The sequence below is a fragment of the Petromyzon marinus genome, unplaced genomic scaffold (assembly GCF_048934315.1).
Source record: "Petromyzon marinus isolate PM22_M1 ecotype Great Lakes invasive population unplaced genomic scaffold, UKy_Petmar_22M1.pri1.0 PM_G_Scaffold_65, whole genome shotgun sequence".
NCBI lineage: Eukaryota > Metazoa > Chordata > Hyperoartia > Petromyzontiformes > Petromyzontidae > Petromyzon > Petromyzon marinus.
This window is the reverse complement of record NW_027423019.1, coordinates 421,422-493,510: the sequence shown is the minus strand read 5'-3', so window position 1 is coordinate 493,510 and position 72,089 is coordinate 421,422. Positions and strand designations below refer to the sequence as shown.

Here is a 72,089-nt window from a genome sequence, read left to right as displayed (position 1 = left end):
CATTGACTTTTCCAAGACGGAGGTTCTTTGTAAGCCATCTGGCTTCCATGAGAGATTCGTTCATGAGGCTATCCACATATACAAACACAGAGACAATTTCAACCGAGAAGATGGATTCTATCTTAGCAATCATTGGAAAGATTTGATAAATCATTTCAGTTCTTGATTGATTGTTCACGCTTACAGTGGCTTTCAGACAGCATACATAAAAACAAATTTCGTCTCCCCCCTCCTCTTTTCAAAAAATAGATGGACTAGTCCTGGCAAACAGCCAATCGTTGCGCGTGACGCAAACGTTATTTTATATATATAAATAAATAAATATGCCGTTTTCAAAATAAATTTATGCAAACCGACACACCTGATGATGACCGTTTGAGTTATGGTCGAAACGTCGTGAGAATTTTTATTGTTTTATATATATTTTGTTATTTGTTGTTTCTCTTCAACGTGACTTTACCGAAAAAACTAAGAATATGAATAAATTATGTTAATGAGTCCAGGCCATACGTCGAGGGATGGGGCGTGGCTGCTGAACCCGTCGCAATAAACTCTCGACGGCCTCAACGAATACATTATCTTCTTTGGTTCTTTCGGTAAAGTCACGTAGAATGATAATAAAATAATAAATTGATAAAATAAAATAACACAATAATATTCTCACGACGTTTCGGCCACAACACAAGCGGCCTTCATCAGGTGAAGGGGGGCGAGACTGTCTGGTAGGACAGCGCTGGAGTGAAAGAGCCACGTTCAGATACGGCCTTTAAGCTGTGTGAGAGGAACAAAGCGCCTTGACAAAGGAATTAGCATATAATTTAGCATTGAAATGGCTGAATGATTAGCTTGTGACTGGTCACAGAAATAGCTATGTTAAAAGTTAAAGCATACACACCCGCAGAGGCACCCATTGTTAAAGGGATTAGCATATAATTTAGCATTGAAATAGCTAAGTTAAGGCATACACATCTTGACAATGGAATTAGCATAGAATTTAGCATTGAGAAAGCTGAGTGATTAGCTTGTACCTGCTGCAGAAATAGAGCTTGTACCTGCTGCAGAAATAGCTACGTTAAAGTCAGAGCATACACATTCACCGAGGCCCTTAGTACAAATCAAACAGGAGAATTTAGCATTGACATAACTAGGCGAATCCAGCATTGAAACAACTGAGTGATTAGCTAGTGACTGGTCACAGAAATGACTACACATCTGAGCTATTCACAGTACTATATAGTGAACCAATAAAAACTAAAATATAAATTACCTTCATGTTATCAATAAACTCTATATTCTCCAATCAGCTAAGCTACCAACAATAAGTCGTTATATATCACAATGCTATATGGCGAAAAAAATGGGTGGATTCTTACCCTCAAATTTCAGCACCACGGATAGCTACGGGCCCCGTTCAGACGGACGAGTTCGTCCATGGTCGGAACAGAGGAGGGGGAGAGAGACAGCTGCGAGGCCCTAGTATGCTCCATATTGTAAAACTATACCATTAACCGTGGTGTGAGAGGTATTAAGAGGCAATGCTGGCGAAAGAGCTGCGGTCTGAAGGTCATCGTAAAAATACAATTAATTAAGAACAGAAATTATTTAAAACATATTTCCAGTGGTTACTAAGCCTGAATCCATCTTCTCGGTTGAAATTGTCTCTGTGCTTGTATATGTGAATGGCCTCATGAACGAATCTCTCATGGTAGCCGGTTGGTTTGCAAAGAACCTCCGTCTTGGAGAAGTCAATGTCATGTGAGCCCACTGAATTATAACAGTGATCTGCCACGGCAGAGGAGTTCGTCCTACCGTGTTTCAAGTCTGCTTTGTGTTCGCGGATGCGGTCCGAGATATGTCTTTTGGTTTCTCCAATGTAGCTACTACCACAGAGGCACTTTAGTTTGTAAACGCCCGGGTACTGTATGTCTGGAACAGCATCTTTTACAGATGGAACTAAATCACGGATTTTATGTACTGTGTTGAATCGGACCTGGATCTTGTGTTTGTTCAGGATTTTGGAGATCTTTTTAGTGACCCCTGCAATGTAGGGTAAGGTGATGGTTTTGAGTGGCTCCACAAGAGGATCCTTCTTCATGACTGGAGTGATGGCTTTGCGGATTGTGTAGTCGGAGTAGCCATTAGCCCTGAGAGCCTGGTGTACGTGCTTGAGTTCACTGGTAATGTGTTCCTGGTCGGAAATGCATTGGGCTCTATGGTATAGACTATAGAGTCTTGATGAGGGAGTTCTTCTGGGATGGATGGTGGTGGGAATCCGGTTTCAAGTAAGCATCTGTATGAAAGCTACCCATACAGATCTTACATATGAAAAGCTAATGGTCAATGAGGTCAGCAGCACTGTAGGTTCTGGTGTCAAGGACATGGGCCTGCATTCGCTGGTCCACTGCTATATAGTCCAGCGGATGTTCTTGCTTGGACCCGGCGTGAATCCATGATGCTGTCTGGATGCACAGATGACAGAACAGCGTGTTGGCAATGACAAGCCCACAGGCTGCACAGAAGTCTAACAGCCTCCTACCGTTGTTATTGAGTTGATCTGGCCCATGCCTTCCAATCGCTCCAGACCAGGTGCCAGCATCATCACCAACTCGGGCATTGAAGTCACCCAACAGGATGACTCTATCCCGAGGGGCCACTTTTAGCTAACACCTGTGACAGGAGGTTATAGAAGGAATCTGAATCCACGGGCTTGCCTGCATCCCTCCACTGATGTTCGTCTTCGGTGGGGGCGTAAGCAGCCACCACCACCACCATTCTCTGCCTCCTGTTGATGGGGAGGCGAGCCCAAAGTAGCCTGGGGCTTACAGCTTCCCACACCTCGCCGCCACCTTCCCACACCATCTTCATTCTTTTTTTCAGAATAAGAGCCACTCCTTGTTGTTTGGCATTCTCCTGCCCCGAGTGGAGGACTCTGCACCCCTCATGATGATTGGAGTCAGAGCCGGTCCACTGGATCTCCTGAATGCCACAGAGATCCAGGCGGTACCGGTCCAGCTCTGTACAGAGTAGCAGCCTCTCCTCCACGTGGCCACTCTCGGTGACTTTTTGCCATTTCTAGAGGAACCCCAAGGGTAAGGATTCAGGCATTGCTCCTCACAATGTTATAGTCTGGCATCACAACCACCAACACCACACCTGTATTTGAATTGCAAGTAACTTTAATGAACACAACGCAACCCAAACAACCGTTCGTTTGAAAAACATATCCTTAATATTTCCGTTCTTCTCCGATTGAGTCCCACGCCACACACCCGCTGCATTTAAATTCCAAATCATGTTCATAAACACACCGCCAGTCATTTGAAACCGAGTCGGCGCTTAGAGGGTGGCCCAGGACCGGCTCAGATAATCGTCACCGTTGTTGTTGGCCAGGAGCGGGAATCGAACTGGGGTCTCTGCCGTGTTGGTAGTGCAGTGTAGCCTGAATCTCTGCGCCGCTGCTTTCTCCTCACCCCCCTCCTCGTCCCCCCTCCCTGCAAACATCATCTATCAGCGGTCATTGATGCAACGACAAGCCGGGCTCTTGTCGCTCTATCTCCCTCCCTCTCTGTCCACCCACCTTCGCCCCCTGTTAACAATACCCAGCACCCTATCTACCACTCCCACCAAGCGGTTCTCTCTCGCGATATGCCGCATCATGTGCATTAACTGTCCCCTCCCTCCTCCCTCTCCCCCTTCTCTCATCCCCCCCTCCCCCCTCTCCCTTTGCCGTCTATCTCTCTCCGCGACTCCTCTGTCTCTCGCGACCACCTCCCCCCCCCGCGCCCCGGTCTCGACCCCTCTCGGCCTCCACGACTCTCCACGCTCTGTCCAAGTATTGCCTAACCCTCTCGATCGACACTTCTACCTCGCTGCCACCTCTGATCCTTCCAGCCCCCTCCATGCCCCTGTGTGCCACCTCTCTCTCATTTCTTCTATCTACCTCTCTCCCTCCCCTCCTTCCAAGCCCCTCTCTCTCCCACCTTAGCATCTCTCCCGCTCTCTCTCTTATCTGCTGCTCTCTACCCTGGCCACCGGCCTCTCTGACAATGTCCACCTCCGCTCTTTCCCTCTCTGCTCCCCGATCTACCCCTCTGTTATCTCTCCTTCGTGCTCCCTCTCTCTCCCACCTTAGCATCTCTCCAGCTCTCTCTCTTATCTGCTGCTCTCCACCCGGACCACCGGCCCCTCTGACAATGTCCACCTCCGCTCTTCCCCTGTCCATTGGCCTATTCACCTCTCCCTCTGCCCTCAATCTGGCCGCCTCTCTCTCCAATCGAGGCCTGTTTACTAACATCCTCTCCACTCTATTATCTACCTCTCTCATTGCCCTCAATCTGGCCCCTTCCATGTCCCACACACGCCGCTCTGCCGCCTGAACCACATCTCCCACTCCCCTCTGCCTGACCGGGTCCCTCTCCCCCCGCCTCTCTCCCCCCCGTCCACCCCTCTCGCCCTCCCTCGCCCGCATCTCCCTCTCTTGTCCCCCCCGGTCCACGTTCTCCCTCGCTCCCAAAGCGCCGCCCGCATCCTCCCGTTCCCCGCGCACGTCTCTCCCTCCCCTCCGTCGAGCAAGCTCTCTCCGAGCTCACTGCTCCTCCTCTAGCCCCATGACCCCCTCTTCCAACCGTCCACCTCCTCCTGCCCCCTCCCTCGCCCGCATCTCACGCTCTCTTCCCGCCCGCCCCTGGTCCACATTCTCCCTCACTCTCCATGGCCTCTCTCCGCCCTCTCCTCCGCCCCTCTCAATTCTGGCCATCTCCCTCTGTGCCCTCTGCCTCACGAGCTCTCTCATCTCACCCCATCTATCTTCCCCTGGTCGATCCCCCCCATCCCCCGGTCCTCTCTGTCCTCCCCCATCCCCGCCTCTCCCCTCTCTCTCCATCGTGGTACTCCGATTGCGCTCTTCCTCCTGGCCCCTCCCGCAACGTCTTGCCGGGGGTAGCGATGCACCACGCGCACCTGTACCACGACAATGGCCGCCGTCGACACCGACATCAACAACCGCCGTTCGCCGATAAGTGGCAGTGACATCGCCGTGGCGCCCGTGCCAGGCCAGGTACACTTTGAGGCCACGTGAAGCATCAAAGGCTCGCTGGAAGGAGGCAGTCGCGTGACAGACTCAGCAGTTGCGATGGGTTAACCGACGGATGGCCATCGATTAGAAATCACATATCCCCGAGTCTCACCTGTGAGTGGCACCGCCTCACGCTGTTGTGGATCCCCACGTGGCTCGGAGCCTCAAAAGCTCCGTGACTCCTGGGTGGTGATACAAAGACAAAGATCCCCCGTGTAGCCTTAACAGACTGTTGGGGCAAGTGCTGTTAGCAAGTAGCAGCGCCACCTATGAATGCCGGAACGGTACACGAGGGGGTGGGTGGCCAGCACCGTGCCCGACCGCCTTTGTCTCCCCAGTAATGATGTTTGCACACCACACTGGGTACTCACTTGAGGCTGAGTCGACCTAGGGGAGGCCCAGAACCGGTTCAAATAATCGTCACTGGGTGTTGGCTGTGAGCGTGAATCAAACTCAGGTCGTTTTGTTCGTAGAGCAGCGTACTAACCGCTGGACTACCGCCACACACATTACACACACACACGCATAGTATACACACACACAGTACACACACACACAGTACACACACACAGTGCACACACACACGCACAGTACACACACACAGCACACACACACAGTACACACACATACAGTACACACACACGGTGCACACACACGCACGACACACACGCACAGTACACACGCACGGCACGCACAGTACACACACACGCACAGTACACACACGCACGCACGACACACACACACAGTACACACACACACAGTACACACACACCCACAGTACACACACACGCACAGTACACACGCACACACACACTCACAGTACACACACACGCACGGTACACACACGCACGGTACACACACAAGCACGGTACACACACACGTACGGTACACACACACACAGTACACACGCACAGTACACACACACGCACAGTACACACACACACATGCACGGTACACACGCACAGTACACACACACACACGCACACACACAGTACACACACACACAGTACACACACGCACAGTACACACACACAGTACACACGCACAGTACACACACACAGTACACACACACACGCACGGTACACACACACGCACGGTACACACACACACGCACGGTACACACACACACGCACAGTACACACACGCACAGTACACACACACGGTACCCACACACACGACACACGAACAGTACACACACACGGTACAAACACACGGTACACACACACACAGTACACACGTACGCACGGCACGCCCACACTCCTTCAGTCACGTGACTGAGGTTGACGCGCCGCCCCGTCTCCCGAGGTGACCTCTTGGCTCTCTCGTCTCCCCTCGACACGTAGATTAATTTCTTACTCTTACCTAGAAACCTCATTGTCTGTCTGTCTCTGTGGACGCAACTTGCGAGGATTTGTACTCACACACTGTGGGGTTTACGTTTCAAATAAAGTGCCCAGATACCACGCGATAAGCCCCGTGGTGAGCCAGTGCTATTCCTATTTCCAATCCGTCAACATGAAAGTAGTTAAATTAACAATTTATTACTAATCTCCATATATACCAAAGGCAAAGTTGTGAATGTGTGCGTCTGTTCAAAATGTTTAGCGTACTTCCCGACACGCACCAAACTGGAAATTTGCCATGTGGGTAATTTCCAGACTGTACACCGTGCAAACATTATAAAAATAGACTTTTGTATATTTTTTGGGGGGGGCGCACAATAATGTATAAGCATGAAAACACAACGATACATAGGACTTACTTTGATTAGAATCTTGGAATTGATTGTGTACATGTTGAAATTGTTAAATGAGCATTTTCAGCACACTACTGTTTTAATAAATGTTCATGATTCTGAGAATATAAGTGTAATTCTGAGCATCATAATGACCACATTGGAATTGTCATCATGAATGGGGGTTCAATGATTTTTTTATAACAATAGGAATGCGGTTTTGAGCATGACTTGATATTTCGGACTCATTTATGACAACAGATTGATGATTAAATTGCGATTTTGTTTTGCTCATCAATCAGAACACTGTTAATGATGCGCATGCCCATAAATTGTTGAAATTACTAGAAATGCAAGTTGTGTATACTCTCCAACCCCATTCCTCTACCTACCCATTCCCTTGACGGGCTCCGTGCCCACTTAAACCCATGACGATGGTGGTGATGATTCCACCTCTCGCTGTAACAATCAAAGCACCTCCAACTTCTGAATGCAAAGGTGCTGGTTGGTGTAACGCCAAAACACATCGTCAACGCCGCTCCCAAGCCCGCCCTACGTCAGTTACATCGTTAGAATCAACAAAATAAAAAGTTCCACAGAGGAAACTAAAATGACATTACGCAATCCCCAAAGTTGCACGCGGTCGGCTACACGACTCGGAGAACAACGTCAGACTTCAAGACTTGCATTGCCATCATCATCATCATTCTTCCTCTCCACAAGTCATCGCACGTCAATATTCAACAAGCTGCACACACGTGCAAGTCACCTCTCGACCCGCCACCTGCACAGTTAACGCGATCGGACCCGGGGGTCAAATTAAAATTGTGTCTTTGGTGACGTATTGCAATCGGTGTAATTTTAATGATGCACATACAGCAACTGCTGCACGTACATCAAATTATATCATTGACAACGGGATCCGCTTTTGCGGTATCTGCGTGCGGTCTTTTAATTATATAGATACGTAGTCCATTAGTATGGGGTTCCTCTATAAGGAATTGTAACTGTAAAATGTATTACTTAATAATACGCTTCCAGGCCGCACTTAGCTTGTAGCAGTCAGAGCAGGTAAAATGACTGTACATGTGTAGGTATGAAATAAAATACATTTAACTTAAATAAATTACATTTATTAAAACATTTAATTTAACGTAGGTATAAAATAAATTTAAATTAAATAAATTTACTAAAAATGTAATTTAACATAGGTTTAAAATGTAATTTATGAAAAATGTAATTTAACGTAGGTATAAAATAAAATAAATTTAAATAAATGTAATTGATTAAAATTTTAAAGTAAACGTAGGCATAAAATAAATTTAAATAAATTTAATTTATAAAAATTTTTACTTTAATTTAACATATGTATGAAATAAAATTTAATATATTACACATTTAAATTAAAATTTTACGTAGGTATAAAATAAAATGAATTTAAATTATAAAAAATATTCATTAATAAATAAAAATTACGTATGTATAAAATACATTTTAATTAAATTAATCAAAATTTTAAATTAAATTTAACGTAGGTATAAAATAAAATGTAATTAAATAAAATAATAAATACATTTTATTTTCTACCTCCGTGACTTTACCGAAAGACGCAAAGAGTGTGGACCCACGTGACATCAAGGCTGTCCTAGTCTAGGCAAGGCCTCAGGGTGTACCGGGCATTTCACAATAGCAGCAACAGCGGTTCTCTTGAGGAAATGCTTTAAAAAAAAAGTCAACGTAGCTTACCTTGACACTCGCGAACTTTAATGATTAAAAGAATTAAAACTAAACTAAACACTCACACGCACATGGGCGCGCGGCGTTCAGCGTGTAGGGCATTAAAAATGGTGGCGTCCTCCCGCGATCTGATTGCTCGCCGCGTGCCAAAGTGGGGAGGGGGGTGCCAGCGATCCGATTGGTCGAGAGGCAAACCTGGGAGAGTCTCCGGCGATGGTGCGCAGCGATTGGTCAACGGTTGTCTTATGCTAATTTTGGTATGCTAATTAGTTTTAATCTGAATGCTAATGCAGTTTATTTATCCATACTCATTAAGTTTAATGTTCATCCTAAATTAGTAAAAAATTTATGCTCGTTTAGTTAACATTCTATGAGAGTATCGTTATATTTTTTTATGCTATGATAACAGTAGTACATACTGACTAGTGGTACCTGCTATGATTACAGCAGGCATACCGACTAGTGGTACCTGCTAAAATTACATCATGGCATACTGTGGTGGTACCTGCTTTCACTACAGCAGTGCATACTGTGGTGGGACCTAAGGTTACAGCAGTGCATACTGCTTATATGCTTTATCACGTGTCGTGAATGTGAGATAGTTTCATCCCAGAAATGGTGTCCTTGACCGGCTCAGAGCAGACATTTCACTTTGCCTTAGAACCTGAGGTGGCACAGCATTAGCAATTCCAAGTTCTTTATGTAATTTGGCAAGGATAGTCTCAGTAACAATAAGTAAATCAATGGTAAACGAGCGCTAATTTAACGGTGGCTTTCAGACAGCATGCATTAATTTTTCGTCTCCCCCCTCCTCTTTTCCGAACATACATGGACTCGTCCATCTAAGCCAGGGGTGTCCAAACTACGGCCCGCGGGCCAACTGCCGCCCGCGGTCCAGTTTTTATTGGCCCGCAGCAAATTCTGAAAATATAATAGAATATGGCCCGCACAAGAAGCTTGAGCTCAACTTTATTGCACTTCTCAGTTTCAACGCTATATGGAGCCAGCCACGGAAAACCGTGCTTCTCCACTAAACAAAATTAAGCAAAGAAAAACTTTTACCGCGAGTCACCAGAAATGGCTGCACCAAAGAAACGCAAAACAGCAAGTGAGAGTAGAAGATTTTAAACACGGTGGGAAAATGAATATTTTTTCAAAGAAATCAACGGAAAGTGTGTCTGTTTGATTTGCAATTAAGATGTTGCTGTGATGAAAGAGTATGTCCGTCGGCACTATGAGACCAGACATCAGAGCTACACATCGTACACCGGTGCCGAACGAACGCAGAAAGTCAAGCAAATGGCGGCTAGCCTACAAGCTCAACAACAAAAAATTTTCGTGCTAACAAAATACAGGAAAACGCCACAACAGCAAGCTATGAAGTCACTAAACTTATTTCCCAGCATGGCAAACCGTTCTCAGACGGTGATTTCATAAAGCAGTGCCTCATCAAAGTCACAGAAATAATGTGCCCGGAAAAAGTGCAGGATTTCAACAGCGTGAGCTTATCCATAAATACAGTGGTGCAAAGGAATGGCATCGATGGTGTGTGCCAAGGTAAAAGAGAGCGGAGGTGAGGCTTTTCGGATGCACTGTATAATCCACCAAGAAGCACTGTGTGCCAAGACTGTCCAGCTGGGCGATGTGATGAACACTGTTGTAAAAACTGTCAAAATAATTCGAGCTAGAGGACTGTACCACAGAGAATTTCAAGCTTTCCTGTCTGATGTGGATGCTGAATACGGGGATGTACTCTACCACTCTGATGTGTGCTGGCTCAGCCGCGGCTCTGTGCTGCAGCAGTTTTATTCGCTGAGATCAGAAATCGACCAGTTTTTGAAAGAGAAGGGCCGACCTCTTCATGAACTGAGTGACCCTCTGTGGCTGGCAGACCTGGCATTTTTAGTTGATCTTACTCATCATCTGAATACACTGAACAAGAACCTACAAGGCAAAGAACAGCTGGTGCCACACCTGTATGTGCACATGAAAGCCTTCTGTGTAAAGCTCCGCTTGTTTGAGACACAACTACGAAGCTTTAATGCTGTACACTTCCCTGCGCTGTCTGAAATCAAGTCTGCTTTTCCAAAGGCCGACCTTTCTGATAAAAAGGAGAAATGTGTCTGTGATTGTATCTCTCGTGACAGAATTCAACCAGCGTTTCCAAGATTTTTCTGTCATTGAAAAACAAATCAAGCTGTTCTCGACCCCCTTCCTGGTGGATGCAGAAGGGGAAGAGAGTCTGCAGTTAGAACTGATTGAAATGCAATGTGATGATTCTCTGAAGAGTCAACATCAGCTTCTCTCCCTCCCTCACTTCTATCAGAGTTTGGATAATGCCAAGTTTCCTCTGATGAGACGCCACGCAAAAAGAATGATGAGCCTGTTCGGCTCAACATACATATGTGAACAAACATTTTCTCTGTTAAATCAGAACAAAAGCAGACTGAGAACCAGAATGACTGATAGCCATGTCTGTGAAGTCCTTCGTGTCTCAACCACCAAACTTTCTCCTGACTTGTCAGCCATCCTTCAATCCAACGGACAGCATCACTGCTCCCACTGAGTGCAATGTTCATCACATTATAGGTGAGTTAGAAATACACACAGTATCCATGTGTCAATATGTCACCTCTAGTGTGTGGCCCGGCCTTTTGTTTATTTTTCTGTATTTGGCCCTCACTAAAAAAACTTTGGACACCCCTGGTGTAGTGTATAGTAGTGTAGTGTATAGTGGAGTGTATAGTGGAGTGGATAGTGTACAGTTTAGTATACTAGTTATCACGTGACTAGTGTAGCTAGCCAGGTGGTGACCACACTCGTGCGTGCATCTCCACTCGTCCGTGTCTGCAAGTAAGCACTCGTGTGTGTATGTGCACCCGCGTGTTTGTTCGTGTCTGTATGTACGCACACTGTTGCACATGGTTCGCTCGTGTGGGTGTGTAGTGGAACGCACTGCTCATGAAAACTTTGCCTCGTTACGCGGTAAATGCTGCGGCACAACAGGAGGGAACTGCAGGGATGAGGCTCTCCGCTCTTGGTGCTGTGAATTAAAACATCGCCAGGGTGGAGAGTCCCGTCCCTACTGCTCGTAGCTGTGACGGAGTGAGAGTGATCAGCGGACAGCCACCATGGTTGCCAGGTAAGGGGAGACTTCACCCAGAACTCGCCTCCACACGTGTTCCCCGTGAACATTGTCGCAATAAACGTACGATCAGGAATCTTTAAAATATCCGACCTTTGTTGTTCCGCAAGAATATTAACGCTCAAACTCGTATCGAACTCTTCATGAATTCACTTGGTCAAACAGTTCAGGTACTCGGCAAAGCATTTCACCACCCGGTATTCAACAGTTAAACAATCTACTCCAAATCAAGACCGAAATGTCAAATCCTCATCCACCATTGACTTCCACAACGATGGAAGCCATTTGCCATGACGTCCAAGCTATTAAACACCGGAACAACGAACGTGCCATTCAAGTACATCTTGAAACCCATTATCTGAAGTAGTTTGTATTAAACAATAACTAAATAACAGAAACACGTTTACAATATTGAGCGAAGTTATAGTCACGGACTCTTTCCAACTTTAGCTCAACAGAACCACAAAAGCTCAAATATGTGGTTCATAATAAATGAATCATTCTGATTGCAATCATGAACTGGCCAAACACTTTTCGATTTCAACATCACCTTATAAAAGAATAACATTTTAAATAAAAGCGCACAACTTTATCTATCTGTGATGAGCGCTGCACTTTCCGTTGTTTTCATGCAGGGGGCGCTGCAAACCGACGCACCCCCTGCATGGACGACGGAGGCGCAGGAACAGACGTTCGATTACGTTGGAATCGATCTGCAGACGGCGGTCTTCTCGCACAGCCAGAAGCTCCGTGTCGCCTTATCTCGATCCTGCAATCCCAAACAGGTGAAAGTCCGCATCGAACCGAACCCCCGGCAAGGCCTTCTACTTAACGTTGAGAGAAAATTCTCTCGAAATGTCCTTTTCAATGAAGTCTTCCAGATGTAAATTGATACAAGCTTTTAATGAAGAAGTAAAATCATCCAATTCAAAACACAACACAATTCAAAGATGCTTCATTTTAAAACTTCAAAACGGAGCATGGGGTACTTGCATGAATGCGTCCTTCGTGTGCCGTAAATGTTGTGACTTTCCTGGCCTGAAAGCCGTCAATGTGTTGGACCCTTATTGGTGCACAGCGTCTCAACAACAGCAGTGGGGTTTGCTTCAACCGATGGTTACAAATATCCAGACGTCAATCAGCAAGGAGCATTTCTAGTCCTAGTTAGACAAAATCTACGTCAACACGTAAGACAAAACTACAATTCGTGTTGTAGAGAATGTACCTCCTCCTATACGTGTAACTTTTAAGTGGTATGCCTTGTAACTGATGAATGATCCGAGCGTGCTACCTATTTCAAAGACAATGCGTTGCTCCAGATGCTTCATGGAACACAAAAACACCATTTGACCTGTATCACAAGACCAACGTGTCCCACCTGAGTTCTCTGTACAGGTTACTTCCAAACAGACATGCACACTTTGTCCTAACATCACTTATTCAATGTTTGTCCCTTATAGATCACATGTTACAAGTATGCACAAAACCAGACAAGTATACATTCTAAATTATTGACAGGCATATTAACAAAATTGGATTACTGCAGTGAAATATACTGCATCACGTTACATCGTATTAACAAGAAGCTTTTAAAAAAAGTTGCAGTCTGCTTCACAGTGTATGTAAAACATACTATTGTCATTCAAAACGAGTAGGCCATTGCATGCTGGCGTCTGAGTGAAAATGTAAAAAATTCTAAACATTACCTACAAACTACACAACTGAGATGATGCATCAATCATCGCCCCCTACTGACAGGCTCTTGTCCACATGCAGGCCGGTGCAGGGCCACCACCTTGTGCCACACAAGGGCAGCTGCTACTTGGGGATGCTCTTCGAGTGTTTCAGACGAGGTACGACACAAAACTCCGAGTTGCTGAGGCGATTAAGCAAGCACCATGTAAAAGCAATTATTATTATTATAACATAGTGAATGCTTGGGAGCTTATTGGCTCTTGCTCCTGGTTAGAGATCTACCCAACCTACGGGCCCACAAAGTGTTCAACTTCACATTCTTGTCATTAAAGGCCTGTGACAAAGGTGCATCTATTGGAGCGACATCATATCAAGCTTACACATCTACCGGGTCTCCACTTGACTTTGTATTGTCTAGGAGCAAGTCCACCCACACCTCCACTTCCACAAACTGCTGGGAGTTGCCTCGCTCTGCCTCAGTAAGAATTCTCCTCCTCCTTTACAATGTGAAGGTCCCATTTTGGAGTTGAATCTTCATCTTCACATTTTACCTTCACTTCTTCGCTCATCACTTCTTCACATTTCACCTTCACCTCTTCATATTTCACCTCGATACCTTTAAAAGTGACCAAGCTGGGATTTTCTTCCGGTTCTTGTTTCATGAGGGATGGGCTCATTGTGGCACTTTGACTTTCACAAGCTGATTTCAGACTCCGACTCCGCTCCTTGTGGATCTTCCGATGCTTTTGTGTTCTCTGGTGTCTTCGAAGAGTTGATGAATCTGGAAACGGCTTCCCGCACAGAGTACACTTGAAGGGTTTCTCTCCCGTGTGTGTTCTCTGGTGTTTTACAAGATCAGATGAATGTGCAAACGCCTTCACGCACACACTGCACTTGAAGGGTTTCTCTCCCGTATGTGTTCTCTGGTGTACTTCAAGATTTGATGAACGTGCAAACTCCTTCCCGCACAGAGTGCACCTGAAGGGTTTCTCTCCCGTGTGTGTTCTCTGGTGTTTTAGAAGATCAGATGACTGTGCAAATGCCTTCACGCAGACACTGCACTTGAAGGGTTTCTCTCCTGTGTGTGTCCTCTGGTGTTTTACAAGATTACATGAATCTGCAAATGTCTTCCCACACACACTGCACTTGAATGGTTTCTCTCCCGTGTGTGTTCTCTGGTGTGTTTTAAGAGCAGATGACCGTGAAAATGCCTTCCCACAAACACTGCAGTTGAAGGGTTTCTCTCCCGTGTGTGTTCTCTGGTGTAATACGAGATGATATGACTGTGTAAACGCCATCCCGCACATCGTGCACCTGAAGGGTTTCTCTCCCGTGTGTGTTCTCTGGTGTGTTACAAGATGACATGAATCTGAAAATGTCTTCCCACAAACACTGCACTTTAAGGGTTTCTCTCCCGTGTGTGTTCTCTGGTGTACTTTAAGATGTGGTGACTGTGCAAACGCGATCCCGCACACAGTGCACTTGAAGGGTTTCTCTCCCGTGTGTGTTCTCTGGTGTTTTTTAAGAGCAGATGACCATGAAAATGCCTTCCCACACACAGTGCACTTGAAGGGTTTCTCTCCTGTGTGTGTTCTCTGGTGTTTTTTAAGAGCAGATGACCATGAAAATGCCTTCCCACACACAGTGCACTTGAAGGGTTTCTCTCCTGTGTGTGTTCTCTGGTGGGTCTCAAGAACTGATGGCCATGCAAATGCCTTGTCACACACAATGCACTTGAAGGGTTTCTCTCCTGTGTGAGTTTTCTGGTGCTGTGTCAAGTTTCCAGTCCGGTCCGTGCTGTATGCACGCTGGTCGCATTGTTGACTTGTCGTACCGAGCTGCTGCCTTTGCTCCATGAAACCAATTCTGCAGAGGAAGCGTCAGAGGAAGCGTCAGCTGCAGACAGAAAATAAGAATATCCACGCCATTTACAAGTCAGTTTCGAGGCACAGAGGAATGCATATATACACAGTGACTTACACATCTATACTTATTACTATATTCATGATGTAGTGAAAACGTTTCCCAAATTCATCACAATGAGAGGGCAAATGCCTGGAAGCCTTCATATCTGCAAAATGAATGTTAACCCAAAACTCCGAGCACACAATTTTGGCTGTCTGACTACAAAGGAATATTTATGAAAGCTAAATTCGGCTGACATAGCAAAGGGTGTTGAAAACAATACTATTTCTGTTGTGCAGAAATGCATAAATTAATGTTCAATCGCAACTCAGGTGTGAATCCAGGCTCATATGTCCTTGAATGCTGGGGATGAACAGTTCCGACTTCAGCTGCATGTGTGTGCTGTGTTCACCTCCTGTTTCCATTCTTACAAAGAGTTCCAGAGGAAAACAAAATAAACTATTGTTTTGATATAACCTCCGTGTTCAATAGAGTTAATAGACTTTACTTCAAACACAAACTTGACACTGTCACACACTGCCATGAGTAAACAGGTGGTGGTGTGACCAGAACCATGCCTGGCCACCTTCATCTGCTCAGCATTAATTCTTCCTCACTCCACCAAGTAATGAATCGAGGATCATCAACATAGCCGAGGCTATCCGTGTCTCTGTCTCTCTCTCCCCATGGTGAAGGTGTTCCCCTCCACACATTCAGAGTCAACAGCGGCACGCGCTTAGGGTCTTTGACCGATAGATACATTGACGCACGTATTGTTGGTTCTTTCAGTAAAGTCACGTAGATATAAAATAAAAATAACAGATTAAATTCAATAAGATAAAGACCACTTGTGTTGCGATCGAAACGTCGTGGGTTTTTTTGCTTTATTTTCAGTTTTTTATTTAATTTTATTCTTATTTTCTTTTCTATCTATGTGACTTTACCGAAAGAACCAAGAATATTAATTCCTGCAGTCACCAAAGTTTTAAGTCAAAACATTCACACACGTTGACAAAGCCTCACCTTGTGTTGTTGTGGGCAGGTCGCTTCTGATAACAAGAGCGGTATAGCAGCTCAAGCGGGCTTGGCCTGGTGAAAAAAATAAAAACTGCGTGAATATTTACAACAAAACAAAGTTACAAAGTGGCGAGCCGGGCGAAGACAAATTAAACGTAAGCGAGATAATTAAAGTGAATGCAATCAGGCGAGGGCAGGAGGCAAGGCCCCGCGTGGCTAGGCCCCGCGTTGTAAAGTTCCAACCTGGACATCGACTCCCATGCTCGCTGCTACTCAACTGACATCCCTACGAGAGAGAGAGGCTCTGCCTTGGTAAACAACAACAACCACCACCACAACCACCACAACAACCACAATCGCAATGAGAATTTCTCACCTCGGATTCCAGTGCAGGAAGCTATCGCTTCCTGTTACCTCGTGACATCATGCGGCAGCAGGTGACGTGACGTCACTTCCGGGGAACGAGACACGCTCCTCCCACAATGAGCGGCTCCGTAAATAAATAAATTAGAGAATGAATAAATTATGTTAATGTACCTCCCATATGTCGTGGGCAATGAACCCGTCGCAATAAACTCGCGACGGCTTTAACGAAGACATTATGTTAATGAGTTGCCGTCACTAGGCGTAGCTTTGCCCAAATAAGGATTGGCACTGGACCGCAATCGGCAGTGACCCAAACGGAGGTGACGTCACGCTCAAGAGCGCGGTGGAATACCTTGGTGACATGACGTCACTAGCGAGGTACACCTCCCCCTGGCGTTTCACGCCGATGAAGTAATGCTGAGTGGTGACGTCACAGAGCGGGATTGAAGTTTAAGTTGATTTAGATTAATTTTACATTGCTCCCGCCCTTGGGTGCGTGGGCTCAGCTACAACAACGTGGACATTATTGTGTATACACTGTATGTATACACTGTGTGTGTACACTGTCTGTACACTGTGTGTGTGTATACACTGTGTGAGTGTATACACTGTGTGTACACTGTGTGTGTACACTATGTGTGTGTGTATATACTGTGTATGTACACTGTGTGTGTGTACACTGTGTGTGTACACTGTGTGTGTATGTGTACACTGTGTGTGTGTGTACACTGTGTGTATACACTGTGTGTGTGTACACTGTGTATACACTGTGTGTGTATACTGTGTGTATACAATGTGTATACACTGTGTGTGTATACACTGTGTACACTGTGTGTGTATACACAGTGTGTACACTGTGTGTGTACACCGTGTGTGTACACTGTGTGTGTGTACACTGTGTGTGTGTGTACACTGTGTGTGTACACTGTGTGTGTGTACACTGTGGGGGGTACAGTCATCTCAGTCGACCAATGGGCATCTTTTCATCAATTTATTATTTCTCCAATTTTCTTGTTTTTGTTATTTTCTATCTACGTGACTTTACCGAAAGAAGCAAGACCATAAATGTTAACGAGCTGCACCACGCTGTGTGGGAGCTGCCTGGCCTGTCGCTCCGCACGAAGCTGAGTGGAGCCTCTGCGTCGAAGTTCTGCGCCGGTGAGAAACTCTCTCAGGCTGACCCCCACCCCCACGCCTCCATGCAGATTGAGGCGAGCCGAGTGGTGGCACATTCTATTTTGACTCAAAACGTTCGCGACCGCAGGAATTAACGTTCTTGGTTTTTTTCCGTCAAGTCACGTAAATTAAAATGTTACATTAAAGAAAAAAATAAATTGACGATTTAAATAATAAAAATAAACGCATTTTTTTTATTTTTATTTTCTATTTATGTGACTTTACCGAAAGAACCAAGAATGTTGTAGCACATTCTCTATTTATTGCAGAGGTTCAAGGTTAAAATCCGACAGGCACACCTGGCTACCCCAGTAACATTCACCACAATATGCGCAGTCTGCTAAACGACAGATGTAAAATATAACGTTGTGTGATTCACAACGCACAGGACATTGCATGTTGGTGTCACGGTCAAAATTGGGGCAATTCCAAACATTACACAGAAACTCCACAACGGAGACACGCACCCCCTGTACCAACGACAGACGCGCAGGGATAGACGCTCGATTACGTTGGAATCGATCTGCAGACGGCCAGCAGCTCCGTGTCGCCTTATCTCGATCCCGCAATCCCAAACAGGCGAAAGTCCGCATCGAACCGAACCCCCGGCAAGGCCGTCTACTTAACGACGAGAGAAAATTCCCACGAAATGTCCTTCTCAACGAAGCCTTCCGGATGTAAAATGAAATAAGCTTTTAATGAAGAAATAACAATCATCTAATTCAAAACACAACACGATTCAAAGATGTTTCATTTTAAAACTTCAAAACGGAGCATGGGGCACTTGCGTGAATGCGTCCTTAGTGTGCAAATGTTGTGACTTTCCTGGCCTGAAGGCCGTCAATGTGTTGGACCCTTAAATGGTGCACAGCGTCTCAACAACAGCAGTGGGGTTTGCTTCAACCGATGGTTACGAACATCCAGACGTGAATCAGCAAGGTGCATTTCTAGTCCCAGTTAGACAAAATCTACGTCAACATGTAAGACAAAACTACAATTCGTGTTGTAGAGAATGTACCTCTTCCTATACGTGTAACTTTTAAGTGGTATGCCTTGTAACTGATGAATGATCCGAGCGTGCTCCCTATTTCAAAGACAATGAGTTGCTCCAGAGGCAGACGCTTCGTGAAACACAAACGTACCCTTTGACCTGCATCACAAGAACAACGGGTCTCACCCGAGTTCTCTGTACAGGTTACTTCCAAGCAGACACACACTTTGTCCTAACATCACTTATTCAATGTTTGACCCCCAGACAAAATGTTACATGCACACGCACAATCAGACAAGTATTCATTCTAAATTATTGACAGGCTTTTTAACTAAATTGAATTACTGCAGTGAAATAGACTGCATCAGGTTACATCGTATTAACAAGAAGCTATTTTTAAAAAAATATGCGCCGTCTACTTAACAGTGTATGTACAACGTACTATTGTCATTTGCACGCTGGCGTCTTCGTCAAAATTGATAACATTCTAAACATTACCTACAAAGTCACGTAGAAGGGAAATAATAAGATAATCAAATAAAATTATCACGACGTTTCGGCTTCTTGCGAACGTCGTGAGAATTTTATTTTATGTTTCATTTTTATTATCTTATTATTTCCCTTCTACGTGACTTTACCGAAAGAACCAAGAGGATGAATCCCTGCAGTCACAAAAGCTTTAAATAGAAAAATTACCTACAAACTCCATAACTAAGATGCCACATCAACCATCGCCCCCTACTGACAGGCTCTTGTTCACATGCAGGCCGGTGCAGGGCCACCACCTTGTGCCACAAAGGGGCAGCTGCTACTTGGGGATGCTCTTCGAGTGGCTGAAACGGGATACAAAACTCCGAGTTGCTGAGGCAATCTTGATTTGAAGTTTGTGACTGCAGGGATCCATACTCCTTGGTTCTTTCGGTAAAGTAACGTAGAGGCGATTAAGCAGGCACCATATAAATGCAATTGATAAAAGAGTGAATGCTTGGGAGCTTATTGGCTCTCGCTCCTGGTAAGAGATTGACCCAACCCACAGGTTCACAAAGACTGGCCGCTCTTACTCTGCAGGTTGAACCTAGGGGCTGAGTGTTCAACTTCACATTCTTGTCATTAAAGGCCTGTGACAAAGGTGCATCTATTGTAGCGACATTGTCTCAAGCTTACACATCTACCGTGTCTCCACTTGACTTTGTATTGTCTAGGAGGAAGTCCACCCACACCTCCACTTCCACAAACTGCTGGGAGTTGCCTCACTCTGACTCACAGTCAGAATTCTCCTCCTGCTTCACGATGTGAAGGTCCCATTTTGGAGTTGAATCTTCACCTTCACATTTTACCTTCACTTCTTCGCTATTCACCATCACCTCTTCCCTCTTCACCATCACCTCTTCATATTCCACCTTTATACCTTTAAGAGTGTCCAAGCTGGGATTTTCGTCCGGTTCTTGTTTCATGAGGGATGGGCTCATTGCGGCACTTTAACTTTCACAAGCTGATTTCAGACTCCCGTCTCCGCTCCTTGTGATGCTTTTGTGTTCTCTGGTGTCTTCGAAGATTTGATGAATCTGCAAACGGCTCCCCGCACAGAGTACACTTGAAGGGTTTCTCTCCTGTGTGTGTTTTCTGGTGGGTCTCAAGAACTGATGGCCATGCAAATGCCTTGTCACACACAGTGCACTTGAAGGGTTTCTCTCCAGTGTGTGTTCTCTGGTGTGTTTTAAGAACAAATGAACCTGAAAATGTCTTCCCACAAACACTGCACTTGAAGGGTTTCTCTCCCATGTGTGTTCTCTGGTGAATTTTAAGAGCAGATGACTGTGAAAATGCCTTCCCACACACAGTGCACTTGAAGGGTTTCTCTCCCGTGTGTGTTCTCTGGTGTGTTTTAAGAGCAGATGAATCTGAAAATGTCTTCCCACACACACTGCACTTGAAGGGTTTCTCTCCCGTGTGTGTTCTCTGGTGAATTTTAAGAGCAGATGACTGTGAAAATACCTTCCCACACACAGTGCACTTGAAGGGTTTCTCTCCCGTGTGTGTTCTCTGGTGTTTTTTAAGAGTCGATGAATCTGAAAATGCCTTCCCACACACAGTGCACTTGAAGGGTTTCTCTCCCGTGTGTGTTCTCTGGTGTTTTTTAAGAGTCGATGAATCTGAAAATGCCTTGTCACACACAGTGCACTTGAAGGGTTTCTCTCCTGTGCGAGTTCTCTGGTGCTGTGTCAAATTTCCAGTCCAATCCGTGCTGTATGCAGGCTGGTCGCATTGTTGACTTGTCGTCCCGGCTTGCTGTGCTGAGTGCATTTGCTCCATCAGACCAGCGTGAGCTGCAGACAGAAAATAAGAATATCCACACCATCTACACGTCAGTATCGAGCCATGGAGGAATGAATATATACAGTCACACGTGACTTACACGTCTATATTCATTCATGTATTCATGACTAGCTGTACTACCCGGCTTCGACCGGGACTTGGATCCACCACGTCTGGCCGCCTTTGTCTCCCCAGTGGCGATGTTCACACCACGACAGTTACTCGTTTTAGGCTGAGTCTACCTAGGGGCGGCCCAGAAGCTGTTCAAATAATCGTCACCGGTGGTGGCCGTGAGCGGGAATCGAACTCGGGTCGCCGGGTTCATAGCGCGGCGTAGCGCTAACCGCTACACTACAATGCGTTAGGCTTCCACACACACACAGACACACACAGATACACACACAGACACAACAACAACAACAACAACAACCGCCATTCGCCACTAAGTGGCGGTGACGTCACCACGACGCTTGTGCCAGGCTATGTGCACCCTGAGGCCACGTGAAGTGTCGAACGCCCGCTGGCAGGAGGTCACGGGGCAGACCCAGGTGCCATGGGTCGACTGACTGAGATGACTGGCTGATGCACCACCTGTGCCCCCTACTGTGCCAACCTGCTGTGCTTTAGCCACCCGGCGCTCCGCTCGCTGTTGTGAGCGTCGCTCCTCCGCCCTCCGTTGTTGTTGGAGGGCGACTGCCTCCAACTGCCCAGTAGCATCCTTCACGAGCCTCCTCCACAGAGGCCGATCTTGACACCGCTGGTACCAGTCATCGGCAAGTCCACTCAGCTCCACGTCCTCCTGTACCACATCACTCCATCTCTTCTCTAGCCCGTGCCGCGCCCGCTTAGCCCCCTCAATCCGGCCAAACAAAAGCTGTTTCGGCATGCGGTGGCTGGGCATGCGGGCTACATGACCCAGCCATCGCAGCCTTGCCTGCCGGAGGAGCTCACCGATGGAACCCTGCCCAGATCTTTCAAGGATTTGTGAGCTCCTCACACAATCCAGTCTGGTTAAACCCAGGATGGATCGTAGGCAGGCCAGCCTAAATGTTTCTAACCGGCGAAGATGTTCCATTAGGGGGGTCCACGTTTCGCAAGCGTAGAGAAGGGAGGGAATGACCGTGGCCGAGAAGACCTGAAGCTTAGTGCGGAGCGACAGACCAGGTAGCTTCCACACAGCGTTACGCAACCGATGAAAAGATATTGCCGCTCGACTGATTCGGAGTGAAACCTCTGCTGTTAAACTGGAGCCAGTCATAAGCACACTGCCCAGGTATGGGAAACTCTCCACTCTCTCCAGAACTGCCCCATCACCGATTGGGAGTTGTGGGGGTGGAGTGTCCGATGGTACAAAATACCCAGGCAGGTGCTTAGTTTTGGTTGGGCGGATGGTAAGGCCCCACCTCTTAGTGGCACGCTCCAGTCTCAGCAGCAGCGTCTCCAACTCCTCCTCTGAATGAACAGCTATTACCAAATCATCAGCATACATAACGTGGTTGAGCAATAGGGAGCCATCCCTTGACCCCACCCAGGCATCGATCAGCCTCCCATTATATCTGTACCATATGGAGATTCCCCCGGTACAGCTATTGAAGGCTTCACTAACTACGTGGTCAAAATAGATGTTAAATAATGTGGGAGCCAGAGGACATCCCTGTCGCACCCCAAGGTGTACAGGGAATGGCTCTGACTCCCGGCCACATAGTTTTACCCGGGCCCGCTCACCATCATGAAGGTCCTTAATGATCGTGAGCAGAGGGTCAGGTACTCCAAAAGCACGAAGAACAACCCAGAGCCCAGGACTACTGATGGTATCATAGGCCTTGACCAGGTCAATAAAGCAGAGATGTAGCTCTTGTTGAAATTCCCTACACCTCTGCTGTAGCAGACGCACAGAAAATATGGCATCTGTGCAGGACCGCCCTTTCCTGAAACCGCATTGTACACACACACACAGTACACACACACGGTGCACACACACGCACGACACACACGCACAGTACACACACACACGCACAGTACACACGCACGGCACCCACACACACGGTACACACACGCACAGTACACACACACACGCACAGTACACACACACACGCACGACACACACACACACGCACGGTACACACACACACAGTACACACACACGCACAGTACACACACACACGCACAGTACACACACACACACGCACACACACACACTCACAGTACACACACACGCACGGTACACACACACACGCACGGTACACACGCACGCACGGTACACACATACGTACGCACAGTACACACACACACACGGTACACACACACACACACGGTACACACACGCACGGCACGCCCACACTCCTTCAGTCACGTGATTAAGGTTGACGTGCCGCCCCGTCTCCCAAGGTGACCTCTTGGCTCTCTCGTCTCTCCTCGACACGTAGATTCATTTCTTACTCTTACCTAGAAACGTCATTGTCTGTCTGTCTGTCTCTGTGGACGCAACCTGCGAGGAATTGTACTCACAAACTGTTGAGTTTACGTTTCCAATAAAGTGCCCAGATACCACGCGATAAGCCCCGTGGTGAGCCAGTGCTATTCTTATTTCCAATCCGTAAACTTGAAAGTAGTTAAATTAACAATTTATTACTAATCTCCATATATACCAAAGGCAAAGTTGTGAATGTGTGCATCTGTTCAAAATGTTTAGCGTACTTCCCGACACGCACCAAGCTTGAAATTTGCCATGTGGGTAATTTCCAGACTGTACACCGTGCAAACATTATAAAAATAGACTTTTGTATATTTTTTTGGGGGGGGTGCGCAATAATGTATAAGCATGAAAACACCACGATACATAGAACTTACTTTGATTAGAATCTTGGAATTGATTGTGTACATGTTGAAATTGTTAAATGAGCATTTTGAGCGCACTGCTGTTTTAATAAATGTTCATGATTCTGAGAATATAAGTGTAATTCTGAGCATCATAATGACCATATTGGAATTGTCATCATGAATGGGGGTACAATGATTTTTTATAACAATAGGAATGCGGTTTTGAGCATGACTATTGATATTTCGGACTCATTTATGACAATAGATTCACGATTAAATTGCGATTTTGTTTTGCTCATCAATCAGGATACTGTTAATGATGCGCATGCCCATAAATTGTTGAAATGACTAGAAATGCAAGTTGTGTGTACTCTCCAACCCCATTCCTCTACCTACCAATTCCCTTGGCGGGCTTCGTGCCCACTTAAACCCATGACGATGGCGGTGATCATTCCACCTCTCGCTGTAACAATCAAAGCACCTCCAACTTCTGAATGCAAAGGTGCTGGTTGGTGTAACGCCAAAACACATCGTCACCGCCGCTCCCAAGCCCGCCCTACGTTAGTTACATCGTTAGAATCAACAAAATAAAAAGTTCCACAGAGGAAACTAAAATGACATTACGCAATCCCCAAAGTGGCACGCGGTAGGCTACACGACTCGGAGAACAACGTCAGACTTCAAGACTTGCATCGCCATCATCATCATTCTTCCTCTCCACAAGTCATCGCACGTCAATATTCAACAAGCTGCACACACGTGCAAGTAACCTCTTGACCCGCCACCTGCAGTTAACGCGATCAGACCCGGGGGTCAAATTAAAATTGTCTTTGGTGACGTATTGCAATCGGTGTCATTTTAATGATGTACATACAGCAACTGCTGTACGTACATCGAATTATATCATTGACAACGGGGTCCGCTTTTGCGATATCTGCGTGCGGTCTTTTATTTATATAGATACGTAATCAGTTCATTAGTATGGGGTTCCTCTATAAGGAATTGTAATTGTAAAATGTATTACTTAATAATACGATTCCAGGCCGCACTTAGCTTGTAGCAGTCAGAGCAGTTAAAATGACTGTACATGTGTAGGTATGAAATAAAAGAAATTGAATTTAAATAAAATAAATTTTAGTTTTTAAAACATTTAATTTAACGTAGGTATAAAATAAATTTCAATAAATTTAATTTACTAAAAAATGTAATTTAACGTAGGTATAAAATCAATTTAAATAAATGTAATTTACAAAAAAATGTATTTAACGTAGGTATAAAATAATATAAATGTAATTTAAAAAATAATAATTTATTAAAAATTTCATTTAACGTAGGTATAAAATAAATTTTATTTAAATAAATGTAATTTATTAAAAAGTGTAAATTAAACGTAGGTATAAATTTAATTTAGTAATAAATTTAATTTATTTAAAAAATTATATTTAATTTAACGTATGTATGAAATAAAATGTATTACAAATTTAAATTAAATTTAACATAGGTATAAAATAAAATTAATTTAATTTAAATTATAAAAAAATATTCATTTATAAAATTAACGTAGGTATAAAATACATTTTAATTAAATTAAAAATGCAAATTAAATTTAACGTAGGTATAAAATAAAAATTAATTTAATAAAATAATAAATACATTTTATTTTCTATCTCCGTGACTTTACCGAAAGACGCAAAGAGTGTGGACCCACGTGACATCAAGGCTGTCCTAGTCTAGGCAAGGCCTCAGGGTGTACCGGGCCTTTCACAACAACAACAGCAGCAGCAACAACGGTTCTCTTGAGAAAATGCTTTCAAAAAAAGTCAACGTAGCTTACCTTGACACTCGCGAACTTTAATGATTAAAAGAATTAAAACAAAACTGAACACTCACACGCACATGGGCGCGCGGCGTACAGCATGTGGGGCATTAAAAATGGTAGCGTCCTCCCGCGATCTGATTGGTCGCCGCGTGCCAAAGTGGGGATGGGGGGAGGGCCAGCGATTCGATTGGTCGAGAGGCAAACCTGGGCGCGTCTCCGGCGATGGTGCGCAGCGATTGGTCAACGGTTGTCCTTTGCTAATTTTGGTACGCTAATTAATTTTAATCTGTATGCTAATGTAGTTTATTTATCCATACTCATTAAGTTTAATGTGTATCCTAAATTAGTTTAAAATGTATGCTCGTTTAGTTAACATTCTATAATAGTATCGTTATATTTTTTAATGTTATAACAGCAGTGCATATTGCAGTGGTGGTACCTGCTATGATTACAGCAGGTATACTGACTAGAGGTACCTGCTATGATTACAGCAGGTATACTGACTAGAGGTACCTGCTATGATTACAGCAGGTATACTGACTAGTGGTACCTACTTTCACTACAGCAGTGCATATTGCTGTGGTGGTACCTGCTATGATTACAGCAGTACATACTGACTGTGGTGGTACCTTCTATAATTACATCAGTGCATACTGTGGTGGTACCTGCTTTCACTACAGCAGTGCATACTGACTGTGGTGGGACCTGCTAAGGTGACAGCAGTGCATACTGCTTATATGCTTTATCACGTGTCGTGAATGTGAGATAGTTTCATCCCAGAAATGGTGTCCTTGACTGGCCCAGAGCAGACATTTCACTTTGCCTTAGAACCTGAGGTGGCACAGCATTAGCAATTCCAAGTTCTTTATGTGACCAATAGCGACGAATTATGTGGCAAGCATTTGAAATGAGTGGGTTATGACGTACTGTACTTCACTCTTATCGACCATTAACATAAGTCTGTGTGACTGGCGTTGTGCTGCCTTGGCTGGTACCAACTTCTTCTTTGACCACGTGGACCACGCGGATGAATGATCTACGCCAGGGGTGTCCAAAGTTTTTTTAGTTAGGGCCAAATACAGAAAAATATAACAAAAGGCCGGGCCACACACTAGAGGTGACATTGACACATGAATACTGTGTGTATTTCTAACTCACCTATAATGTGAAGAACATTGCACTCAGTGGGAGCAGTGATGCTCTCCTTGGGATTGAAGGATGGCTGACATGTCAGGAGAAAGTTTGGTGGTTGAGACACGAAGGACTTCACAGAGATGGCTATCAGTCATTCTGGTTCTCAGTCTGCTTTTGTTCTGATTTAACATAGAAAATGTTTGTTCACATATGTATGTTGAGCCAGGCTCATCATTCTTTTTGCGTGGCGTCTCATCAGAGGAAACTTGGCATTATCCAAACTCTGATAGAAGTCAGGGAGGGAGAGAAGCTGATGTTGACTCTTCAGAGAATCATCACATTGCATTTCAATCAGTTCTAACTGCAGACTCTCTTCTACTTCTTCTGCATCCACCAGGAAGGGGGTCGAGAACAGCTTGATTTGTTTTTCAATGACAGAAAAATCTTGGAAACGCTGGTTGAATTCTGTCATGAGAGATACAATCACAGACACATATTTCTCCTTTTTAGCAGAAAGGTCGGCCTTTGGAAAAGCAGACTTGATTTCAGACAGCGCAGGGAAGTGTGCAGCATTAAAGCTTCGTAGTTGTGTCTCAAACAGGCGGAACTTTACACAGAAGGCTTTCATGTGCACATACAGGTGTGGCATCAGCTGTTCTTTGCCTTGGAGGTTCTTGTTCAGTGTATTCAGATGATGAGTAAGATCAACTAAAAATGCCAGGTCTGCCAGCCGCAGAGGGTCACTCAGTTCATGAAGAGGTCGGCCCTTCTCTTTCAAAAACTGGTCGATTTCTGATCTCAGCGAATAAAACCGCTGCAGCACAGAGCCGCGGCTGAGCCAGCGCACATCAGAGTGGTAGAGTACATCCCCGTATTCAGCATCCACATCAGATAGGAAAGCTTGAAATTCTCTGTGGTACAGTCCTCTAGCTCGAATTATGTTGACAGTTTTTACAACAGTGTTCATCACATCGCCCAGCTGGACAGTCTTGGCACACAGTGCTTCTTGGTGGATTATACAGTGCATCCTTAAAGCCTCACTTACGCTCTCTTTTACCTTGGCGCACACCATCGATGCCATTCCTTTGCGCTCGCCCGTCATGGCCGGAGCTCCATCCGTTGTTACTCCACAGAGCTTGTCCCATTTAAGCCCCATCTTTTCAACTGCCTCTGACACAGCTTCAAAAATATCTCTACCCGTCGTTGTGCCTTTTAGGCTCATCATATCAAGCAGTTCCTCCGTACAGCACAAATTATCATCTACTCCCCGCAAAAAAATTAACAGCTGCGCGGTGTCTGTGGCATCTGTGCTCTCGTCGCATGCTATCGAGTAAAAATCAAAAGCACAAGCTTTGTCCCTCAGCTGAAGTTTCAAGTTAGCTGACAAGTCCTCGATTCTCCGCAACACCGTATTTCTGGATAAGCTCACACTGTTGAAATCCTGCACTTTTTCCGGGCACATTATTTCTGTGACTTTGATGAGGCACTGCTTTATGAAATCACCGTCTGAGAACGGTTTGTCGTGCTGAGCAATAAGTTTGGTGACTTCATAGCTTGCTGTTGTGGCGTTTTCCTGTATTTTGTTAGCACGAAAAAAATTGTTGTTGAGCTTGCAGGCTAGCCGCCATTTGCTTGACTTTCTGTGTTCGTTCGGCACCGGTGTACGATGTGTAGCTCTGATGTTTGGTCTCATAGTGCCGATGGACATTATACTCTATCATCACAGCAACATCTTCATTGCAAATCAAACAGACACACTTTCTGTTGATTCCTTTGAAAAAATATTCATTTTCCCACCATGTTTGAAATCTTCTACTCTCACTTGCTATTTTGCATTTCTTCGGTGCTGCCATTTCTGGTGACTCGTGGTAAAAATTTTCTTGCTTAATTTTGTTTAGTGGAGAAGCACGGTTTTGAATCTGAGAAGTGCAACAGAGTTGAGCTCAAGCTTCTTGTGCGGGCCATATTCTATTATATTTTCAGAATTTGCTGCGGGCCAATAAAAACTGGGCCGCGGGCGGCAGTTGGCCCGCGGGCCGTAGTTTGGACACCCCTGGTTTAGATGGATGAGTCCATGTATGTTCGGAAAAGAGGAGGGGGGAGACGAAAAATTAATGCATGCTGTCTGAAAGCCACCGTTAAATTAGCGCTCGTTTACCATTGATTTACTTATTGTTACTGAGACTATCCTTGCCAAATTACTTGTTTAAGAGATAGCAACTCGCCAGGTGTTTAAGAGGAAAAACCAAAGAGGCAAATTGCTGGGAGATGCGGTCACAGGCCGAAGAGTGACGCACCTTGAAATGTCGTCATTCAAGGTGCGTCACTCTACATATGAATGTACTCGTCGTCGCTATTAAATCATTGTTTAGTGTCGAGCAAGGGCGGGCACGTCAAAGTTGTTTCCCACTGAAGCAAGTGAGTGGTGGGTGTTGATTGGTTACTCGCGATGAGCAACTACCCCAAGTCTGTTACGGCTACACGGTGGAGTTTCTGTCCTTGCCTTTGGTCAGAATCAGAATCTCAATCAATATTCACACTGGAGGAATACGATGAACTATAAAGCTTGTTCTCACAGATGTTCAGTACCCTTGGTTCGCCTCGTAGACCGCGACCGCTTCGGCCCAAGCGGCTGTGGATGAGGACCTCGCAGGCTTCTTAGAATCCGGAGTCAAAAGGGAGGGAACCGGGGGCGGAGGAAAAAAAAAGTTGTGAAGCGTACCACTAAGCACGCTCCTCACGTACAGCTGCAGAGACGAAGATCCCCCCCTGGTAGCCTTGGGCCGGAGCCATGCTGAAGAGCAGCACAGCACACCGCGCCTGGCCACCTTTGTCTTCCCTATGCTGATGCCTTCAAGGGGAGGTCTTCACATTGGTAATGTTTTAACACGTTGAATCAGTCGCTGTCATCGTTTTGAATCTGAGTGGATGTAGAGGAGGCCCATGACTTAAAAAAAAAACTCAACAACTGGAACATAAATTCGCGCTAATCCTCTAGCGACGCAACAGCCTTACCGGCTCCCCACACGGGAATCTACACACACAACGACACTCGCTCCACTCGCCATGTCTATGTCTTTCTGTGCAATCTTCTCGTACGAGGTCATTCTTTGGGAATCTTGAGCGTCGCAAGAACGCGGCTATTTGGCTGACGGCATGGCACGTCACTTGCTCCGTGGCGCACGAATCAGAGAGGAGCCTAGCACACGAACCACTAGCACGCGCCTCGCGCACCCTTATGAACAGACTGTTGGTAGAAGGTGCGCACACACACACCCCAACAAATACACTTCATACATGACACGCATGAATACGAATGTAAATACACGTTCTGCCGTCCAAATATTGAATTCAGATACCAAGTTGCAAATTCATCAGAGTATTTATTTATACCAATCAATCACTCACAAAACCACCTACCCACCCTTTCAAGTTCTCACGCACACAATAACCCATTCACTAAGCCGTGCTGGCCTGCACAGGTGCTCGCTAACAGCACCTGCCCCGACAGTCTGTCAAGGTGCTCGGGGCAGGTGCTCGCTAACAGCACCTGCCCCAACAGTCTGTTAAGGTGCTCGGGGGCAGTGTCGTGATGAACACGCTTCGCCATGAAGTCGGCCAACCAGTTGGATTCCCCGCTCACGGCAAAGACCGGTGACGATTGTCTGAATCGATTATGGCCTCGCCTATGTCAATCACTGTTACATTGTTTTTTGTAGCTTTGTTTTGGTGATTTTTAAAACGTTTGTTATAGTACAGAGTTAGCCTGATAACTTTAATCTAAATTGTCTTATAGTTGTTATTGTTTGACTTGCATCCCACTGGGATTTCTGCACACAGCGTTGAAATACGGTTGTTTTTTCTGGAAGACTCTGCTGTTTTTTTCCTGGATTTTTCTGTTTGCGCGTAGTCACTTTAAGATGTTTCTTGTTCACGTTTTTGTTTTGTTGCGGTTGCACCCGAGTCAAGAGCCGCACGGCTCACAGGGCTCTACACCTAATACATGAAACTTAAATTAAACTGAAGACGACGTCTCGCCAGCATGCATCTATCCTCCACGCATGGCTTCTGTCACGCGGCTTCCACGATTTCGCCTGAGAGTCTCCCGCCGCGTGCCCCCATGGGTCTTCTCCATCGGTCGCTCGACTCGCGTAGACCATTCATCCGCGTGGTCTACGCGGTCAAAGAAGAAGTTGGTACCAACCGAGGCAGCACAACGCCAGTAACACAGACTTATGTTAATGGTCGATAAGAGTGAAGTACAGTACGTCATAACCCACTCATTTCAAATGTTTGCCACGTAATTCGTTGCTATTGGTCACATAAAGAACTTGGAATTGCTAATGCTGTGCCACCTCAGGTTCTAAGGCAAAGTGAAATGTCTGCTCTGGGCCGGTCAAGGACACCATTTCTGGGATGAAACTATCTCACATTCACGACACGTGATAAAGAATATAAGCAGTATGCACTGCTGTCACCTTAGCAGGTCCCACCACAGTCAGTATGCACTGCTGTAGTGAAAGCAGGTACCACCACAGTATGCACTGATGTAATTATAGCAGGTACCACCACAGCATACACTGATGTAATTATAGCAGGTACCACTAGTCAGTATGCCTGCTGTTATCATAGCAGGTACCACCACAGTATGCACTGCTGTAACCTTAGCAGGTACCACCACAGTCAGTATGCCTGCTGTAATCATAGCAGGTACCACCACAGTATGCACTGATGTAATTATAGCAGGTACTACTAGTCAGTATGCCTGCTGTAATCATAGCTGGTACCACCACAGTCAGTATACTTGCTGTAATCACAGCAGGTACCACCACAGTATGCACTGCTGTAACCTTATCAGGTCCCACCACAGCAATATGCACTGCTGTTATCATAGCATAAAAAATATGACGATACTATCATAGAATGTTAACTAAACGAGCATACATTTTTAACTAATTTAGGATAAACATTAAACTTAATGAGTATGGATAAATAAACTACATTAGATTTCGATTTAAAGCTTTCGTGACTGCAAGGATTCATCTTCTTTGGTTCTTTCGGTAAAGTCACCACCACGTAGAATGAGAATAAAATAATAAATTGATAAAATAAAATAACAATAAAATTCTCACGACGTTTTGGCCACAACACAAGCGGCCTTCATCAGGTGAAAGGGACGAGACTGTCTGGAGGACAGCGCTGTCCAAACCTGGGCGCGTCTCCGGCGATGGTGCGCAGCGATTGGTCAACGGTTGTCCTATGCTAATTTTGGTATGCTAATTAATTTTAATCTGTATGCTAATGTAGTTTGACTGTCTGGAGGACAGCGCTGTCCTCCAGACAGTCTCGTCCCCTTCACCTGATGAAGGCCGCTTGTGTTGTGGCTGAAACGTCGTGAGAATATTATTGTGTCATTTTATTTTATCAATTTATTATTTTATTCTCATTCTACGTGGTGACTTTACCGAAAGAACCAAAGAAGAAAAAATACATTAGCATACAGATTAAAACTAATTAGCATATCAAAATTAGCATAGGACAACCGTTGACCAATCGCTGCGCACCATCGCCGGAGACGCGCCCAGGTTTGCCTCTCGACCAATCGTATCGCTGGCCCTCCCCCCCTCCCCACTTTGGCACGCGGCGACCAATCAGATCGCGGGAGGACGCTACCATTTTTAATGCCCTACACGCTGAACGCCGCGCGCCCATGTGCGTGTGAGTGTTTAGTTTTGTTTTAATTATTTTAATCATTAAAGTTTGTGAGTGTCAAGGTAAGCTACGTTGACTTTTTATTTTAAAGCATTTTCTCAAGAGAACCGTTGTTGCTGCTGCTGTTGTTGTGAAAGGCCCGGTACACCCTGAGGCCTTGCCTAGACTAGGACAGCCTTGATGTCACGTGGGTCCACACTCTTTGCTTCTTTCGGTAAAGTCACGGAGGTAGAAAATAAAATGAATTATTTATTATTTAATTTAATTACATTTTATTTTATACCTACGTTAAATTTAATTTAAAATTTTAATTAAGTTAATTAAAATGTATTTTATACCTACGTATTTTTTTTATAAATGAATGAGTTTTATAATTTAATTTAAATTTATTTTATACCTACGTTAAATTTTATTTAAATTTATTTTATTTCATACCTACGTTAAATTAAATTGAAATTTTTAATAAATTAAATATATTTTATTTAATTTACATTAATTTTATTTAATACCTACGTTTAATTTAATTTTTAAAATATATTACATTACTTTATTTAAATTAATTTTATTTTATACCTACGTTAAATTAAATTTTTAATACATTTAATTTATTTTATTTAAAAGTTTTTAAATAAATTAAGTTTATTTTATTTAAATTGCATTTATTTTATACCTACGTTAAATGAAATGAAATGTTTTAATACATAAAATTAATTTTATTTAAATTAAATTTATTTTATTTCATACCTACACAGGTACAGTCATTTTAACTGCTCTGACTGCTACAAGCTAAGTGCGGCCTGGAATCGTATTATTAAGTAATACATTTTACAATTACAATTCCCTATAGAGGAACCCCATACTAATGAACTGACTACGTATCTATATATTATTAAAAGACCGCACGCAGATATCGCAAAAGCAGACCCCGTTGTCAATGATATAATTCGATGTACGTACAGCAGTTGCTGTACAGCAGTTGCTGTACGTACATCATTAAAATGACACCGATTGTAATACGTCACCAAAGACAATTTTAATTTGACCCCCGGGTCTGATCGCGTTAACTGTGCAGGTGGCAGGTCGAGAGGTTACTTGCACGTGTGTGCAGCTTGTTGAATATTGACGTGCGATGACTTGTGGAGAGGAAGAATGATGATGATGATGGCGATGCAAGTCTTGAAGTCTGACGTTGTTCTCCGAGTCGTGTAGCCTACCGCGTGCCACTTTGGGGATTGCGTAATGTCATTTTAGTTTCCTCTGTGGAACTTTTTATTTTGTTGATTCTAATGATGTAACTAACGTAGGGCGGGCTTGGGAGCGGCGTTGACGATGTGTTTTGGCGTTACACCAACCAGCACCTTTGCATTCAGAAGTTGGAGGTGCTTTGATTGTTACAGCGAGAGGTGGAATCGTCACCGCCATCGTCATGGGTTTGAGTGGGCACGGAGCCCGTCAAGGGAATGGGTAGGTAGAGGAATGGGGATGGAGAGTATACACAACTTGCATTTCTAGTCATTTCAACAATTTATGGGCATGCGCATCATTAACAGTATCCTGATTGATGAGCAAAACAAAATCGCAATTTAATCATCAATCTATTGTCATAAATGAGTCCGAAATATCAATAGTCATGCTCAAAACCGCATTCCTATTATAAAAAATCATTGTACCCCCATTAATGATGACAATTCCAATATGGTCATTATGATGCTCAGAATTACACTTATATTCTCAGAATCATGAACATTTATTAAAACAGCAGTATGCTCAAAATGCTCATTTAACAATTTCAACATGTACACAATCAATTCCAAGATTCTTATCAAAGTAAGTCCTATGTATCGTGGTGTTTTCATGCTTATCCATTATTGCGCCCCCCCCCCCCAAAAAAAAAAATATACAAAAGTCTATTTTTATAATGTTTGCATGGTGTACAGTCTGGAAATTACCCACATGGCAAATTTCAAGCTTGGTGCGTGTCGGGAAGTACGCTAAACATTATAACAGACGCACACGCACAACTTTGCCTTTGATATATATGGAGATTAGTAATAAATTGTTAATTTAACTACTTTCATGTTGACGGATTGGAAATAGGAATAGCACTGGCTCACCACGGGGCTTATCGCGTGGTATCTGGGCACTTTATTTGAAACGTAAACCCCACAGTTTGTGAGTACAATTCCTCGCAAGTTGCGTCCACACAGACAGACAATGACGTTTCTAGGTAAGAGTAAGAAATGAATCTACGTGTCGAGGAGAGACGAGAGAGCCAATAAGTGACCTCGGGAGACGGGGCGGCGCGTCAACCTTAGTCACGTGACTGAAGGAGTGTGGGCGTGTCGTGCGTACGTGTGTGTACTGTGTGTGTGTGTGCTGTGCGTGTGTGTACCGTGAGTGTGTGTGAGCACCGTGCGTGTGTGTGTGTACCGTGCGTGTATGTGTGTGTACAATGCGTGTGTGTTTGTGTACCGTGCGTGTGTGTACCGTGCGTGTGCGTGCCGTGCATGTGCGTGTGTGTGCGTGTGTACCGTGCGTGTGTGTGTACCGTGAGTGTGTGTGTGTACCGTGCGTGTGTGTGTACCGTGCGTGTAACGTGCGTGTGTGTAACGTGCGTGTGTGTACCGTGCGTCTGTGTGTGTGTACTGTGTGTGTACTGTGCGTGTGTGTACTGTGCGTGTGTGTGTGTACTGTGTGTGTGTGTACTGTGCGTGTGTGTGTACTGTGTGTGTGTGCTGTGCGTGTGTGTGTACTGTGTGTGTGTGTACTGTGCGTGTGTACTGTGCGTGTGTGTGTACCGTGCGTGTGTGTGCACCGTGTGTGTGTACTGTGTGTGTGTGTACTGTGTGTGTGTGTGCTGTCTGTGTGTGTACTGTGTGTGTGTCCCGTGCGTGTGTGTGTACTGTGCGTGTGTGTACTGTGTGTGTGTGTACTGTGTGTGTGTGTAACGTGTGTGGCGGTAGTCTAGCGGTTAATGCGCTGTACTACGAACATAACGACCCGAGTTTGATTCCCGCTCACAGCCAACACCCAGTGACGATTATTTGAACCGGTTCTGGGCCTCCCCTATGTCAACTCAGCCTCAAATGAGTACCCAGTGCGGTGTGTAAACATCATTACTGGGGAGACAAAGGCGGTCGGGCACGGTGCTGGCCACCCACCCCCTCGTGTACCGTTCCGGCATTCATAGGTGGCGCTGCTACTTGCTAACAGCATTTGCCCCAACAGTCTGTTAAGACTACACGGGGGATCTTTGTCTTTGTATCACCACCCAGGAGTCACGGAGCTTTTGAGGCTCCGAGCCACGTGGGGGTCCACAACAGCGTGAGGCGGTGCCACTCACAGGTGAGACTCGGGGATATGTGATTTCTAATCGATAGCCATCCGTCGGTTAACCCATCGCAACTGCTGAGTCTGTCACGCGACTTCCTCCTTCCAGCGAGCCTTTGATGCTTCACGTGGCCTCAAAGTGTACACAGTGTGTACGTATACACAATAATGTCCACGTTGTTGTTGCTGAGTTCACGCACTCAAGGGAGGGGGCAATGGAAAATGAATCTAAATCAACTTAAACTCCATCCCCGCTCTGTGACGTCACCACTCAGCATGACCTCATCGGCATGAAGTGCCAGCGGGAGGTGTACCTCGCTAGTGACGTCATGTCACCAAGGTATTCACCCCTCTCCCGTCCACCGCGCTCTTGAGCGTGACGTCACCTCCGCTTGGGTCACTGCCGATATCGTTCCAGTGGAAATCCTTATTTGGGCAAAGCTACGCCCAGTGACTGGCGGTTCATTAACATAATGTATCCCTTGAAGCTGTCGAGAGTTTATTGCGACGGGTTCAGCAGCCACGCCCCATCCCTCGACGTATGGCCCGGGCTCATTAACATAATTTATTCAGTTACAGAGCCGCTCTTTGTGGGAGGGGCGTGTCTCTTACCCCGGAAGTGACGTCATGTTACCTGCTTACCCGCGTTACGTCGCGAGGTAACAGGAGGCTGCCGATCCACGCTTGCACTGAAATCCGAGGTGAGAAATTCTCATGGTGGTGGTTGTTGTTGTTTACCAAGGTAGAGCCTCTCTCTCAGGGATGTCAGTTGAGTAGCAGCGAGCATGGGAATCGATGTCCAGGTTGGAACTTTACAGCGCGGGGCCTAGCCACGCGGGGCCTTGCCTCCTGCCCTCGCCTGATTGCGTTCACTTTAATTATCTCTCTTAAGTTTAATTTGTCTTCACCCGGCTCGCCACTTTGTAACTTTGTTTTATTGTAAATATTCACGCAGTTTTTATTTTCGTTCTTTTGTTACCAGGCCAAGCCCGCTTGAGCTGCTATACCGCTCTTGTTATCAGAAGCGACCTGCCCACAACAACACAAGGTGAGGCTTTGTCAACGTGTGTGAATGTTTTGACTTAAAACTTTGGTGACTGCAGGAATTATTATTCTTGGTTCTTTCGGTAAAGTCATGTAGATAGAAAATTTAATGAAAATAACAATGAAAATAAATAAAAATAAATTGTAAATAAAGCAAAACAACTCACGTTGTTTTGATCGCAACACAAGTGGTCTTTATTTAATGTAATTGTATTATCTGTTATTGTTATTTTCTATCTACGTAACTTTACCGAAAGAAACAAGAATACGTGTGTCAATGTCTATCGGTCAAAGACGCTATACGGAGAGACGCGCAAACTCCAAATATACAGCAGGCGTCAGGGTCGGGATCGAACCCACGACTTCCTGTAGACCAAGTGAGGTAGTTAACATCTCACCACGGAGAGAGACACGCAAACTCCAGTTAGCCTCGGCTGTGTTCGTTGAGCCTCAATTAATTACTTGGTGCAGTGAGGAAGCATTCATGCCAAGCAGATGAAGGTGGCCAGGCGTGATTCTAGACACGCCACCGCCTGTTTACCCAGTGACAGTGTACAGTTTGTGTTTGCAGTAACGTCTATTAACTCTGTTGAACACGGAGGTTATATTATAACAATAGTTTACTTTTGTTTTCCTCTGGAACTCTTTATAAGAATGGAAACAGGAAGTGAACACAGCACGCACATGCAGCTGAAATCGGAACTATTCATCCCAGCATTCAAGGACATCTGAGCCTGGATTCACACCTCTAAGTTGCGATTGAACGTTTATTTATGAATTTCTGCATAACACAAATAGTATTGTTTTCAACACCCTTTGCTATGTCAGCTGAATTTAGCTCTCATAAATATTCCTTTTGTAGCCAGACAGCTGAAATTGTGTGCTCGGAGTTTTGGGTCAACATTCATTTTGAAGATACGAGGGCTTCCAGGCATGTTTATAACCATTTGCCCTCTTATTGTGTGCCATAACAGCCCGTGTGATGAATTTGGGACACTTTTTCACTACATCATGAATATATGAATATAGACGTGTAAGTCACATGTGACTATATATGCATTCCTCTGTGCCTCGATACTGACGTGTAGATGGTGTGGATATTTTTTTCTGTCTGCAGCTGACGCTTCCTCTGACGCTTCCTCCGCAGAATTGGTCTGATGGAGCAAATGCACTCAGCGCAGCTCGGTATGACAAGTCAACAATGCGACCAGCGTGCATACAGCACGGATCGGACTGGAAATTTGACACGGCACCAGAGAACTCACACAGGAGAGAAACCCTTCAAGTGCACGATGTGCGGGAAGGCATTTTCACGGTCATCACAGCTGCAAAGACACCAGAGTACACACACGGGAGAGAAATCCTTCAAGTGCAGTGTATCTGGGAAGGCATTTGCATGGCCATCAGTTCTTCAGACCCACCAGAGAATTCACACGGGAGAGAAACCCTTCAAGTGCACTGTGTGTGGGAAGGCGTTTCCACGTTCATCTACTCTTGTAGAACACCAGAGAACACACACGGGAGAGAAACCCTTCAAGTGCAGTGTGTGTGGGAAGGCGTTTCCACGTTCATCTGCTCTTGTAATACACCAGAGAACACACACGGGAGAGAAATCCTTCAAGTGCAGTGTGTGTGGGAAGGCGTTTGCACATTCATCTGCTCTTGTAATACACCAGAGAACACACACGGGAGTGAAACCCTTCAGGTGCACGATGTGTGGGAAGGCGTTTGCACATTCATCTACTGTTGTAGAACACCAGAGAACACACACGGGAGAGAAACCCTTCAAGTGCAGTGTGTGTGGGAAGGCATTTTCACTCTCATCTGTTCTTAAAACACACCAGAGAACACACACGGGAGAGAAACCATTCAAGTGCACTGTGTGTGGGAAGGCATTTTCATGGTCATCTGTTGTTAAAAAACACCAGAGAACACACACAGGAGAGAAACCCTTCAGGTGCATTTTGTGTGGGATGATGTTTGCACATTCATCAAATCTTCAAGTACATGAGAGAACACACACGGGAGAGAAACCCTTCAGGTGCACTCTGTGCGGGATGGCGTTTGCACATTCATCAAATCGTCAAAGACACCAGAGAACACACATGGTAGAGAAACCCTTCAAGTGCAGTCTCTGTGGGAAGGCATTTTCACAGTCATCTTTTCTAAAAAAACACCAGAGGACACACACAGGAGAGAAACCCTTCAGGTGCATTCTGCGGGAAGGCGTTTGCAGATTCATAAAATCTTCAGGTACACCAGAGAACACGGAAGCATCAGAAGATCTGCAAGGAGTGGAATCTGAAATCAGCTTGTGAAAGTCAAAGTGCCACAATAAGCCCATCCCTCATGAAACACGAACCGGACGAAAATCCCAGCTTGGACACTTTTAAAGGTATCGAGGTGAAATATGAAGAGGTGAAGGTGAAATGTGAAGAATTGAAGAGCGAAGAAGTGAAGGTGAAATGTGAAGATGAAGATTCAACTCCAAAATGGGACCTTCACATCGATGGAGGCAACGTGAAGCAGGAGGAGAATTCTGACTGTGAGGCAGAGCGAGGCAACTCCCAGCAGTTTGTGGAAGTGGAGGTGTGGGTGGACTTCCTCCGAGACAATACAAAGTCAAGTGGAGACCCGGTAGATGTGTAAGCTTCAGACGATGTCGCTACAATAGATGCACCTTTGTCACAGGCCTTTAATGACAATAATGCGAAGTTGGACACTCAATTCCTAGGTTCAACCTGCAGAGTAAGAGCGAGCGGACAGTCTTTGTGGACCTGTGGATTGGGGAGATCTCTGACCAAGAGCGAGAGCAAAGAAGCCCCCAAGCATTCACTATGTTATAATAATTGCATTTACTCGGTGCTTGTTTAATCGCCTCGGCAACTCGGAGTTTTGTACCTCGTCTGAAACACTCGAAGAGCATCCCCAAGTAGCAGCTGCCCCTGTGTGGCACAGGATGGTGGCCCTGCACCGGCCTGCATTTATTTTGTTTTCCGCCTGAGGACGACCGCTTGTGTTACGATCGAAACGTCGTGATCTATTATTATTTTTTCTACCTACGTGACTTTACTGAAAGAACCAAAGAGTATGTGAACAAGAGTCTGTCAGTAGGGGGCGATGATTGATGTTTCATTTCAGTTTTGTAATTTGTCGCTAATGTTTAGAATTCGCCAGCATGTAATGGCCTACTCGTTTTGAATGACACAATAGTATGTTTTACATCCACTGTTAAGCAGACGCTGCATATTTTTTGTTTAAATAGCTTCTTAATCAGATGTTATCTGATGCAGGACATTTCACTGCAGTAATTAAATTTTGTTAAAATGCCTGTCAATTATTCAGAATGAACGCTTGTCTTATTTTGTGTGTACATGCATCATTTCATTTATAAGGGTCAAACATTGAATAAGTGATGTTAGGACAAAGTGTGTGTGTGTGTTTTGTAAGTAACCTGTACAGATAACTCAGGTGAGACCCGTTGTTCTTGTGATACAGGTCAAAGGGTATTTTTGTGTTTCATGAAGCATCTGGAGCAACTCATCGTCTTTGAAACAGGAAGCACACTCGGATCATTCATCAGTTACAAGGCATACCACTTAAAAGTTACACGTAGAGGAGATACATTCTCTGCAACACGAATTGTAATTTTGTCTTACGTGTTGACGTAGATTTTGTCGAACTTTGACTAGAAATGCTCCTTGCTGATTAACGTCTGGATGTTCACAACCATGGCTTGAAGCAAGCCCCACTGCTGTTGAGACATTGTCCACCAAAACCGGTCCACAGTTGGCTTGCACTGAATCAATGCTGCAGTAATTATGGACTCGCACGAAGGCCGTGGGATTTATATTTCGTGTTCAACATTCCTTTGTTTAGTGGAGAGACCGATTAAATTAAAGACGTCTTATCTGCTGATCTTGTTCATATCTGTGTACATCGATATCCCACATTGCTTGCACGTACACACCACACGCAATTAAATCAATAAAAATAAGAACGACTTCCGGGCATTGCGATGATCGAGGAATCTCTTTCAATGGAGGGAGTTCAGTGTGTTCGATTCAACATCTCTCTGTCTCTGTCCGTCTGTGTCATCTGTTTGCCTCTGTGTTTCTTTCTGCCTGTGTCTCTCTGTCGTCTCTGTGTTCCTCTTGTCTGTGTCTGTCCGCCTGTCTTGTCTGTGTGTGTCTCTCTATCAGCGTCTATCCAACTGTATTCAACGACTGTCCGTAGCAACACGCGCCCGGTCAACTTCCACGGCCCGCGACTCAAACTTGTTTATTTGTAACTTTCGCACCGTACGTAGCCAACCGTGTTAATCCATGGGTCTCTGTGTGTGTGTACATAACTTCTTTCGCACCATTCCTAGCCAACCGTGTTAATCTATGGGTCTCTGTGTGAGTCTCTGTGTGTATCTGGAACTTATTTCGCACCGTACGTAACCGAACCTGCCCAGGAGGAGCGGCTGGTATCTGTGGAGCTGTGGGCTGGGTAAATCTATGAGCAGGAGCGAGAGACAATTAGGCTCCCAAGCATTCACTACGTTATAAACAACATATTTGCACTCATAAGTCGCTTGCCTAATTGCCTCAGCAACTCGGTGCTTCGTATCGAACCTCATCTCAAACAATGGAAGGGCGCCCCCTAGTGGCAGCTGCCCCTGTGTGGCACAAAGTGGCCCTGCACCGGCCTGCACGTGGGCATGAGTCTGTCGGTAGGGGGCGATCATTGACGCGTCATCTCCCTTGTGGAGTTTCTGGATAGTGTTACTGGAATTGCCACAATTTTGACCGTGACCCCAATATGCAATGTGCGTTGTGAGTGACACAGTGGTTTGTTTGACATCCGCTGTTAAGCAGACAGCGCATATTGTGGTGAATGTTACTGGGGTAGCCAGGTGTGCCTGTCGGATTTGAACTTTGAACCTCTGCAACAAATAGAGAATGCGTTACCATATTCCTGGTTCTTTCGGTAAAGTCACGTAGATAGAAAACAAAAAATAAACAAAATAAAAGATTTAAAAATGAAAAAGTTAATACAAATAACAAATAAAAATAATACATTTAAAAAAAATAATTGATGAGAAGATGCCATGGGTCTACTGACTCAGATGACTGGCCAATGCACCGCCTTTGCCCTCCACTACACACACACAGTGTGTACGTACACACTGTGCGTGTGTATGTACACTACACACACACTGTACGTACACACTGTGTGTGTATGTGTACGTACGTACACACAGTGTGTGTGTACGTACGTACACTGTGTACGTACACATACACAGTGTACACACACACACTGTGTATGTACACACACTGTGTGTGTGTGTGTGTACATACACACACACACACAGTGTGTACGTACACACAGTATATACACAATAATGTCCACGTTGTTGTTGCTGAGCTCACGCACCCAAGGGAGGGGGACAATGGAAAATGAAGCTAAATCAACTTAAACTCCATCCCCGCTCTGTGACGTCACCACTCAGCATGACCTCATCAGCATGAAGTGCCAGCGGGAGGTGTACCTCGCTAGTGATGTCATGTCACCAAGGTATTCACACTCCCCCAACCCCGTCCACAGCGCTCTTGAGCGTGACGTCACCTCCGCTTGGGTCACTGCCGATATCAATCCAGTGGCAATCCTTATTTGGGCAAAGCTACGCCCAGTGACTGGCGGTGCATTAACATAATGTATCCGTTGAAGCCGTCGAGAGTTTATTGCGACGGGTTCAGCAGCCACGCCCCATCCCTCGACATATGGGTCAGACTCATTAACATAATTTATTCAGTTACAGAGCGGCTCATGGGAGGGAAGTGTCTCTTACCCTGGAAGTGACGTCATGTTCCCTGCTACTGCGTGACGTCGCAAGGTAACAGGAGGCTGCCGATCCGCGCTTGCACTGAAATCCGAGGTGAGAAATTCTCGTGGTGGTGGTTGTTGTTTACCAAGGTAGAGCCTCTCTCGTAGGGATGTCAGTTGAGTAGCAGCGAGCATGGGAATCGATGTCCAGGTTGGAACTTTACAAGGCGGGGCCTAGCCACGCGGGGCCTTGCCTCCTGCCCTCGCCTGATTGCATTCATTTTAATTATCTCGCTTAAGTTTAATTTGTCTTCACCCGGCTCGCCACTTTGTAACTTTGTTTTATTGTAAATATTCACGCAGTTTTTATTTTCTTTTGTTACCAGGCCAAGCCCGCTTGAGCTGCTATACCGCTCTTGTTATCAGAAGCGACCTGCCCACAACAACACAAGGTGAGTCTTTGTCAACGTGTGAATGTTTTGACTTAAAACTTTGGTGACTGTAGGAATTAATATTCTTGGTTCTTTCGGTAAAGTCACGTAGATAGAAAATGAAATAACAATAAACGTAAAAAATAGTAAATAAAGCAAAAAAACCCACGTTTTGATTGCAACACAAGTGGTCTTTATTTAATGTAATTGTATTATCTGTTATTGTTATTTTCTGTCTACGTAACTTTACAGAAAGAACCAAGAATACGTGTGTCAATGTTTATCGGTCAAAGACGCGCAAACTCCAGATATACAGCAGGCGTCAGTGTCGGGATCGAACCCATGACTTCCTGTATACCAGGTGAGGTAGTTAACATCTCACCAGTTAGTCTCGGCTATGTTAATTGATCCTCGATTAATTACTTGGTGTAGTGAGGAAGCATTAATGCTGAGCAGATGAAGGTGGCCAGGCATGATTCTAGACACGCCACCGCCAGTGTGTGACAGTGTAAAATTTGTATTTTTAGTCAAGTCTATCAACTCTATTGAACACGGAGATTATATCAAAACAATAGTTTATTTTTATTTTCCTCTGGAACTCTTACTAAGGATGGAAACAGGAGGTGAACACAGCACACACATGCAGCTGAAGTCGGAACTGTTCATCCCAGCATTCAAGGACATCTGAGTTGCGATTGAACATTAATTCATGCATTTCAGCATAACACAAATAGTATTGTTTTCAACACCCTTTGCTATGTTAGCTGAATTTAGCTCTTATAAATATTCATTTTGTAGCCAGACAGCCGAAATTGTGTGCTTAGAGTTTTGGGTTAACATTCATTTTGAAGATACGAGGGCTTCCAGGCATGTTTATAACCATTTGCCCTCTCATTGTGTGCCATCACAGCCCGTGTGATGAATTTGGGACACTTTTTCACTACATCATGAATATATGAATAAGTATAGACGTGTAAGTCACATGTGACTATATATGCATTCCTCTGTGCCTCGATACTGACGTGTAGATGGTGTGGATATTATTTTTTTCTGTCTGCAGCTGACGCTGGTCTGATGGAGCAAAGGCAGTCAGCACAGCAGCTCGGTACGACAAGTCAACATTGCGACCAGCGTGCATACAGCACGGATCGGACTGGAAATTTGACACAGCACCAGAGAACTCGCACAGGAGAGAAACCCTTCAAGTGCAGTGTGTGTGGGAAGGCTTTTGCATGGCCATCTGCTCTTAAAGTACACCAGAGAACACACACGGGAGAGAAACCTTTCAAGTGCAGTGTGTGTGTGAAGGCATTTTCACAGTCATCTGCTCTTGTAGAACACCTGAGAACACACACAGGAGAGAAACCCTTCAAGTGCAGTGTATGTGGGAAGGCATTTGCATGGTCATCTACTCTTGTAGAACACCAGAGAATACACACGGGAGAGAAACCCTTCAAGTGCAGTGAGTGTGGGAAGGCATTTGCGCAGTCATCTGCTCTTGTAATACACCAGAGAACACACACGGGAGAGAAACCCTTCAAGTGCAGTGTGTGTGGAAAGGCGTTTGCACAGTCATCTGCTCTTGTAATACACCAGAGAACACACACGGGAGAGAAACCCTTCAAGTGTACTCTGTGTGGGAAGGCGTTTACACTTTCATCTACTCTTGTAATACACCAGAGAACACACACGGGAGAGAAACCCTTCAGGTCCACGATGTGTAGGATAGCGTTTACACAGTCATATAATCTTGTAATACACCAGAGAACACACACGGGAGAGAAACCCTTCAGGTGCACTCCGTGCGGGAAGGCGTTTGCACAGCAACCACATCTTATAGATCACCGGAAAACACAGAAGCATCAGAAGATCCACAAGGAGTGGAGCCTGAAATCAGCTTGTGAAAGTCAAAGTGCTACAATAAGCCCATCCCTCTTGAAACAAGAACCAGAAGAAAATCCCAGCTTGGACACTTTTAAAGGTATCGAGGTGAAATATGAAGAGGTGATGGTGAAGAGGGAAGAAGTGATGGTGAAGAGGGAAGAAGTGATGGTGAATAGGGAAGAGGTGATGGTGAAGAGTGAAGAAGTGAAGGTGAAATGTGAAGATGAAGATGAAACTCCAAAATGGGACCTTCACATCGATGGAGGCAACGTGAAGCAGGAGGAGAATTCTGACTGTGAGGCAGAGCGAGGCAACTCCCAGCAGTTTGTGGAAGTGGAGGTGTGGGTGGACTTCCTAGACAATACAAAGTCAAGTGGAGACCCGGTAGATGTGTAAGCCAGAGACAATGTCGCTACAATAGATGCACCTTTGTGATAGGCCTTTAATGACAAGAATGTGAAGTTGAACACTCAGCTCCTAGGTTCATCCTGCAGAGTAAGAGCGGCCAGTCTTTGTGGACCTGTGGGTTGGGTCAATCTCTCACCAGGAGCGAGAGACAATAAGCTCCCAAGCATTCACTATGTTATAATATTTGCATTTACACGGTGCTTGCTTAACCGCCTCAGCAACACGGAGATTTGTGTCGTACCTCGTCTGAAACACTCGAAGAGCATCCCCAAGTAGCAGCTGCCCCTGTGTGGCACAAGGTGGTTGCCCTGCACCAGCCTGCATGTGGACAAGAGCCTGTCAGTAGGGGGTGATGATGCGTCATCTCAGTTGTGTAGTTTGTAGGTAATCTTGATTCGAAGCTTTCGTGACTGCAGGAATCCACACTCTTGAGTTCTTTCGGTAAAGTCACCACGTGGATAGAAACATAACAGATCACGGCGTTTAGATCGCAACACGAACAATCGTCATCAGGTGGGACAACCACAGCAAGAGAAACTGCTGAAGTAGTAGGCGCCTACTCCAGCAGTTTCTTCTTATTTTGACCCAGGCGCCAGCATGCAACGGCCTACTCGTTTTGAATGACGCAACAATAGTACGTTGTACATACACTGTTAAGCAGATGGTGCGTATTTGTAAAATAACGTCTTGTTAATACGATGTAACGTGATGCAGTCAATTTCGCTGCAGTAATTCAATGTTGTTAATATGCCCGTCAATGATTTAGAATTAATACTTGTCTGATTGTGCGCGTGCATGTAACATTTTGTCTGAGGGTCAAACATTGAATAAGTGATGTTAGGACAACGTGTGTGTGTGTGTGTGTTTTGGAAGTAACCTGTACAGAGAACTCAGGTGAGACCCGTTGTTCTTGTGATACAGGTCAAAGGGTACTTTTGTGTTTCACGAAGCGTCTGCCTCTGGAGCAACTCATTGTCTTTGAAATAGGGAGCACGCTCGGATCATTCATCAGTTACAAGGCATACCACTTGAAAGTTACACGTATAGGAGGAGGTACATTCTCTGCAACACGAATTGTAGTTTTGTCTTACGTGTTGACGTAGATTTTGTCTAACTGGGACTAGAAATGCTCCTTGTTGATTGACGTCTGGATGTTCGTACCTATCGGTTGAAGCAAACGCCACTGCTGTTGTTGAGACGCTGTGCACCAATAATGGTCCAACACATTGACGGCCTTCAGGCCAGGAAAGTCACAACATTTGCACACGAAGGACGCATTCACGCAAGTACACCATGCTCCGTTTTGAAGTTTTAAAATGAAACATCTTTGAATTGTGTTGTTTTGAATTAGATGATTTTATTTCTTCATTAAAAGCTTGTATCAATTTACATCTGGGAGACTTCATTGAAAAGGACATTTCGTGTGAATTTTCTCTCGTCGTTAAGTAGATGGCCTTGCCGGGGGTTCGGTTCAATGCGGACACAAACAGTGTACACACACACTGTACACACACACAGTGTACACACACAGTGTACACACACACAGTGTACACACACAGTGACACACAGTGACACAGTGTACACACACACAGTGTACACACACACACAGTCCACGTTATTGCTGAGCTCACACACCCAAGGGAGGGAGCAATGGAAAATGAATCTAAATCAACTTAAACTCCAACCCCGCTCTGTGACGTCACCACTCTGCATTGCCTCATTGGCGTGAAACGCCATGGGGAGGTGTACCTCGATAGTGACGTCATGTCACCAAGGTATTCATCCGTCCACCGTGCTCTTGAACGTGACGTCACCTCCGCTTGGGTCGCTGCCGATGTGTTTCCAGTGGCAATCCTTATTTGGGCAAAGCTACGCCCAGTGACTGGTGGCTCATTAACATAATGCAACCGTTTAAGCCGTTGCGAGTTCATTGCGACGGGTTCAGCGCCTACGACCCCATCCCTCGACATATGGGCCGGCCTCATTAACATAATTTATTCAGTTAGAGAGCCGCTCGTGGGAGGGAAGTGACGTCATACTACTTCCTGCTGTCGCCTGCGCTCTTGCACTGAAATCCGAGGTGAGAAATTCTCATCGTTGTGGTGGTGGTGGTCGTTGTGGTGGTGGTTGGGTTGTTGTTGTTGTTGTTTACCAAGGTAGAGCCTCGCTCTCTCTCGTAGGGATGTCAGTTGAGTAGCAGCGAGCATGGGAATCGATGTCCAGGTTGGAACTTTACAACGCGGGGCCTAGCCACGCGGGGCCTTGCCTCCTGCCCTCGCCTGATTGCATTCACTTTAATTATCTCGCTTAAGTTTAATTTGTCTTCACCCGGCTCGCCACTTTGTAACTTTGTTTTATTGTAAATATTCACGCAGTTTTTATTTTATTTTGTTACCAGGCCAAGCCCGCTTGAGCTGCTATACCGCTCTTGTTATCAGAAGCGACCTGCCCACAACAACACAAGGTGAGGCTTTGTCAACGTGTGTGAATGTTTTGAATTAAAACTTTGGTGACTGTAGGAATTAATATTCTTGGTTCTTTCGGTAAAGTCACGTAGATAGAAAATTAAATGAAACTAACAAAAAAATGTAAATAAAGGAAAAAAACTCACGTCGTTTTGATCGCAACACAAGTGGTCTTTATTTAATGTAATTGTATTATCTGTTATTGTTATTTTCTATCTACGTAACTTTACCGAAAGAACCAAGAATACGTGTGTCAATGTCTATCGGTCAAAGACGCTAAACGGAGTGACGCGCAAACTCCAAATATACAGCAGGTGTCAGGGTCGGGATCGAACCCACGACTTCCTGTACACCAGGTGATGTAGTTAACATCTCACCACGGAGAGAGACACGCAAACTCCAGTTAGCCTCAGATATGTTCGTTGATCCTCAATTAATTACTTGGTGGAGTGAGGAAGCATTCATGCCAAGCAGATGAAGGTGGCCAGGCGTGATTCTAGACACGCCACCGCCTGTTTACCCAGTGACAGTGTACAGTTTGTGTTTGCAGTAACGTCTATTCACTCTGTTGAACACGGAGGTTATAGCGTAACAATAGTTTACTTTTGTTTTCCTCTGGAACTCTTTATATGAATGGAAACAGGAAGTTAACACAGCACACACATGCAGCTGAAGTCGGAACTGTTCATCCCAGCATTCAAGGACATCTGAGCCTGGATTCACACCTCTAAGTTGCGATTGAACGTTAATTTATGCATTTCTGCCTAACACAAATAGTATTGTTTTCAACACCCTTTGCTATGTCAGCTGAATTTAGCTCATAAATATTCCTTTTGTAGCCAGACAGCCGAAATTGTGTGCTCGGAGTTTTGGGTGAACATTCATTTTGAAGATTCGAGGGCTTCCAGGCATGTTTATGACCATTTGCCCTCTCATTGTGTGCCATAACAGCCCGTGTGATGAATTTGGGACACTTTTCCACTATATCATGAATATATGAATAAGTATAGACGTCTAAGTCACGTGTTACTGTGTATATATGCTTTCCTCTGTGCATCGATACTGACGTGTAGATGGTGTGGATATTATTTTTTTCTGTCTGCAGCTGACACTTCCTCTGACGCTTCCTCCGCAGAATGGAGCAAATGCACTCAGCGCAGCTCGGTAGGACAAGGCAACAATGCGACCGGTGTGCATACAGCACGGATCGTACTCGAGATTTGACACGGCACGAGAGAACTCACACGGGAGATAAACCCTTCAGGTGCAGTGTGTGTGGGAAGGCGTTTGCACGTTCATCAAATCTTGAAGTACACCAGAGAACACACACGGGAGAGAAACCCTTCAAGTGCAGTGTGTGTGGGAAGGCGTTTGCACGTTCATCAAATCTTGAAGTACACCAGAGAACACACACGGGAGAGAAACCCTTCAAATGCAGTGTGTGTGGGAAGGCGTTTGCACATTCATGTACTCTTGTAATACACCAGAGAACACACACGGGAGAGAAACCCTTCAAGTGCAGTGTGTGTGGAAAGGCATTTGCACAGTCATCTGCTCTTGTAATACACCAGAGGACACACACAGGAGAGAAACCCTTCAGGTGCAGTGTGTGCGTGAAGGCGTTTGCACGTTCATCTTATCTTGTAAAACACCAGAGAACACACACGGGAGATAAACCCTTCAGGTGCAGTGTGTGTGGGAAGGCGTTTGCACGTTCATCAAATCTCGTAGCACACCACAGAACACACACGGGAGAGAAACCCTTCAAGTGCAGTGTGTGTGGGAAGGCGTTTGCACATTCATTTACTCTTGTAATACACCAGAGAACACACACGGGAGAGAAACCCTTCAAGTGCAGTGTGTGTGGAAAGGCGTTTGCACAGTCATCTGCTCTTGTAATACACCAGAGTACACACACAGGAGAGAAACCCTTCAGGTGCAGTGTGTGCGTGAAGGCGTTTGCACATTCATCTCTTCTTCAAGTACACCAGAGAACACAGAAGCATCAGAAGATCCACAAGGAGTGGAGTCTGAAATCAGCTTGTGAAAGTCAAAGGGCCACCATGAGCCCATCCCTCATGAAACACGAACCGGAAGAAAATCCCAGCTTGGACACTTTTAAAGGTAACGAGGTGAAATATGAAGAGGTGATGGTGAAGAGGGAAGAAGTGATGGTGAAGAGGGAAGAAGTGATGGTGAAGAGGGAAGAAGTGAAGGTGAAATGTGAGGAAGTGATGGTGAAGAGGGAAGAAGTGAAGGTGAAATGTGAAGCTGAAGATTCAACTCCAAAATGGGACCTTCACATCGATGGAGGCAACGTGAAGCAGGAGGAGAATTCTGACTGTGAGGCAGAGCGAGGCAACTCCCAGCAGTTTGTGGAAGTGGAGGTGTGGGTGGACTTCCTAGACAATACAAAGTCAAATGGAGACCCGGTAGATGTGTAAACTTTGCGTTTTAATAATTGTTTTTTAATTTTATTTTGGGCACCTTTATAATACATGCCACAGGACCCGCATGAGCTTAATCCGGCACTGTCCGGGATACCGTTCCAGTGGCCAACCAGGCTGTTGAAACCACCGCGGGTGGAGTTGAGGGTGACGGTGGAGGGCGCGAAGGGGGCGAGTGATGCCGATGGGCGGCGAGGGGGTCACCCGAGAGGATGCCCAGTGGGGAGACGAAACAATGAAATCGCTCCACGTGTCAGGTGATGTTGATATCGAAAACTGACACACAACTGGCATGCCATAAATAGGAAATTAACTCTGCTTATTCGAATCAATGTATTCATATATGTTGATAAACTGTTTTCAAGCAGATTGTCTCTAACGGCGACTACAGGGACCACGTGATTGTTTAAAAATGTCTTTGATTATAACTATAATTGCCTACAATTCGTCATGTGTAGCTTATTTAGACTATAATTTTTTCACTACCCAAACTGTATTTACTTGAAAACATAGAGCTGATATTTGTAAGCAGTCTTTTTTATTTATACGTTAAGTGGAATTGGTAAATAAAAAATATTTGTACACGTAGAGGCGTTGTGGTCCATAATTCTGGTGACACAGAGGCGTTGTGGTCCATAAGTCTGGTGACACAGAGGCGTTGTGGTCCATAATTCTGGTGACACAGAGGCGTTGTGGTCCATAAGTCTGGTGACACAGAGGCGTTGTGGTCCATAAGTCTAGTGACACAGGCGTTGTGGTCCATAAGTCTGGTGACACAGAGCCGTTGTGGTCCATAAGTCTGGTGACACAGAGGGGTTGTGGTCCATAAGTCTGGTGACACAGGCTTTGTGGTCCATAAGTCTATGGGCAGTGTTGAGTCTATGGCAGTGTTGAGTCTATGGAAGTGTTGAGTCTATGGGTAGTGCTGAGTGTGTAGACAGTTTTGAGTCTGTGGGTAGTGTTGAGTCTATGGCAGTGTTGAGTCTATGGGTGGTAGTGTTGAGTCCATGGGTAGTGCTGAGTCTATGGGTAGCAGTGTTGAGTCTATGGGTGGCAGTGTTGAGTCCATGGGTAGTGCTGAGTCTATGGGCAGTGCTGATTGTATGTGCAGTGTTGAGTCTATAATAGTGTTGTGTCTATAGTAGTGTTGAGTCTATGGGTGGTAGTGTTGAGTCTATGGTAGTGTTGAGTCTATAGTAGTGTTGAGTCTATGGTAGTGTTGAGTCTATGGGTGGTAGTGTTGTGTCTGGTAGTGTTGTGTCTATGGTAGTGTTGAGTCTGTGGGTGGTAGTGTTGAGTCTATGGGTGGTAGTGTTGAGTCTATGGTAGTGTTGAGTCTGTGGTAGTGTTGAGTCTATGGTAGTGTTGAGTCTATGGTAGTGTTGAGTCTATGGTAGTGTTGTGTCTATGGTAGTGTTGAGTCTACAGTGAGGGAAAAAAGTATTTGGTCCCCTGCTGGTTTTGTACGTTAGCCCCATGACAAAGAAATGATCAGTCTATAATTTTAATGATACGTTTATTTGAACAGTGAGAGACAGAACAACAACAACAAAATTCAGAAAAACGCTTCGCTACGTGGCCACGAGTGACGGTGAAATATGAAGAAGGGGCGACCTTGAAGCGTGAAGGTCAGGAATCTTCTCCGGGTGCTCCTCCTCCCACGTTTGCAGGCGCCGATTAACGTCATCACAGCATCCCAATGGCAGTATTCTCGACACGAATATCTCGAGACTCAAGGAGTTAAAGTCTCCCATAGACTTCAATGTTAAAGTCTCCCATAGACTTCAATGTTAAAGTCTCCCATAGACTTAAATGTTAAAGTCTCCCATAGACTTCAATGTTAAAGTCTCCCATAGACTTCAATGCTAAAGTCTCCCATAGACTTCAATGTTAAAGTCTCCCATAGAGTTCAATGTTAAAGTCTCCCATAGACTTCAATGATAAAGTCTCCCATAGACTTCAATGTTAAAGTCTCCCATAGACTTCAATGTTAAAGTCTCCCATAGACTTCAATGTTAAAGTCTCCCATAGACTTCGATGCTAAAGTCTCCCATAGACTTCAATGTTAAAGTCTCCCATAGACTTCAATGTTAAAGTCTCCCATAGACTTCAATGTTAAAGTCTCCCATAGACTTCAATGCTAAAGTCTCCCATAGACTTCAATGTTAAAGTCTCCCATAGACTTCAATGTTAAAGTCTCCCATAGACTTCAAAGAATATGGACACAGCAACCAACCTTATTTATTCACTCTAAGCCCTGTGCAGTTTTAATGAAGGTTATACCTGATTGTAAATCAAATGCGACATCATTTAATTTCAAAGGCACGAACCAATAATGCTAATAAAATACAATGCGGGAATATAGATGAGTTCAAAATGAAAATGTGTTTTTTCTTTGCAAGCTAACTGTATGAAAAATTACATCTGTTGAAGAAATAAATTACTTGCTCAAAGGATTAAATCACCTTCCATTATTCAATGTGCATCTCAGATTACTGTTTCTGTGACTAAAGACAATGCAAGTGATCATTGCTGAGATTTGTTGCCAAGATTTGTTCCACTTGCTTGTGTACAGTATATATATTACTTTCATGTTACTGTTTAAATAGAAGGAAGACGTCGTAATGACCCAACGCCACCTATTTCACGGCGTGACTCCACAGGAGAGCCAGGTGATAGGTTTAAGTCTTCTCGACGATTGCCTTGACCTTTGCTAAGATTAGCCAAATAAGCGGATTCTTTACTCATCCATCCCTCGAAGTTGGCTGTATCACTTGGGGTAGCTAATACCCACATTAGAATGAGCCAGCACCGTTTTTAATGACAGACAGAAAAATGGAATGATGGATTGATCCATTGATATCAATATCGATTTCGCATTTAATTAAGCATGCATTGAATCGAATATGAAAACAATGGATTATTTTTATCTGAATGTTTATGCAATGGGCCCAAGACCACTGCTAAATTCACAATGTTATAAAAAACGGATAGATGATTTTATTTAAATTGCGGCAATTCATCTAATCACGAGGTGCAACTAGTGACATCATTGTTACACCTACATCAGAGAGCTACCTTGCATTTTCACTTAATTTGGATTCGACCAACTCTGAGAGTGAGATATAAGTAGCACATGTCAGATGACTGACACGCATTGAACTGCTCTAATGGAGCACAGGAATGTGCTGGTTAAGTGTGACCTCTTGAAGAGATGCCAGAAGATATTCTCGTGGTGTTTCTTGTGGCATCTTTACTAATTGAGACATCGATCTGCTGCCAGTAGGAATTTCCCTGCCTTGTGTATTGGCTTCGATATTACAATTCGGAACATAAATAGTTAAGCATTCAGAAAAATAGTAAAATAAAAAATACAACTGCACATTAAACATGTGCTCAGACACATTTGGCTAATCAGGGTGGAGTCTAAGGTGAAACTGGCTGTTTGCTACTGGAAAATTGATTAAGTAACTGTACTCTTTGATTTACTGTAACCATCTCTGCGTAAAAACAAATTGCATTGTCTAAGGGTATCAGCTTTCCCTGTTCCTTGGCTGTTTGCTCACGGTTCTTCAAAATGTCGCGGTTAGATCCGTGTTTAAACAAATAAGAGACACTGACCTTCAAAATGTCACGGTTAGATCCGTGTTTAAACAAATAAGAGACACTGACCTTCAAAATGTCACGGTTAGATCCGTGTTTAAACAAATAAGAGACACTGATATTCAAAATGTCACGGTTAGATCCGTGTTTAAACAAATAAGAGACACAGATCTACAAAATGTCACGGTTAGATCCGTGTTTAAACAAATAAGAGACACTGACCTTCAAAATGTCACGGTTAGATCCGTGTTTAAACAAATAAGAGACACTGACCTTCAAAATGTCACGGTTAGATTCGTGTTTAAACAAATAAGAGACACTTACCTTCAAAATGTCACGGTTAGATCCGTGTTTAAACAAATAAGAGACACTGATCTACAAAATGTCAGTTAGATTCGTGTTTAAACAAATAAGAGACACTGATCTTCAAAATGTCACGGCTCGATCCGTGTTTGCGACCTGAGCTCAAAACACAAAAGACACAAGGTGATGATGATGGTGGTGATGATGGTGACGATGGTTGTGATGTTGACGACGGCGGTGTTGGCGCTGACGATAGCGATGGCGGCGGCGGCGGTGGCGAGGAGCCCGCTTGCAGGCCTGCCTCACGGCTCCGTGTGTCTTGGAGGCAGCGGCAGGCCGTCAACACCGCTGCTGCCTCGTCAGTGACGACCGCACATCTCGGCCAGCGACCTGCGGCCGTGCCTGGTGGCCGCGCCCGTGGCCCTGTGCAGCGCCAGCGTGTGGCCACCGCCCTCCTCCTCCTCGCTCGCGACGAAGCCGACCGCGATCGCCGCCTCTCCTCCTCCCGATCCCTCCTCTTCCGACTCTCCCGAGCAAACGTGATGAAGGGCCGAAATGATGACGACGAGGAGGGGGACGATCACGAAGATGATGGTGAGGATGATGATGATCCACGGTAGACCACGTCCCGACTCCTCCGCTTCCTCCGCTCCTCCTGCGAGTGGAGAGAGACGGTGTGGGCAGAGAGCGCGGAGAGAGAGCAGAGAGAGAGGAGAGAGTGGTGAGTGGAGAGAGATAGAGAGGAGAGAACGTGGAGAGTGGAGAGAGAGAGGACAGAGTGGAGACAGATAGAGAGGAGAGAGATAGAGAGGAGAGAACGTGGAGAGAGTGGAGAGAGAGAGAGAGGACAGAGTGGAGACAGATAGAGAGGAGAGAGATAGAGAGGAGAGAACGTGGAGAGAGGAGAGAGGAGAGAGAAAGGAAAGAGTGGAGACAGATAGAGAGGAGAGCGAGTGGAGAGAGAGAGTGGTGAGTGGAGAGAGAGAGTGGTGAGTGGAGACAGATAGAGAGGAGAGTGGAGAGAGAGTGGAGAGAGAGTGGTGAGTGGAGAGAGATAGAGAGGAGAGAGAGTGGAGAGAGAGTGGAGAGAGATAGAGGAGAGAGTGGTGAGTGGAGAGAGAGTGGTGAGTGGAGAGAGTGGAGAGAGAGTGGAGAGAGAGAGAGAGTGGTGAGTGGAGAGAGATAGAGAGGAGAGAGAGTGGAGAGAGATAGAGGAGAGAATGGTGAGAAGAGAGAGTGAAGAGAGAGGACAGAGTGGAGAGAGACGGCGTGGGCAGAGAGCGTGGAGAGAGAGCAGAGAGAGGAGAGAACATAGAGAGTGGAGAGAGAGAGAGGACAGAGTGGAGACAGATAGAGAGGAGAGAGTGGAGAGAGAGTGGTGAGTGGAGAGAGAGTAGAGAGAGAGTGGAGAGAGTGGTGAGTGGAGAGAGAGTGGAGAGAGTGGAGAGAGTGGAGAGAGTGGAGAGAGTAGAGAGTGGAGAGAGTAGAGAGAGTGGAGAGAGAGTAGAGAGAGTGGAGAGAGAGTGGAGAGAGAGTGGAGAGTGTGGAGAGAGTGGAGAGAGAGAGTGGCGTCTCTGCTAGTGGTATGTGAGAGAGAGAGAGAGACTCAGCGTCATCGCTGAGTCTCTCTCTCTCCTGCCGCCCCGGTTACCTTCCACTGTGACCTTGACGGATCGCGACCTCACCAGGCCCGGCACGGAGGGCGGCGAAGTGACGCACCGGGAGCGGCCGTCGCCGCCGCTCCCCCCGGACGGCCTCGCGTGCCGCGGGGCCGGCGTGGCCCCGCCGGACACCGCCTCCCCGGCCTGAGGCACGCAGAGCGCCGGGAAGGCGACGGCCGTGAGGCTCCACGGAGCGTCGGGCGCTCTCTCTGCTACACCACCCCCCCCCCCCCCCCGGAACGCTCACCGACACGCGAACGCTCACCGACACGCGACGACGCGCCCACACGCGTCACCGCCAAGTGGCGGTGACGTCACCGTGGCGCTCGTGCCAGGCCGTGTGCACGTCGAGGCCACCACGTGAAGTGTCGAACGCCCGCGGGCAGGAGGTTCACGAGGCAGACCCAGCAGGTGCCACGGTGCCATGGGTCGACTGAGATGACTGGCACGGTGCACCACCTGTACCCCCTACTGTGCCACTCACCTCATTCTCATCTTCGTAAATGTCACGCACCACCATCACCACCGTCACCACCGTCACCACCGTCACCACCACCGTCACCACCACCGTCACCACCACCACCGTCACCACCACCGTCACCACCACCGTCACCACCACCGTCACCACCGTCACCACCATCGTCACCACCACCGTCACCACCGTCACCACCGTCACCACCGTCACCACCACCACCGTCACCACCACCGTCACCACCGCCGTCTTTGTCTCCCCCGTGCTAGCGATGTTTACTACAAGTACTCATTAGAGGTTGAGTAGACCTAAGGGAGGCCCAGGACCGGTTCAGATAATCGCTATCACTGCTGTTGGCTGTGAGCGGGAATCAAACTCAGGTGGTGGTGGTGGTGGCACGGTAGTGGTGGCACGGTGGTTATGGTGGTGACACGGTGGTGGTGGTGGCACGCTGGTGGTGGTGGTGGCACGGTGGTGGTGGTGGTGGCACGGTGGTGGTGGTGGTGGTGGTGACGGTGGTGGTGACGGTGGTGGTGGTGACAGTGGTGACGGTGGTGGTGGTGGCACGCTGGTGGTGGTGGCACGGTGGTGGTGGTGGTGGTGACGGTGGTGGTGGTGGCACGCTGGTGGTGGTGGTGGCACGGTGGTGGTGGTGGTGGCACGGTGGTGGTGGTGGCACGCTGGTGGTGGTGGTACGCTGGTGGTGGTGACGGTGGTGGTGGTGGCACGGTGGTGGTGGTACGCTGGTGGTGGTGGTGGTGACGGTGGTGGCACGGTGGTGGTGGCACGGTGGTGGTGGTGGCACGGTGGTGGTGGCACGGTGGTGGTGGTGGCACGCTGGTGGTGGTGACGGTGGTGGTGGTGGCACGGTGGTGGTGGTGGCACGGTGGTGGTGGTGGTGGCACGGTGGTGGCACGGTGGTGGTGGTGGCACGCTGGTGGTGGTGGTACGCTGGTGGTGGTGCTGGTGGTGATCGTGACGCAGCGACTGGGTACCTCTGCGCACTTGTAGTCGGGTATCCCGGACGACGAGGGCGTGACCTGGGTCGCCCCGGCCGTGACCTGGGTCGCCCCGGCCGTGACCTGGGTCGCCCCGGTGGGGCCAAGCCTCACGTCTTCCGGGTCTGGCGAGGAGGACAGACGACAACCCCCCGCTGAAATCTCGATTTGAAGCTTTCGTGACTGCAAGGATTCATCTCCTTTGGTTCTTTCGGTAAAGTCACCACCACGTAGAATGAGAATAAAATAATAAATCGATAAAATAAAATAACGCGATAATATTGTCACGACGTTTCGGCCACGACACAAGCGGCCTTCATCAGGTGAAGGGACGAGACTGTCTCATGTTTGTGGAGTGACTCATGCAGCTGGAGCTCCAGCGCTGTCCTCCAGACAGGTCTCGTCCCTTCACCTGACGAAGGCCGCTTGCGTCGTGGCCGATACGTCGTGAGGATTTTCATCGCGTCATTTTATTTCATCGATTTATTATTTTCATTCTCATTCCACGCGGCGGCGGCGGCGACTTTTACCGAAAGGACCGAAGAAGACGACCGCCCGCTCACTCGCGGCCAAGCGGCGCCGCCCGCTCGCGACGTCCCCCCCGAGGAGCCGCCGGCGGAGGAATCCGCGGAGCCACGGGGCTCTCGGCGTGTCCCAGACGTCCAAGTCGGGGTCGCCTCCACCTCGTCTCGCGGTGACGACGACGATACAACGAGGTGGAACGCGGTGGAACGCGGTGGAGCGAGGTGGAACGACGATACAACGAGGTGAAACGAGGTGGAACGACGATACGAGGTGGAACGGGGTGGAACGAGCCGTCGCGCCCACCCCCACCGGGATTCCCCCAACGCGCGACGCGCGAGAGGCGACGGTTCAGCGCGAGGAAAGTCGTCCCCAGGCGACGTGGGTTCGACGCCTGGGCCAGGGCATCTCTCCCGCCTCGTAGCAACAACAACAATAACAACAACACAACAACAACAACACAAGAACAACACAACAACAAAACAACAACACAACAACAAAACAACAACAAAACAACAACTCAAATAATACAACGCGCCATTCCGTCCCGGGATGCCGCCTATTGTAGATGCCACTGGTTCTTCACGTTCTGTAGATGTAGATGCCACTGGTTCTTCACGTTCTGTAGATGTAGATGCCACTGGTTCTTCACGTTCTGCAGATGTAGATGCCACTGGTTCTTCACGTTCTGTAGATGTAGATGCCACTGGTTCTTCACGTTCTGTAGATGTAGATGCCACTGGTTCTTCACGTTCTGCAGATGTAGATGCCACTGGTTCTTCACGTTCTGCAGATGTAGATGCCACTGGTTCTTCATGTTCTGTAGATGTAGATGCCACTGGTTCTTCACGTTCTGCAGATGTAGATGTCACTGGTTCTTCACGTTCTACAGATGTAGATGCCACTGGTTCTTCACGTTCTGTAGATGTAGATGCCACTGGTTCTTCACGTTCTGTAGATGTAGATGCCACTGGTTCTTCACGTTCTACAGATGTAGATGCCACTGGTTCTTCACGTTCTGCAGATGTAGATGCCACTGGTTCTTCACGTTCTACAGACGTAGATGCCACTGGTTCTTCACGTTATACAGATGTAGATGCCACTGGTTCTTCTCGTTCTGCAGATGTAGATGCCACTGGTTCTTCACGTTCTGTAGATGTAGATGCCACTGGTTCTTCACGTTCTGCAGATGTTGATGCCACTGGTTCTTCACGTTCTGCAGATGTAGATGCCACTGGTTCTTCACGTTCTGTAGATGTAGATGCCACTGGTTCTTCACGTTCTGTAGATGTAGATGACGCTGGTTCTTCACGTTCTGTAGATGTAGATGACGCTGGTTCTTCACGTTCTGCAGATGTAGATGCCACTGGTTCTTCATGTTCTGTAGATGTAGATGCCACTGGTTCTTCACGTTCTGTAGATGTAGATGACGCTGGTTCTTCATGTTCTGCAGATGTAGATGCCACTGGTTCTTCACGTTCTGTAGATGTAGATGCCACTGGTTCTTCACGTTCTGTAGATGTAGATGCCACTGGTTCTTCACGTTCTACAGATGTAGATGCCACTGGTTCTTCACGTTCTGTAGATGTAGATGCCACTGGTTCTTCACGTTCTGTAGATGTAGATGACACTGGTTCTTCACGTTCTGCAGATGTAGATGCCACTGGTTCTTCACGTTCTGCAGATGTAGATGCCACTGGTTCTTCACGTTCTGTAGATGTAGATGCCACTGGTTCTTCACGTTCTGTAGATGTAGATGACGCTGGTTCTTCACGTTCTGCAGATGTAGATGCCACTGGTTCTTCACGTTCTGCAGATGTAGAAGCCACTGGTTCTCCACGTTCTGTAGATCTAGATGCCACTGGTTCTTCACCTTCTGTAGATGTAGATGACGCTGGTTCTTCACGTTCTGCAGATGTAGATGCCACTGGTTCTTCACGTGCTGTAGATGTAGATGACGCTGGTTCTTCACGTTCTGTAGATGTAGATGCCACTGGTTCTTCACGTTCTGCAGATGTAGATGCCACTGGTTCTTCACGTTCTACAGATGTAGATGCCACTGGTTCTTCACATTCTGCAGATGTAGATGCCACTGGTTCTTCACGTTCTGTAGATGTAGATGCCACTGGTTCTTCACGTTCTGTAGATGTAGATGCCACTGGTTCTTCACGTTCTACAGATGTAGATGCCACTGGTTCTTCACGTTCTGTAGATGTAGATGCCACTGGTTCTTCACGTTCTGTAGATGTAGATGCCACTGGTTCTTCACGTTCTGCAGATGTAGATGCCACTGGTTATTCACGTTCTGTAGATGTAGATGCCACTGGTTCTTCACGTTCCACAGATGTAGATGCCACTGGTTCTTCACGTTCTGTAGATGTAGATGCCACTGGTTCTTCACGTTCTGTAGATGTAGATGACACTGGTTCTTCACGTTCTGCAGATGTAGATGCCACTGGTTCTTCACGTTCTGCAGATGTAGATGCCACTGGTTCTTCACGTTCTGTAGATGTAGATGCCACTGGTTCTTCACGTTCTGTAGATGTAGATGACGCTGGTTCTTCACGTTCTGCAGATGTAGATGCCACTGGTTCTTCACGTTCTGTAGATGTAGATGCCACTGGTTCTTCACGTTCTACAGATGTAGATGCCACTGGTTCTTCACGTTCTACAGATGTAGATGCCACTGGTTCTTCACGTTCTGTAGATGTAGATGACGCTGGTTCTTCACGTTCTGCAGATGTAGAAGCCACTGGTTCTCCACGTTCTGTAGATCTAGATGCCACTGGTTCTTCACCTTCTGTAGATGTAGATGACGCTGGTTCTTCACGTTCTGCAGATGTAGATGCCACTGGTTCTCCACGTTCTGTAGATCTAGATGCCACTGGTTCTTCACGTTCTGCAGATGTAGATGCCACTGGTTCTTCACGTTCTGCAGATGTAGATGCCACTGGTTCTTCACGTTCTGTAGATGTAGATGCCACTGGTTCTTCACGTTCTGTAGATGTAGATGCCACTGGTTCTTCACGTTCTGCAGATGTAGATGCCACTGGTTATTCACGTTCTGTAGATGTAGATGCCACTGGTTCTTCACGTTCCACAGATGTAGATGCCACTGGTTCTTCACGTTCTGTAGATGTAGATGCCACTGGTTCTTCACGTTCTGTAGATGTAGATGACACTGGTTCTTCACGTTCTGCAGATGTAGATGCCACTGGTTCTTCACGTTCTGCAGATGTAGATGCCACTGGTTCTTCACGTTCTGTAGATGTAGATGCCACTGGTTCTTCACGTTCTGTAGATGTAGATGACGCTGGTTCTTCACGTTCTGCAGATGTAGATGCCACTGGTTCTTCACGTTCTGTAGATGTAGATGCCACTGGTTCTTCACGTTCTACAGATGTAGATGCCACTGGTTCTTCACGTTCTACAGATGTAGATGCCACTGGTTCTTCACGTTCTGTAGATGTAGATGACGCTGGTTCTTCACGTTCTGCAGATGTAGAAGCCACTGGTTCTCCACGTTCTGTAGATCTAGATGCCACTGGTTCTTCACCTTCTGTAGATGTAGATGACGCTGGTTCTTCACGTTCTGCAGATGTAGATGCCACTGGTTCTCCACGTTCTGTAGATCTAGATGCCACTGGTTCTTCACGTTCTGCAGATGTAGATGCCACTGGTTCTTCACGTTCTACAGATGTAGATGCCACTGGTTCTTCACATTCTGCAGATGTAGATGCCACTGGTTCTTCACGTTCTGCAGATGTAGATGCCACTGGTTCTTCACGTTCTCCAGATGTAGAAACCACTGGTTCTTCACGTTCTGTAGATGTAGATGCCACTGGTTCTTCACGTTCTACAGATGTAGATGCCACTGGTTCTTCACGTTCTGTAGATGTAGATGCCACTGGTTCTTCACGTTTTGTAGATGTAGATGCCACTGGTTCTTCAAGTTCTGCAGATATAGATGTCACTGGTTCTTCACGTTCTGCAGGTGTAGATGCCACTGGTTGTTCACGTTCTACAGGTGTAGATGCCACTGGTTCTTCACGTTCGGCAGATGTAGATGTCACTGGTTCTACACGTTCTGCAGATGTAGATGCCACTGGTTCTTCACGTTCTACAGATGTAGATGCCACTGGTTCTTCACGTTCTGCAGATGTAGATGCCACTGGTTCTTCGTGTTCTGCAGATGTAGATGCCACTGGTTCTTCACGTTCTTCAGATGTAGATGCCACTGGTTCTTCACGTTCTGCAGATGTAGATGCCACTGGTTCTCCACGTTCTGTAGATGTAGATGCCTCTGGTTCTTCACGTTCTGCAGATGTAGATGCCACTGGTTGTTCACGTTCTGCAGCTGTAGATGCCACTGGCTCTTCACGTTCTACAGGTGTAGATGTCACTGGTTCTCCACGTTCTGTAGATGTAGATGCCTCTGGTTCTTTACGTTCTGTAGATGTAGATGCCACTGGTTCTTCATGTTCTGCAGATGTAAAAGCCACCACCGCCATCTATTGCGTGGCGGTTGAACTTACGACTCTCCTTCCGAACAGGCAACTGGACTTACAAACAGGTTTGAGCGTCTCTCTGAACGTTCATAAGTCAAATGTTCATAGGTAGTGGTAGTCTCTGTGTTTAGTTTGACCTTAACCCAATAAGACGGTCCGTCAGGCATGTATTTTTTGTTGTGCACGTCACACACATTTGTCTGTTGTGCACGTCACACACGTCCGTTGTGCACCGGCGTCTGCCTGGTGTCCCGTGTACTCACAATGCACCGCCACGTGGATGGTCTCCGAGGCAACGGCCTCGTTCCTGCCGCCCGGCATCGTGTAGTTCACCACGCAGCGGTACCCGGCTCCCACATCCCGCTCCTCCGGTTTGTAGCTCAGGACGGATGTCACGGCGAAGGTGCCGTTGGCCTCCGTCGCTACCGTCCGCATCACTTTCACGTCTAGCCACGCACACAAAGACAAAGATCCCCCATGTGGCCTCAACAGACTGTTGGGACAAGTGCTGTTAGCGAGTAGCAGCCCGGCACGACACGCGAGGGGGGTGGGCGGCCGGCACCACGCCCCGCCAGCTTTGTCCCCGCGGCGCTAGCGATGTTTACTCACTGCACCACGTAATAGTGTACACTATGCAATACACGGCACTATAGCAGACGTATTCACCAACAGATACATTAACCGACAGATACATTCACCAGCAGATATATTCACCAGCAGATACACTAACCAACAGATATATTAACCAACAGATACATTAACCAACAGATATATTCACCAGCAGATACATTAACCAACAGATACATTCACCAGCAGATATATTCACCGGCAGATACATTAACCAACAGATATATTCACCAGCAGATATATTCACCAGCAGATACATTAACCAACAGATATATTCACCAGCAGATACATTAACCAGCAGATACATTAACCAACAGATATATTCACCAACAGATACATTAACCAACAGATACATTCACCAGCAGATATATTCACCGGCAGATACACTAACCAACAGATACATTCACCAGCAGATATATTCACCAGCAGATACACTAACCAACAGATATATTCACCAACAGATACATTAACCAACAGATATATTCACCAGCAGATATACTTACCAGGTGATGGCAACAGGGGCAGGGAAGCCTTGTACCAGGTGATGTGGGGCTCTGGGTAAGCGTTGTGCACGAAACATTTACCAATCTGCACGAGAGGGAAACAGACCAACACACACAACAAAGAACCCCTGTATAGCCTTAACAGACTGTAGGGGCAAGTGCTGTTAGCGAGCACCTATAAAGGCCGGAACGGTACATGAGGGGGTGGGTGGCCAGCACCACACCCGACTGCCTTTGTCTCCCTAGTGGCAATGTTTACACACCGCACCAGGTACTCATTTGAGGCTGAGTCGACCTAGGGGAGGTCCGGGACCGGTTCAGATAATCGTCACTGGTGTTGGCCGTGAGCGGGAATCGAACCCGGATCGCCAGGTTCATAGCGCAGCGCGCTAACCGCTACACTACCGCTCCTCACTCACACAGAGACACTCACACAGAGACACACACACTCACACACAGAGACACTCACACAGAGACACACACAGACACTCACAGAGAGACACTCACACAGAGAGACACACACAGAGACACAGAGAGACACTCACACACAGAAACACACACAGACCAACACACACAACAAAGACAAAGAACCCATGTATAGCCTTAACAGACTGTAGGGGCAAGTGCTGTTAGCGAGCACCTATGAAGGCCAGAACGGCACACGAGGGGGTGGGTGGCCAGCACCACGCCCGGTCGCCTTTGTCTCCCCGGTGCTGGCGATGTTTTTGCGCACCGCACCAGGTATTTGAGGCCGAGTCGACCTAGGGGAGGCACAGGAACCGGTTCAGATCATCGTCACCGGTATTGGCCGTGAGCGGGAATCGAACCCGGGTTGCCAGGGTAGTAGCATTATCCACGTCGGGATCGAACCCACGACCTGCGTACCAGGCGAGGTAGGCAACATCCCCCTAACCAAAACTAAACCACGTTTGAATCTACGCACGAATCGGTGGCGTCTACAGCACAGCCGTTGGCGTGCGGCCGTTTTCACGAAGGGGACGCCGTGAAGGTTAAAAAAAATAACAACCCTTAAATGACCGTCAGCGGATGGCGCAACAGGAATTTGAAATTAAAAAAATGGCAACGTATTCTAGATTTAAAGCTTTCGTGACTGCAAGGATCCATACTCTTTGGTTCTATTCGGTAAAGTCACCACGTAGGTAAAAAATAAAACAAAAATCACGACGTTTCGGCCACAACACAAGCGGCCTTCATCAGGTGAAGGGATCAGGCTGTCTCGAGGACAGCGCTGGAGTGAAACACAGCCACGCTCAGACCGTGAGACAACCTGATCCCTTCACCTGATGAAGGCCGCTAGTGTTGTGGCTGAAATGTCGTGATTTTTGTCGTTTTACTTTTTTACCTACGTGGTGACTTCACCGAATAGAACCAAAGAGAATGTCAACGTAGGCCAAGGGCTCACCTCGTGGCGCTGTCCGTTGAGCAGCACGGGCCGCCTGCTCGCCGTCACGGCCACCGTGGGGGCCGCTGGAAGGGAAGCGAGGGGAGGGGCCGTCCCGTGCGTCAATTTGTCGCGGGGCCGTCATCGGCCACTTGCTCGCGAGTCCGACCTCACTCCGAATTGTGGTCGGGTAGTGCGTCGTGTACAGCGGCAGCGCTGTGCACGCCGTGCGACGCGTGTGGAATTGACGGGAGCGAAGTTGGACTCACGGGCAAAATCGACTAACGAACGTGGGCCCTCTGGATCCCGGCTTGTTCGTATGTGGGCAACGTTCGTAAGCGGGGAAGCCCACTGCAGTAACGTTCGCAAGTAGTAGAGACTACGCAAAAATGTTCGCGAGTGAGTCACTGTGGTAACGTTCGTAAGTAGAGGCGTCACGCAGTAACGTTCATAAACAGGGGAGTAATGTCCACTAAGGAGTCTCCGTAGCAACGTCCGTAAGTAAGGGGAGCCCTCGTAATGTCCACTAAGGAGTCTCCGTAGTAACGTCCGTAAGTAAGGGGAGTCCTCGCAATGTCCACTAAGGAGTCTCTGTAGCAACGTCCGTAAGTAAGGGGAGTCCTCTTAATGTCCACTAAGGAGTCTCCGTAGCAACGTCCGTAAGTAAGGGGAGTCCTTGTAATGTCCACTAAGGAGTCTCCGTAGCAACGTCCGTAAGTAAGGGGAGTCCTCGCAATGTCCACTAAGGAGTCTCCGTAGCAACGTCCGTAAGTAAGGGGGGTCCTCGCAATGTCCACTAAGGAGTCTCCGTAGCAACGTCCGTAAGTAAGGGGAGTCCTCGCAATGTCCACTAAGGAGTCTCCGTAGCAACGTCCGTAAGTAAGGGGAGTCCTCGCAATGTCCACTAAGGAGTCTCCGTAGCAACGTCCGTAAGTAAGGGGAGTCCTCGCAATGTCCACTAAGGAGTCTCCGTAGCAACGTCCGTAAGTAAGGGGAGTCCTCGCAATGTCCACTAAGGAGTCTCCGTAGCAACGTCCGTAAGTAAGGGGAGTCCTCGTAATGTCCACTAAGGAGTCTCCGTAGCAACGTCCGTAAGTAAGGGGAGTCCTCGCAATGTCCACTAAGGAGTCTCCGTAACAATGTCCGTAAGTAAGGGGAGTCCTCGCAATGTCCACTAAGGAGTCTCCGTAGCAACGTCCGTAAGTAAGGGGAGTCCTTGTAATGTCCACTAAGGAGTCCCCGTAGCAACGTCCATAAGTAAGGGGAGTCCTCGCAATGTCCACTAAGGAGTCTCCGTAGCAATGTCCGTAAGTAAGGGGGGTCCTCGTAATGTCCACTAAGGAGTCTCCGTAGCAATGTCCGTAAGTAAGGGGAGTCCTCGCAATGTCCACTAAGGAGTCTCCGTAGCAACGTCCGTAAGTAAGGGGAGTCCTCGCAATGTCCGCTAAGGAGTCTCCGTAGCAATGTCCGTAAGTAATGGGAGTCCTCGTAATGTCCACTAAGGAGTCTCCGTAGCAACGTCCGTAAGTAAGGGGAGCCCTCGTAATGTCCACTAAGGAGTCTCCGTAGCAATGTCCGTAAGTAAGGGGAGTCCTCGTAATGCCCACTAAGGAGTCTCCGTAGCAACGTCCGTAAGTAAGGGGAGTCCTCGTAATGTCCACTAAGGAGTCTCCGTAGCAACGTCCGTAAGTAAGGGGGGTCCTCGTAATGTCCACTAAGGAGTCTCCGTAGCAACGTCCGTAAGTAAGGGGGGTCCACGTCGTAGGGGACGTCCCCCCCCACTGCGCGTCATTCTAAAGTGAGTAGCCCCGACAGTGAGCTCGCTTACAAAACAGCCGCACTCTTGTGGTCGCCTCTGCCACGCCGGCCCTCCCCGCAAACACCTGGCAGATGAAGACTCGCTCATCCGCGACCACCGTCGCGTCCAGCGCCAGGGCGGAATCGTCGCGTTGGGCATCAATGCGGTCCATGTAGCCGGTGTCCCCGTCGGCCACGAAGCGTCGTGAGTCGCGGTACGATATCCTCACTCGCGAAGTTGTCGAAATCTGCGCCAGGGGGGGGTTTTGGCGACGGTGGTCGGGCGGATGACAGCGTGGTGAGTCTATGGGTAGCAGTGGTGAGTCCATGGGTAGTGGTGAGTCTATGGGTGGCAGTGCTGAGTCTATGGGTAGTGTTGAGTCTATGGGTGGCAGTGTTGAGTCTATGGGTAGCAGTGGTGAGTCTATGGGTAGTGGTGAGTCTATGGGTGGCAGTGCTGAGTCTATGGGTAGTGGTGAGTCTATGGGTGGCAGTGCTGAGTCTATGGGTGACAGTGTTGAGTCTATGGGTAGCAGTGTTGAGTCTATGGGTAGCAGTGTTGAGTCTATGGGTGGCAGTGTTGAGTCTATGGGTAGCAGTGTTGAGTCTATGGGTAGCAGTGTTGAGTCTATGGTGCAGTGTTGAGTCTATGGGTGGCAGTGTTGAGTCTATGGGCAGCAGTGTTGAGTCTACGGGCAGTGTTGAGTCTATGGGTAGCAGTGCTGAGTCTATGGGTGGCAGTGTTGAGTCTATGGGCAGTGTTGAGTCTATGGGTAGCAGTGCTGAGTCTATGGTGCAGTGTTGAGTCTATGGTGCGGTGTTGAGTCTATGGGCAGTGTTGAGTCTATGGTGCAGTGTTGAGTCTATGGTGCAGTGTTGAGTCTATGGGCAGTGTTGAGTCTATGGGTAGCAGTGCTGAGTCTATGGTGCAGTGTTGAGTCTATGGTGCGGTGTTGAGTCTATGGGCAGTGTTGAGTCTATGGTGCAGTGTTGAGTCTATGGTGCAGTGTTGAGTCTATGGGCAGTGTTGAGTCTATGGTGCAGTGTTGAGTCTATGGGCAGTGTTGAGTTTACGGTGCAGTGTTGAGTCTATGGTGCAGTGTTGAGTCTATGGGCAGTGTTGAGTCTATGGTGCAGTGTTGAGTCTATGGGTAGCAGTGCTGAGTCTATGGGTAGCAGTGTTGAGTCTATGGTGCAGTGTTGAGTCTATGGGTAGCAGTGCTGAGTCTATGGGTGGCAGGGTTGAGTCTATGGGTAGCAGTGTTGAGTCTATGGGTGGCAGTGCTGAGTCTATGGGTGACAGTGTTGAGTCTATGGGCAGTGGTGAGTCTATGGGTGGCAGTGTTGAGTCTATGGGTGACAGTGTTGAGTCTATGGGCAGTGGTGAGTCTATGGGTGGCAGTGTTGAGTCTATGGGTGGCAGTGGTGAGTCTATGGGTGGCAGTGTTGAGTCTATGGGTGGCAGTGTTGAGTCTATGGGTGGCAGTGTTGAGTCTATGGGTGGCAGTGTTGAGTCTATGGGTGGCAGTGTTGAGTCTATGGGTAGCAGTGTTGAGTCTTTTGCTCACCGTACGTAGCCGCCCGTGACTAGTGGAGGTGGCGGTACTCACGATGTACCACTGGGTGACCACGCCGCTAGCCACGGAGACGTTGTACGTGCAGGGGACCACCAGAGGGCGTCCCAGTTCCACCTCGACCAGCGGCCTCACGGAGATGGAGATCGCCGCATGGCCACCTGCCACGATCACCGCACGCAGACTCCTAGTGTAGTGTATAGTGTAGTGTATAGTGTAGTGTATAGTAGTGTATAATGTAGTGTATAGTGTAGTGTATAGTGTAGTGTATAGTGTAGTGTATGGTGTATTGTATAGTAGTGTATAGTGTAGTGTATAGTAGTGTAGTGTATAATGTAGTGTATAGTGTACAGTGTAGTGTATAGTGTAGTGTGTAGTGTACAGTGTAGTGTATAGTGTAGTGTATAGTGTAGTGTAGTGAGCTACAATCTTCACCTGAAGAAGGCCACTTGTGTTGTGGCCGAAACGTCGTGAGAATTGTATTCTTTTAATTTATTATTTTATTCTCATTCTACGTGGTGGTGACTTTACCGAAAGAACCAAAGAAGATGAATCCTCACAGTCACCAAAGCTTTAAATCGAAATGCAAAAAAAAGTAATCAAATTAAATCACGACGTTTGACGGAAGCAACGCGAAGTGTGGTTTCCATCGCTCCGGAGCAACTGGGCCGGCGGTCCCCTCTCGTAACACCCCCCCCCCCACGAACTCACGCACACCCCACTAAACACCCGCACGCACGCCCCACTAAAGACCCACACGCACGCCCCGCTAGACACCCACACGCACGCCCCGCTAAACACCCACACGCACGCCCCACTAAACACCCACACGCACGCCCCACTAAACACCCACACGCACGCCCCACTAAACACCCACACGCACGCCCCACTAAACACCCACACGCACGCCCCGCTAGACACCCACACGCACGCCCCGCTAGACACCCACACGCACGCCCCACTAGACACCCACACGCACGCCCCACTAAACACCCACACGCACGCCCCACTAAACACCCACACGCACGCCCCACTAAAGACCCACACGCACGCCCCACTAAACACCCACACGCACGCCCCACTAAACACCCACACGCACGCCCCACTAAACACCCACACGCACGCCCCACTAGACACCCACACGCACGCCCCACTAAACACCCACACGCACGCCCCACTAAACACCCACACGCACGCCCCACTAGACACCCACACACACACCCCACTAAACACCCACACGCACGCCCCACTAAACACCCACACGCACGCCCCACTAAACACCCACACGCACGCCCCACTAAACACCCACACGCACGCCCCACTAAACACCCACACGCACGCCCCACTAAACACCCACACGCACGCCCCACTAAACACCCACACGCACACCCCACTAAACACCCACACGCACGCCCCACTAAACACCCACACGCACGCCCCACTAGACACCCACACGCACGCCCCACTAAACACCCACACGCACGCCCCACTAAACACCCACACGCACGCCCCACTAAACACCCACACGCACACCCCACTAAACACCCACACGCACGCCCCACTAAACACCCACACGCACGCCCCACTAAACACCCACACGCACGCCCCACTAAACACCCACACGCACGCCCCACTAAACACCCACACGCACGCCCCACTAAACACCCACACACACACCCCACTAAACACCCACACGCACGCCCCACTAAACACCCACACGCACGCCCCACTAAACACCCACACGCACGCCCCACTAAACACCCACACGCACGCCCCACTAAACACCCACACGCACGCCCCACTAAACACCCACACGCACGCCCCACTAAACACCCACACGCACACCCCACTAAACACCCACACGCACGCCCCACTAAACACCCACACGCACGCCCCACTAGACACCCACACGCACGCCCCACTAAACACCCACACGCACGCCCCACTAAACACCCACACGCACGCCCCACTAAACACCCACACGCACACCCCACTAAACACCCACACGCACGCCCCACTAAACACCCACACGCACGCCCCACTAAACACCCACACGCACGCCCCACTAAACACCCACACGCACGCCCCACTAAACACCCACACGCACGCCCCACTAAACACCCACACACACGCCCCACTAAACACGCACACGCACGCCCCACTAAACACCCACACACACGCCCCACTAAACACGCACGCCCCACTAGACACCCACACGCACGCCCCACTAAACACCCACACACACCCCCGTAGGGTCTCGAGGAGGGACCACCCGGCACGGTGGGTTTTGACCCGAGGGCCCCCGCTAGCGGGGACGTCCCGCGGTTTCCCCGGACCGGGAAATTGTCCGAGCCCCCCCCAGACCGAATTACGCACGGCGGCGTGGGAGGGAACGGCCCCTAGGAGGATCTGAGAGAGCGAGGGACCGAGGGGATTGTCGGCGAGTCGGCGGCGGCGGGGGAACGCAGAGCGCTCAAAACGTCCGCGGGAAGGATTCGAGTGGATGCGCGGGATGACGTCACGTGACCTGGGAATTGACGGGCTTTGAGAACGTAAGGGGGAGGGCAAATTGGGATCGGGGTTCTTCTGGAGCGGAGAAAGAGAAGACCGGCCGCCCTCGGCGGTCCGCGGGGGACGCCTCCAGGGCTGGGTTCGGCCGACGACGACCGCCCGGAGCAAAGTCTCCGAGGCGAGCGTCTTCCACGCCAACAACGCCCCCCCCCCCGCCGGCGCGCAGCTGGAAAGGCGAGCGAGCACGGGCGGCCGATCCGGGCCCAGTTCGCGGCGAGCCCCGGCCGGGGGGGACGGTCGCTCTCCGCCGAGGATAGGCGGCAAGAGGTCAGGGCGCGGTCCGCAGGGAGCCGGCTGGAGGGGAGGCCCGCAAGCCAAGGGGTCGCCATTCACACCGGGAGTAAAAACCTTGGCGCCGGACTGGCCGGCCGACGCGTTGCGCGTGAAGAGGGCTCAAAGGAGCGGTGGGACAGCGATCGGCGTCACCGCTGTGTGTCTGGGTGACTCCGATCAGTGTGGGTACCACGTGATCCCACGTACTAAATAAATAATTAAACAGACCAACGCCCGCGCAGAGATTCATTAATTGATTGATTCCGAGCCGCCGGGCGGCTTGTTGACACAACGGCTTAGTGAAATAATTAATTGGTTAATTCATACCAGCTGCGAGCGGGCGATTTAAACATCACGTTTAAACGGCATCACGTTTAAACAACATGACGTCACATTTAAAAGACATGACGTCATCCGCGCGGTTAGGACGCGCGCCAAATTAAACCCTGGGCTTCCGACAAACGGCACAAAAAAAACAAAAAAATTACTGTCTCGTAGAATCTTTTGTTCTGTTCAATTTATTTCAAAGCCGTCGTATGATGAGACGAAGAAGCAATTTGTAAGTATCACGGTATAATAATAATTATTTTACACGGCATATCTCACAATAACTCGTGGTCAAACTGCTCGATTATTTCGTGAAAGTCCACGTAGAAACGAGAAAATAACACATTAAATAATGGCAAGACGACGTTTCGATCGTGATCAGGTTTAAATGAAAGAGAAAACGAACCTAGTAAAGTTAATAATATTAATATAATTCAATAAATCACACACAGAGAGACGTCTCACACAACAGTCAACACCCTACCT

The 72,089-nt window shown here is 47.1% G+C and overlaps 2 long non-coding RNA genes across 2 annotated transcripts; both read right to left on the bottom strand.

The window, feature by feature from the left end:
- Positions 1-52,689: 52,689 nt before the first annotated feature.
- On the bottom strand, positions 52,690-57,824 carry LOC142919866 (uncharacterized). Its single transcript, XR_012938520.1, has 3 exons — positions 57,497-57,824; positions 56,020-56,173; positions 52,690-55,023 (listed from the first exon to the last, which is right to left on the bottom strand). It is a non-coding gene; the product is annotated as an uncharacterized LOC142919866 (long non-coding RNA).
- A 4,974-nt stretch (positions 57,825-62,798) lies between these two features.
- LOC142919858 (uncharacterized) lies at positions 62,799-65,129 on the bottom strand. Its single transcript, XR_012938517.1, has 3 exons — positions 65,083-65,129; positions 63,660-63,744; positions 62,799-62,975 (listed from the first exon to the last, which is right to left on the bottom strand). It is a non-coding gene; the product is annotated as an uncharacterized LOC142919858 (long non-coding RNA).
- Positions 65,130-72,089: the final 6,960 nt, after the last annotated feature.